The sequence below is a fragment of the Sparus aurata genome, chromosome 16 (assembly GCF_900880675.1).
Source record: "Sparus aurata chromosome 16, fSpaAur1.1, whole genome shotgun sequence".
Lineage (NCBI taxonomy): Eukaryota > Metazoa > Chordata > Actinopteri > Spariformes > Sparidae > Sparus > Sparus aurata.
Window position 1 is genome coordinate 13,642,839 of NC_044202.1, and position 55,027 is coordinate 13,697,865.

Genomic DNA, 55,027 nt, shown 5'->3' on the forward strand with positions numbered 1-55,027 from the left:
TAACAGGGCGCGCCGCTGTTCCTTTGTAACATGTGGCTACCTAAATGATCCTAAATAAGATAGATGACAAGGATAAAGCAAATCATAATCGGCATTTTGCACAATGGAACATAATAGTCTGGAGAGAACAAGGGACAACATACAGAGCTCCTGTTTTCCCGTCGCCTGCAGCAGCACACCTAGTCGAGAGCAATTAAAATGAGAGGATTCAATTTTGTCAAACACCAGGAACCTCAGATAAATCTTGTATCTCATTTTCCAGCGGAGGACACTCCCTCGCGCCGCTGCTATCATGTTTGTTATGGTATTTTTAAGAAACAGCTGGCTACTGACTGAGTTGGTGAAACAGCCCCCTTCCAACGATGACACTAATCCCAATCATTTCAGGGGTGAGGGAGAGGGAGAGCCGGGTGAAACTGGGGAAGAAAAGATGGCCTCAGACTGTGGCGTCGGAGGAAAATATAGCCAGAGCAGGAAGGGGGGGGGGCAAGAAAGCACGTCTCTGCATGGTTTCCATGTGGGAGAAATCCACTTACTTGAACTGATAAAGATTTAATTAACACAAGACTCTGCAATTACTCCATAATTAAAGTAATTTGTCCCCTTGTTTGGATGAGTAGGCAAGACGCCACATGTGCCCCTGTAGGAGCAGACAAGAGAAAGAGGGCATGAGAGGCTCAGAGAGGTAGACTCTTAATGTTTGAATTTAATGCTTGATTCTCCAAACCTATTTTCCCCTCACATGTTCTAATAAAATATTTGTTTCGGCTCCTCCTTAGCCTTGTGTTTATTTGCCTTTTATTTGACAACTCATTTGTTATTCATTGAGAAAGTAATAAGCTGAGTAGGCTGAGTACAAAGTATCATCAAGAGCCACATGAAATAGTAAATAGGCCCGATATAATCGTAATCCTCTTCAAACTGCACTGCGTACGGCTTGAATTGTGTAATGGTACCCCTGCAAAGCTTGCCGAAAGCAAAGGCGGAAGTAATACCCGGAAAAATGTGATTTTTGTTTGTCGAGATCAAATTGCATGGAAGCAAAGTGAGAGTCCTGTGTGAGGTGTTTGACCTTGGGCGCGGATAAAGAAAGGTGACTTAAAGGTGACAGCAAAGTGTCAGCGCCATGTTGGTAAGTGGCAAAAAAAAAACAAAAAAACAGCCGGTGTAAATAGTGACTAACCACACAAGACAGAAATAGCGAGGAATTAAAAAAACATCGTCCAACATGTGCCACCGTGCCACGGCAGCCCAATTTCCCGGGAGATAAAGAAAAAAATGGCTGCCAAGTTTACTATATTAAAAACCGGGCAGGCAAACATGTCTTGTGTTTGCTTCCGAGGGGTTGTATGTGCTGTTACCTAATTTTACGCGAGGGGAAGAGCACTATCTCTTATTTACAGATGATGATCTGCATATAATTTGCCTCAGTTGCATGCTGGGTAATTGAGGTAAATATCACAGCCTTAAACTTGCCAGCTACGGCGTCCCGCTGATAGCTTGGCGCGCAGCCTGCAGCCACCTGTGGCATCTCACATGTTGGGTCTCGGGGGCAGACGGGCGCAAAGAAAACACACGGAGCTGAGGGTGAACTCTTAAAAACAGGTAGTTGCAGGTATTTACTGATCTGAGACACAGTAAACGAAAGTGAATGTTATGTGCTGCACTTTAGTTCAATGTTGAGGTACTTGCACAATTTACTCCACTACATTAACACGACAGCTTTAGTTACTTGTCATGTTTGGATTTAGTTTGATGATTGGAAATATAATCAACAAATACATTATGATGATATATTATATAAGATAGAACTATGAAATCCACAACCTATGAAGTGGTAGGATCACCCACACAAGCTTCAACATTAGTTAAGCGATGAAAACATTAATGCATCAATAAGTATAATCCAATAATATATCTGAAATATCTCATTTTGCACGAGGAGTACTTCTACTTTTAATGCTTTAATGCTTTTTACTTTCACTTGAATAAAGATTTTAATTCATGCATGACTTTTACTAAGTATTTCTACACTTTGATATTGCTTCTTTAACTTAAGCACAAGATCTGAGTACCTCCCCCATTAAACGGGCTCTGTGTAACAATTTGTGCCAGTTTTCATGTATTCCCCACTTCTTTATTGGCCGTATGTGAGCCAATTGTGACGTGACACGAAAACTGAGACCTTCCCTGCCTCTCTCAGTTGTCAGTATGAGCCTGTGGATGAAGTATGTTTTAATGCTGCCGGACTGTGGATTTCTTTGTGTAGGACAGTGGAAAGGATGTGACTGCATGCACATGTCCTGTCTCAGTGTCTCTGTCCACTCCTCTAACAGAGGGCAGCGGTAGCCAGTGTTAGTTTGGAAATGGAGTCCGCCAATGTAAACTAACAGCTGGCTTCAAGCACAACGCAGATGTTCCGCAGAGAGCCTTGAATGTAGCAGCAAACATCTATTTGGTATATAAAGATGTGGTGGAGTGATGCATCCTGGCCAGAGTGTGACATCACATCTACGAGTCGCGAGACGGCCCTGACTTGATTTTTCTTGTCTTCCATGCACAAATAACTTGACTGGGACATAATGTTTGTTACATTCTGTTTTTATGACTGACGGGCTCGAGCAAGCATGATAGCTCACTAGCTGTTACAAATATTATGAATTTGTTGCAGTCACTACATTATGTAAATAGCACCTTGAATGGATCATCACTTTACCGACTTTAGAAAAGCTTTGCTCTTCTGGACGAGCACTACTGAGCTTGTGAAAACCTCTGCAGGGAAAATATCAAATATAGTGCTAACAATGTCACAAGAGAGGGGCTGAGGTATGTTAAAAGACACTATTGAGATGCATTGCGGGAAATGTAGGATGCAGTGTTTTGGGTGATTTATCCATTCTTTAGTCAGGATATGTCTGCCTGTACTGTCCATCTTTGATTTATTTATGTCTTTAGTTCCCCAACTTTGTGAAAGTGCAATACTAAATTGCTGAATCTACTGTATTCACTGACACACCCCGTCTCTCAACGCTTCACTTAGTCCACAAGCAAATTTTCATAGCTGTACATCTCCTGCAACATTTTCCTGACCCAGGATGTGGAGTTTTAGAAGAGCAGACAGTGGTTGTGTTTCCCCTGCAATGCTTCACTCGTGCAGAACAGGCCTCGGCCCGACATTCTGTGTGGCAAAAGAAATGTGTTGTATTTATCCAAAGAGGAACTTTTTAGTCCAACTATAATGATGCAGCTGAATAATATGCAAGTGTGTGTCTGTCACTGGCTAGGAGTTAATTAGGTTTAAAAAGGTGATGATAGGAGTACTGAGGTTTGTGTCACTCTCTTACAAAGACCAGCGTCAGTGTAGCACATGAACCTCGCTTTCTCATCCAGGAAGCTGGTTCGAGAAAAATATATATATTGTATCATTCCACGTTATTTGCATAACCCTGCCCCGCTTAAAGCAGGGGAGCCACCGAGTGATCTCAAAATTAGCATGCTGTCACCTTCAGTGTCTCTTCTGTCATTCAGAAAAACAGGCAAGTGTGCAGACACATGAACCCATCGCACATCTACTGCGGAAATGTTAATTAGGAGGCAAGGCATCCCACGGCTCCATTCCTCTCCACACGCCTAACTGACATGTTATGTATTTAAATCCCTTTCATGTGCCCTTATTATAGAGGAGATGGAGTCACGTGCGAATGATGGAAAATGTCATCATCATCATCACAGCACAATGTTTTTTTGCATGAACATAACATAAAAGCTCACGACTGTGCATATTTGTCAGCCATGCCTTATTTATGATGCCGGGATTTAAATCTGAAATGAATCTAAGAACAGTATAATTAATTTGAAGGGAAATAAAAGCAAAAGCAAAGACATATGGAATGTATAGATTAATCAGGAAATGTCCAATTTTTAAATCTATACCAACATGCATCTCCTGTGGAAACATAATTGCACATAGAGGATTGGCATGCCAATTTAGTTAATTTTCATATGTATTCGTGATGTATTCTTTTTCATAAAAGACTTCAAACTTCCATTTCTTTGCTCTGTGTGTTTGTGGCTACTGACTGCCGCAGGCTCTGTGGCTGGGTGGGCTCAGAGCCAACATCGCCATTGTTGAGGAAATAGTGCCCTCTTGTGGCTTCAGCAACAAACTATGGCCAGCACTGAACACCAGGGAGTGTTGCTCATGCAGTCATTTTCTATGGGAAATATTAAGATGAGGCTGATAAGATATAACATGAAATGTGAATAAAATAGACTTCAAGAAAAATGTGTCCCTTATCTCCAAAAATAAATAAATATATACACTGTTTGATAGAGCTATCAAAACCCAGAGCCATTTTGGCAACAAAGATAGCAGAGAAATACTCACACTGCCGAATGATGAAACACACATGTAACTGTGATTAAACATTATGTTATGCTATGTTGTGCGTACACAGCGGAGACATCTGGGGTTCAAAGGCATCAGCTTGACAAAAGGAACCAATCCTCAGCAGCTGCATATACCTTGTTAAAATTACTGAATCATTATCTTAGCAAGGAGGATGGATTTCTACGTGACTGTCAGGTTTAAAGCAGGTCCTGGAATCAAGAGAGAGACAACCAACTCACACTTTAAAGTTATTTTTAAAAAATATTTTATTCTTTGCAAAGGAGGCATTGGGAGCATCAGTGCGTTCTATGGCTTGTGTACAGAGTTCCTGTAGGAGACAAATAATCATAGAACAAGCCCTTGGGTGAACTGAGGGCCCCACCCATGTTTACCAAGGAGGAATGTTTGAGGCAGCTACTCCGCAGCTGTTACAGAACACGGTCTTAAGCAATGGGCACAGTGTTTGAGCTCGAAGTGTTGGAAGAGGAATGCTACTGTACAGTATGTGGCTTTAGTATGTGACCCTGCTCTGCAGTTACATAAAAACTGAAGCGATCAAGCCATTCAGAAATGCTCTGTGGTATGGGTGAAGCGTAATGCTGCTGATGTTGCTTTTTAAGAATGCTAGTTAGGTTTCACTTGGAAAGGGAACCAAAAAACAAAACAAATTAAAAAAACAGCCGTTGAGATCATGGCTTTTTCAGTGAGGTCCAGGTGGATTTATCCCCCTCAACCTGGAGCAAAATTTGAATGCTACAATAGGAACTTTACCTTCTACATCTCATAACTGAATGCTTTATATCGTATTTTGATAAGCCAGTAGCAGAATTAACGCCTTCAACTACACTCTACATGTGGGCACAGTCTGGCAAGCCAACATCCGGAAGAATGCACAGATTCGTCCCAGATTTTTTAGTTTCAATTCGTCTGCTACTTTTGTTTTGGACAACTCGACTCATCCACACACAATAGAACTCACCAAATTTGGCATGGTGTGCGATAATATCATTATTCCCATGGAGAATGGTTTGCGAGCAACTTAACAGCCCTGACTGTAATCCAGAGCTGTCAACACTCCACCATAGCAGCCGTTTGGGTTTAGTATTGTTTACAGAAACACTTTGGATCGGAGAGAGTGGTCGTTACATCTTGCGTGTGGAGAGAAAAACAGCTCCTCCTTATATTTGGTATAATCTCTGGATGCTGCTGAGACTGTGCCCAGGTTTGACAGCGTACAAAATCATTGGATCAGACCCAGCATGGGATAAAGCTAACAACAGTGCAGATTGAATACAGTACATGTGTGCGGGGCAGCGACACGACTAGCTTGCAAGCTAGCAATCAGGTGCAGTTGATGCATATGGTGGTACAGCTCCAATGATGGCCTTACATATACCTCGAACAGCTGTGTAACTGAGGCGCCACCAGCGAGGTGAGTCGATGTATTTCAGTACATTCATTGTCAAACCCTGCGAGGTCCATTTCAGTCCTGTGTTCTCTCTGGTAGCTTTTTTTGGGTGGTGGGCGAGATCATAGAAAGGGGATTGGGGTGAAATGATGCAGGGCGATTTTAAACAAAGCCCGAGGACACCCACGCAGCCCAACCCACACGCAATCACACATGCATGCACACACTCTCAAACATTCTCACACACATTATTTATGCAGGAGAAAAATATATTAACATTTGCATTACAAAACAGTACAAGGGCCTCAGTGTAGTAAAATACGTCCTCTGTTGGATATAAATGTGGAGAAGAATCCGTGTGGGTTGTCATTACCTTACGTCTGCAAAACTACCTCTCCCTTTGCCTTCAACAAAATATTTTTTCTCGTTTATGAAAAATATTCCCAGTTTATTGGGATTTGAGGCACTGGATTATATCTCTACACACAAAAAGTCCCACCCACCCCCCACCCCCTGTCCTTAATGTTTGTTCAGCAAATGGAGGCCAAATCTGGAGAGCTACGTGATCTCGATGCCATTAGAGGTTCAGGGACGACAGGGCAATGGGGAACACTTAACTCGTTAGACCCCCAGTTTCTCCTGGCCTTTTCCCCAGCCAACAGTCCAGCTGTCTGGCTCTGTAAAAACTTTCTCTCAGACCCATCAGGAATTGAACTAAAAACCCTCCCCCCTTTCCTTATTCCCCAAACTACTCTGCCGTTACCTGCTTCAGTCTTATTCATGAGTCAAAGCAATTCATTCCTTCTACAACCTTAATTCTATGGCTCTCTGATGGGAAACCAGCAGCCATTGTAGTTTAAAACGGCCCGGTGCTGGAGCCTTGGTTGGCAGGACAGCTGAAACAGTATTTCATTCTGGAGGAGCCAGGCACCTGTGGTCCAGTGTGCTCCACATCTCTGTGTCCCACAGTGGCCATCCGAACAGCCACAAGAGGCCCTGAACAATCTGAAATGGCTCTCTGTTGTGCAGAATCCACAGTTTATGACCAGAACTTGAGAAGACTTACTCCTTTCCACAGCTGGCTTACACGAACAAAACAAAGCACAAAATAATGGGAACAGTTTCACAGCGTGTTGGCATTCCTGTCTAATCTTCTCTGCCGGAGCAGGACCCTTCCGCTCAGTCCACCGGGCCCTGGAAGATTAGCTTGGTACAGCCCTGAGTGAGACTGAGCTGGGTGGCACAGAAGGGGCAAGCGGCGTGGAAGGCGTGGGTGCCGTGAGGCAGAGGAATCTCCGCCCAGTACTTCACGGACTTCTCCGAACACACGTGTCCGCACGGCACAAAGGCATGCGTTGGTGCACCTGTGTCCACGTAGAAGGCCGCCTCACAGCCCAGCCACAGTGGCACGTAGGGACCGACCATCCGGCACATGGGACACTCTCGCTGAGTGCTGGCCTCCTGCTCTGAACGGTGACCCCAGTTGTGGTAACCGTGCACGTGGCCACACGCCAAGTAGACCCATGGCTGCTTGTCCTCGAGAGAGGAGAGGGCGCGGCTGCGTTGCATGCTGGGGAAGGCGAGCGTGTTGAGACCCACGGGGCACTGGGGCCGTGCCGCGTTGATCTCCTGCCTGAGAGCCTCCAGATGCTTTTGGGTGGGAGTGTGGAAGAGGCCTTCCGCAGTACGCCACAGCAACGTGGCTCCACACAGATCCACCAGGGAGCCGTCCTGCAGGATATTACTCTCATTCTCCACCTGCAGAGGGAGATGTAACAGGCACACATTTAGTTTCACTTAGCAGAACAAAAAAAAAAAGAATACTCATGCATGTAACAGGCATGCAAGGAACACTTCACCCAAAAAGGAAAATGGAAATGTGTAAATAATCTCTTTGCAAACCAATTTGGGATCTCGTGGCTTCTGGAGACTTGGATTACATCAGACGGCTGGAGATTTATGTTTTCTTTTGTTATGTTTTAAAACAAATCCCCAGCTACTTCCGCTGTTTAAGAGAATCCAAAAATGTTTTCTAGACTACAAAACCTCACCAAAGTTTCTGTCAGAATCAAGATGAGAAGATAATGACTGCATTTAATGTTTGGGTGAACTGTTCCTTAATACTCTATGATGCTTCAGTTAATGTATGTAAACTAACCAGTTTGCCGGGCGTCTGTGCTGAGCGGGTCTCTCTCAGTGTGTAAACGTCGCCACAAACAGAAATCTCCCTCCAGACTCCAGGCTTTGACTCCGTCGTGAACCCGCCCTTAGGGTGCATCACCAGCACGCCATTGGTCGTCAATCCGTCCATGTGACCGTCAGGATTCTTCCATTTTGCGGCTTTTTCCTATGAGTGAGACAGAACATAGATTATGACACAACTGATTTGCTGTGTGGCAGTCCACTGTTTACACAACAGTGTCAGTGACAGAAATTCTATATCTGGTGAGTACTTTTTTAAAGGCCAAAAATGAACGTCCAACTTTCCATTAGGACAGCAGTGTAAACAGGCGGTACACTGAATCATAATTACCCCGAGGAAGATGTTTTTGGAGGAATCAAAACCAGCAGCGTAGATGCGAGCAGTGAAGGGCGGGTTGCGCTCACAGACAACTCGGCAGGCAAAACGGGAGATGGTGCTCTGTGTGATGGGAGTCTCCTCGCCCTCCTGGCCTCCTGCTATTGTGTCAGTCACCACAAAGTCAATGGGACTCTCAGTAGAACGCCCAATCTGCAAAACAACAGTCAATAATCAACATCATGCCATACTATCATATGGTTTCTCGTGATCTCTTGCAGTATATTTGCACGGATGAATAGAGGGTTTCTTTAGAATTCCCTGTAGACATTCAAACGGTTCTGCTTCCCGGCATTTCAGCCATTTGCCTGCTTGTGGCGGTTTGACATTTGAATGACGGTGTACAGGATCATCTTGCTGTGTGTGTGTGTGTGTGTGTGTGCACAAAACACGGTTTTGTGTAGAAGCATGTTATTATATCAGTGCATCTCTGAAGAGAATCCAAGTTTTTTTCTCCAAAATATTATTTTAGTTTTATTTTCTAGGCCACCACTGAGTTCACCACTGAAATTTGTCCAAACAGTTCTCAAGCTGAATAAGCAGAGCTTAAAATAAGCATTTCCCCCTTTCATTTCCTCTTTTTTTTCCTCCTATTTTCTGAATAGTTTTCCTGTCTCTGCTGTGTCTGTTTCTATTAATTCAGTGTTGTTCACAGACACATGGACACAGGGGCTGAATGTGAGGCACATGTCCCTTTGCTCATCATCAGCTTGCTGTACATTCAGATTAAAGCTACAGTCACAACAGTTGCAGGCCACAAGCACTCTCTAGTGGTTCGGGAGGAACAACAAAATATGCAGTCATAGCTGCAGATATTCATAATTAATTTTAGAGTTAACCAGATTAGTCAATCAAACCACAAGAAAATAAATCAGCATATATTTTGATAATCACTGTCAAGTATTTTTTCAAGAAAACATACCAAACATAAATACAGCTTCTAAAACCTATTTTTTTTTTTATGTTTTTCTTTGTTCTGTGTAGTATCAAGGTGTTGGCGCAAAGATGAAAAAAGAAGGTAAAACAAGCAATCCAATTTTTGCCCTGGGAAATTATTCTGGATCGATCACTGTCAGCGTTACTGAGCTTTACCTGAAACATGTCTGTGTCTTTGTCATGGCAGTACTCCACCACCACCGTCTGGTTTCTGGACAGCGTGTAGGAGATGCTGTGTTGGCCTTTACAGTTCACAGCCTGAAATAAAACAAACAACTCATTAAAAAAACCTGTTACACATCACGATGCCAAATCAAACACAACAAATGGACATTTTAACAGTTTAAGTATAAGTGTGCCAACAACAAAGAGTGTTTTGTTTACCAACTTCTGCCTTATGCAGTCATTGCATCATTGCTGATGGTAAATTACAGACCAGGTCAAAACAAGATTCAACAACAACCATGGCGCTAGTTAGAAGAGAATACGCTGTGTATTTGTTCTCATTTTCATCATATTATTTACAACTCAAACAATTGTCTTTCAACAATTTTTTTCGCAATGGCAATAGAGATTCAGGGACCTTCCAAGCATTTTCAATGTACTTTAAGCAAAATCTGTCCAGACTCTCAAAGCTTGTATCCTTTAATGTTCGCTAAATTGAACAACAACAAATATGACAATGGGATTGTCCCTAACCTTTTTTTTTTTAAATATTATGAAGATATAGTAGGAAGATCTTTCATTTACACGAGTGAATGTCCAAATGGAAAACTGGATTTTGTAGTGCATTTAAAAGAGTGTATTTGCATATTTCTAACCTTGACAACAAAACAGTTGAATTCTTCCCAAACTTTCAAGACTCTGTAAAATCCCTGATTAAAGCAAGAACACTTCTTCATTTCAGAGTCATACTGCCTAAAACCGAAGATGCGTGGCAGGAATTTCTGGCAGAGGAACAGAGACGAGCATGTGAAGTCACACTCCCATGACAGTGACCATAAACCGGCCTGAGTTAACACAAGCTCGCCTACCAGCTGAACTGCATCGGTCAGTCACTGTAGTGACGGAGGGTGGTGGGTCAAAGCCACTCAGCTCCCATCAACACTTTACCACATGCCACTATCATCCCGCTCTAATCTGCGAATGCCATTTCCAAAACAACCCCCTCCCCTCCTGCTCCTCTTTGTCACGTGCTAGAGGGAAAGAGGGAGAGAGAAAGTGGGTCATCAGCGCTCTGCTGTAACCTCGGAGACAGACGGGGACAAATGTCATCATCACATGCAGTCTTGTCTCGACTGCGCCACTACAAACAAATGGTGCTCCACCTGTTCAGAGATGTACGCTCCTAACGGAAGCATACTTTTTTTTTTTTTTTATGCACAGCCCCCCCCCCCCCCCCCCCCCCCCCCCCCACAATGTCATACCCCTCTTCCTTTTTTGTAAGGAAAGAAAATAAAAACACAGCCACATGCCATCCGACACCCAAAGGGAGGACAATGCAAACATTCACATATGCACAACTGCTGTAATTGAGATCAAGTGGCGAGATGAGAAAGCAGAGGCAGGATTTGAATATGGGACTGGCAGCAGCGTCACAGGAGCTCCTCATTATCTGTCATGAACACCAGAGTGTGCACAGACACGTGAGCTTTCCCTCTCAGCTTCTGAGCCACAGAGCACAGTTTGCTCATATGACACTGCTACACTGTGAGGGAGCGAGAACAGGCTGGGGGACTGCTGCAAAAAAGAAAATAATAGAAAAAGAAGGCTGAAAGCTTGGTCTGCTTTACTCCGTGTGCAAAAAGAAGGCTCTCCTCAAATTAAGCTCACCACACTGCTCGTCTCTAAGGAATGGCTATTTTTGACCTTGTGTACAGCTGGGAGTTTAGGGTCAGGCAACTGCAACAACTTCCTCTTCAGTTCAACTCTCCTAATCCCAGGCCTGGTAACAAACAGGGTGGCAGAGAGGAAGAGTGGTGAAAGGGGAAGAAGCACACAGCAGTTCCCATCTCTGAAACGGTCCGTGCAAATGGCATTCTTTGCTCAACTAAGCTTTGCAGTAAAAACAGCCGGGGTCCAGTGAAACATGGTTGTCTGAGCAAAATGTCTGAGAGACAAATCAGGATGTCTACAGGAATCAGAAACTTCAATTTAATGCTTTTCAAAATCATTTTTTACCGAATTTAATACTCATTTTTGTGCAGAGGTAAAGTTTATGTAGAAATATCAGGCTCCAGACTTACTTTTGACATGGTTATAACAGCATATAATATATGCACCTGATATTGCATTTTAATAAAATTTTGTAACACACTGTGTGTATGAATTTAAACAGGAATAAAATGTGCAGCTAAATGTTTTAGTGATTTAATTCACAGCACACGTAACAAGAAATTGGGATGACCTCAATTACTCGCATGCTAATCTTGCACTCAAATGAATGTAAAGTATGTATTGGGTATTTTGAAAAATATTCAATGATACAAAAGTTTAAACTCATTGTTAAAAATATGTACTATAGAACATAATCAGACTTGCTAAATATAAGGTGCACTGCTGCAGAAATGTGGACTTATTTTGCCTTAAAGATTAGACAAATGGAAGTAGATTAGATTAATTTACAGAAACTCAAATTGATGACCATTTAAGGATTCTTAAAGCTTATACGTCTTAAATTGAACTCAAGACAATTCGAGACTTTATAAGGACCTGCAGACACCCTGCAACTTGGATTGTGGAGCAGCAGAGACATCTTGAATGGAATGATGCACAATCACTGCAATGAAAAGCCTCTGCCACAGAAAAACCTCTAAGCACATATCAGGATTCAAGTTCCACAAGGTGAGAGTAACCTGAACCAGAGGGTCTAAACTTCCAACAAATGTCTGGAATATTGGCCTCTGAGAGGTGCAGAGGTAAGCACATCCCTCTGGCTTGTTTAGCAGTTTTGCTTGGGAACCAACGGCAGGAATGCAGACATGTTATACTCGACGGGGCAGTTTCTGGCAGGCACTCTGGTGCAAAGAAAAGCTATGAGGCCCAGCTAGGAACTAGAGTTATTGTAGTGGAAATGTCAACTTTAAAATCTGCCAACAATAATGTAAAGGAGTTTACTGCTGCACGATCTATCAGCTACCGAAATCCCTGCTGCTTAGTTCCTGAGTTCAATCACAATACGAATCCTCTGTCTCAGTCATACGAGCACATGCTTGTATACATTTCTGCCTAAAATAACCATCAAAAGACATACAGACGATTGTTCATTCTCACAGAGTCTGTTAAATAAATGACTTATTTATCCTCTGATCTCTTCGGTACCTTGTTTGCCTGGGGTGTGTTGAGGATGTGCACAGTGCTCGGCTTAACACCATTGGCTTTGGTCCTCCTGTACAGCGCAAATCTGCTTTTCCGTCTACCCCGATCTCCATTGGGCAGAGAGCCATTGTACCTGTGACGGAGGGGTGGGAGGAGGGAAGGACAACAAATTCACAGTTAAATATTTTATGAAAACGGCTTTTCAAGCTGCAAAAAAAAAATGTGTCTAATGTGATTTACAGGCAAAATTCTTGTATTCATTTAACAAGTACACATGGGGAATTAGAAACATTCATGTGTTGTTGTTTTTTGCAAAAGGAGATTTGCCACGCATTACATCACTGGCAATCTAATGCACCCTATTAGCAAACTAAGCGTTACCTTGGATAATGTCTCTCATTACATAATGCACTCTGGTACTTGTGATTTCAGTGAGCCAACTCTGTGTAAACTGCAGCTGTTCTCTTGCTCTGTGTCCCAGCCAGGCAGGAGCAGGTTTTAAGATGCACGTCAGGTTTGGGAACGCACAGTCTGGGTGGAGGACTGGCTCACATGACTGAAACTGGTTCTCTCATAGCTGGATTTGAAACACTGATACGGAAAGCTCTAAGATCTGATTTCAAAGCCTCTCAGTGCGACTCGAAGAGCATCTAAGATTACTCTCCGTTTTCACTTCTCAATAGTGGATTCCAGTTTTGCCCTTCAGTCTGCTGTGAGGTACTTAGCCTGGGCAGGCCGTTGTGAATGAAGAAGCTTCCGGAAGCTCTGGTCCTCTCCCCATCCACCAGCTGGTTCCTACAGCTGGGACACCCCATGCTCTACTGCCATCCAACACACAGACCTTCTGTCACATGCTCACATGTAACCACAGTGAGCCGAACAGCTACTTTGCACAACTGATATATCTCTATCAAAAGCCTCAGGTTTGCATAGCAATGAATATCACTGAGGGAATGATGAACTCCGCCAACCACAACACAACATGACGTTTCTCTCATTTTTTTTGCTACACAAATATAGCATCAAGAGACTCTTTCTGCTCCTCCCTACCTCCCTCCAAAGCTAGTCCACCTGTCCCATGTCTCCACATGGCTGGTCAGGCATGGAGACACATGGTCCCAGTCAGCACAGCGCACAAAGCTGGCCTGTAGGACAAGCCTCCCACAGAGAGCTAGAGAGGCAATGTGGACAAGACTACAACCAATATACTGACAGCAGGAGGAAGATGGCGAAATAAACGCGGATAAAGAATTATATGCATTTTAAAATTCAGATTTTACTTAGATTGTTGATGATACTTGTCTAATGGTGGTTTTCTTTTATGTGTTGCTATAAAAAGACATCCATTCTGATAAGACGGTACAGGGTGGTTCTCCAACAGTATGTTTATTAATCAGAGACTACAAACATATAAATCATATGTGATGTTGATCCATATGAGACAGAAATACTGATGATCTCTCATTAATAAACACACTTTTGAAGCTAATTTAACTCTAGTCCAACTCTACACTCCAATTTCATCAGACCTGTCCTAGAAACATCCACCTAAATAAAGAGCAGCTAGGCCTATATATTATTCAGATTTCTTGTAGTTATGGTGGGGGCTATCTGCTGGGAACCTGTGCCTGGAAGTATCACATGCAACACATAATAAGATGATATGCAGCTCATCATTTATCGCCATGATGAATTCTGCAGAAAATACAACCATGGCTCTTTGAGAATCACAGCACGTGCCTTTCATTCATCGTTACATCGAGGAACCGCCACCGTCACATTAGCAAGGACGGGCTCTTTGAAGCTGCGCTCCGACTAATTGTGATCGCTTTCCCTTTTGACCTGTGCCAGACAGACGGTGGATTTACCTTCCAATACTCAGTAGCGGGGATTAGAAGACTCTGGCATATCACCTATCCTCCAGGGTTGCACTAAGGAGCCAACAGCACCTCCTACCTCTTATGCTAACATGAAAGGCTAATATGCGGGGAATGAGGAGGAGATATGCTGAGTTGTTATAACCCTCATTAGCATGACACAGAGGCATGGTGGCCTTAAAGGGTCACAGAGGGTGGCACAGAGGTCAGATGATGCTGCAAAGTAAGACTAAAGGCTATTAATGCGGCAGATACGTCAATCTAAACTGTACAAATTTGGGATCGGTGGATAACAGATATTTGGCACAGGGGCTTCAACTGACGATTGATTTCATTAGAGATGAATCTGGCCATTATATTCACAGTTTGTTTAGTCGATAAAATGTCAAAGAATTGTGAATAACTCTCATCACGATTTCCCAAAACCCATGAGGACGCCTCCAATGAGCTTTTTTGTCCAACCAGCAGTCAATCACCCAAAGACTCTTCATTTAATGGCATGAAAAGCAGCAAACCTTTACATTAAGGATCAATTTTCATAAATAGATGTCATTTATTTCCTTTCGATTGATTAATTGACATAACTTTATAGGCTTACTTTCTCTCCACTACATCTTCAAGGCAAATATTGTACTATTTAACCCATTAGTTGCCTGCAACTAAAGTTTTTTTTGCTTAACCTTTGCCAAGGAAGTCATGCTTTTGCCGTTTGTGTCAAAGGTTGGTAGAAAATGGTGGAAAATGCAAGCGAGCCCAACACGACATCCTCAAATGTTTTGTTTTGTCCACAATCCAAAGATATTCCATTTACTGCCCTAGAGGAGTCAAGAAACCAGAAAATAATTACAATTCACAAAGCTGGTACCATAGAATTTAAAATAAAGGTACATTGGAGAAAAAATCCCAATAATCGGAAAATGCTGAAACAAACACCAGATTATCACTACATTGGAGGCAGCCACTGGTCAACAGACTCCCATCTCATCTCAACAATCAGTGCCAGTTTGTACCAAAGACGTCCCCGAGTTGATTTGTACACTTCCTTTACCGAGCGGTCCTTTAAGGAGAAATGTTCAAAGTTCAATCAATAGGCCCAGTCTACCCGCCACAATGGACAGAGGAAGCTGAGGAGGGGCAAAGGCTGGGCCCTGATCAATCCATCCTTTCATTTCCAGGATACCCACGCAGCCATCCCCAACCCCCCCTTTCCCCTCCTCACTGACCAGCACCAAGCCAATCCACCCAGGCAGGCAGAGATGGGGGGCAGCCATGCAAGTAATAAGAGCCACCACGGTCATGGCAACAAACCGCTGAGGGAACTGCTGCTCAAACAAGCTTTGTTCCATGCTGTCAGCTATCTTGTCTACCATCAGTTTTATCAATGGGATGTGATGTCATGGTAGTGATTATACACCCGTCACATCTGATTCAAATATGTGTCTTTATGTCGGGAGAGAGAACAAAAGTAGCGGCTTCAAGCATGCCACATGCTCAGCCCCGGGTAATAAGCAGTCAGCACTTTTTGTCCCTTATAATAAGCAGTCTGGCTGTGAATGTATGGGTGGAGGGCAGGGGACAAAACCACACTCCACCACGAGATGTGTGTGTAACCTCTCTAAACACCTCATTTCAAGAGCTCCAGACAAACACTATATATGCAATTCCCTCAGCACAAACACCTAGAAATGTTCGTTTTAAGTCCTGATAACTTTGAGCTGAGTTGCAGGCCTGGACAAACTCCAATCACTGATGACACAGCAGGTGTTTTCATGTTGCCCTTGACAGTTTATAAATATAAACATGATAGTTGAAAATGATAACTGGCTGCAGTTTCACCTGAACAAATCCTGAAAAAACACAATAGTGGTTTTGAAATCGCTCTGACAAACAAAGAAAAGGCCACACCAGGTTTTGGCAGTGGCAGGATGAGACACGTATACTAATGCCCCTGCCTCGTGTGTTTTTACAGCAACAGATTAGGGCTGGGTATTGTTTGAAATTTTGCAACACTGTTTGCCAATATGACAGCTTCAGTATCAGTGCCAAATCAAATAAAACCTTATTGGAATAATACATACATGTCTTCTTTTCATTTTACAAAAGAAGCCTAAGTACTCCAATGTGAAGTGCTATCTCAACACAATGCTGGAGCTTTGACATAATAAACTAGTCTAAAAGAGGCTTTCGGCTTAGTTTTGAGCAAGATATATATGATAAAAGTATGAAACTAGATCTGACTTGATCTGAAAACAATAATCTAAAACAAATGATTGATCATCAATCATTCCAGCCTTCAGGAAATTGTAAAAGATTTCTTGTTACATTTACAGTCATTTTATGAAAGACATTAACTTAGGTAATAATCGGCTAATGTCAGTAATTGATCATGAAAATAATCATTGGTTAAGGCCCTACTTAACAGTTTTTGATTCTCTGTGCCACAGACACATTTTATTTGGTATCAAAAGTTTTTAGGCCCTATTCTAATGTCATTTTAGCATGAAATGCTTAAAGTACTGTAGAGTTTACAGATATAAACAAAGACATACTGAGATTAAGAATAACTGCACTGTTATTGTGAAATGTTCACCGTCACCGCCATGCTACAGAAAAGATAGCTTAATTAAAGGGCCTATGAAAGAAAAGTGCGCCCACAGAGTCTGGGACCTTTAATCAAGGCTGTCATGTGGAGATGTGACAATATATACCCTATGAGACTACACAAGTCTATATGGTAGCTTTCCACTTTTTTTTTATCCGTGGTTGCATCAGGCCATTGTGTGGAATCAGTGAGCAGGACTGTTTTATGGAAATACTTTGATATGATTTTAGCATCAATGTTACACCTTATTTGATTAACCAATCACATCACAAAACCACAGTCTGCCTCAAGGGGCTTAAAATGATTGGAGTACCTCAATTTCTCAAGTCTTAGCAAAGGGCATATATATCCTTTGCAGCAATTGTATGCATTAACAATCGTCCGTAGATGAATATAGTTCCCAAATGAATTATATAGCTATACAGAGATACTGTGGTGATATCTGGTGATACTGGTTTTTATCCCCCCACTACAATGATGCTGTTGGTCTTAAATGGTCAAAAAGCATGGTAGCTGTTAAGGTCCCCTACCTGACCATGTGAGCAGCAGACATTAGGGAATGTAAAGAATAAGAAAAACCATTGACTTCAACAGTGATCTGTGGGCATCTTGGAAGTAGTGCCAAACCACGGCCTTGTGGTGCATGTATGCGGGACTGTGACCTGTGTGTCCTGCAGATGTAAAGTTTTGTGGTCTGCGCCACAGATAGCGTTGAGAAAATAGGACGAACCCTGGGGACTGGGGGAGGGGACCATCACCACTTCCGAATTCCTTAAACCCCATGAATCCAACTTTAAGGTAGGAGGGAGCGCCCTGGTCAGAGTTGCTGAGTGCGGGATTCATTTCACCTCGGCCTCTAAAGTTGTCCTCCGCGATACGATCTATGTGGCCGTGGTTAGGTTCGATCGCAGCTCTTGTTACGCTGTTTCTGTCCCAGCGGTGAGCTATTGAGACGTCGCCTTCAACTCGGCCCAAGTAAAAATGTACACATTCGTGATTGCGCACGTGTCTGATTAGTGGAGTAACGTGAGCGCGTGAATCTCTACGGGGCTTGACGTCTTTTCTAGAATATGTAAAGAGCTAGCCAACCGTGTAAAAGTCGTCATTTGGCTGTATCAATGAAAAGAAAGCCATAATAAATACACCTTATTATCCAAACTTACAGTCGCGTCGCTGAGTTGGCTGCGTGAGTGCCCTCTCGTGTGAAAGTTAGCTGACGACGTATACTCGCTTTCACGTCCACGTATATGAGCCTATACGGTGAAAATATCCCTCCCCAAAACTACATCATCACCAAGGATGAACTTACCCCAGCACCACCAGCTCCCCGTACTTCACCGGGTCTTTGGACGGGGCGCAGTTCTCCTCTTGGCTTGACGAAAACATGAGGCTTCTGGCTTCACTGTGTAACCTCAGCTATACAGTAATAACAGCGGCTCAACCAAAAAAAAGAGGAAAGAAAATCACCAGGAATTCCCTTCAAAAGACGCGTCAGGCTCTCATTTCAGATCATATGTCCAGCGGCATATGTCTCCGTGCCCACACCAAATTCAGTTTTTTCTATAAATAGACTGGTCTCAAACTTCTGTAGCGTGACATAGCAAAAATGTAACTTACTTGGCGGCTGAATCCGCTCTGAAGCAGATACAAAAACAGCGAGGAGCAGGGCCGGGACGTACCATTCGCCTGTTCTTTACTTTGTGTAGGGGTGGACTCCGCACCGAATCTAGGTTTAAACCACAGTTTTTACACGAATCCTCTCCGTGTCATTATTAAAGGTCATAAATACACCCGAGGTACGTATTTTTTAGTTTGATTTATCTCTGGGTGAACAATATTATCTTACCGACAGTAAAATCACCTACTCTCGCTACCTATCATGGTCCATGGATCGCACCCTGTGTTATGTAAACAAAGAGTACAATCTGGGAATTCTTAAAGCGATCATACTTTTCTTGAAATCGTAGCAAAGTTTCCAGTTTCCCATAACTGACAAGACTACGTTTAATTTTTTTTTATTTTTTTTTTTTACAGACGTTTCGTCGGAACATCTTGTGAATGTTGGCGTCACGTGGCTCACGTCGCTCTCAGCACAAATGTGTCAACGCTGACATAATTTTATGAGGTATGACTACTTTGTCCTAAGTAACTTGAGGGTGCAGAGAAGGTTGGGCAGTGAAAATAATCATCCTGGTTTGCATTTCCTGACTGAGATAACATGCAGCCAGTGAAAGGATGGTGAAATGAGATTTGCTTATTTTATTGGTGACCCCCTGGGCCCTTTCAAGAACTTTATTTGATTATGATTTTATTGCGGTCCTATAATACCTGTGATTGATGCAACATAATGACATCACTATTTATCTGCATGCCCGGAAGTTTTATTTTCACATCACCATTGTTCAGTTTGATCATTTCATTTTGTTGTCGAGCCTCCGAGTTTCATCTCTTGTTGGCTGCAGTCCTACAGGTATATGCGTAATTCTCTCTGTGGTATCTTGTCAGTCACCTGGCTACATGTGAGAAGATGCAAATCAGTCTAATAATAACAGCAAGACCCAGTCATTTGCTTAATTGCTTCTTCTGGGAATGACTCACAGACTGTAACCAAATGTCCACACCTTGTGCGAGGATGTCAAGAACTTCTCAACCTCCAACGTCTCCCACATGTCCAGTTGTTCTCGCGCCTTTCTGATGAATGTGCCACTTCTCCACTTTTGTCTGGCAGTCCCATCAGCATTTTACTGCCTCTGTCTTGTTTTTGCAAGGATCTCCGTAGCTGGGGGGCACCCTGACTGCTTCAGCCCCCCCTCAGTGGTCCTATTGCTTCTGCAATTATGGCCTCCTGTTTGAACTGGTGTTCAGTTTCAAAGTGCAATAACACTTGACACAAAAACAAAAGGTAGCAGGGGGTCACCGGGGCCTGGGAAGTTACTTTCCTCCCCACCTCTATGTACTAAAGCTCTGCAGTACAACAAGATACACCATTGATGTGTTATTTAATTTGTAAGCAATACACTTCAGATTAATCCATGGCATTTGGCGGTTCAGCTCATAGCTGCACATACTTCTCCATTAATAGTACAGAGGAGTGAAGCTTCAGCTTCTTCAGCACTTGTGCACAAGGATCCGGCTGCATTAGGTTTATAACTACAGGCCCAGGGGGCTGGCCTTATAAACTGTGGGTATAATGAATGTTTACTGCTCTTTTGTGTCACTGTCTCTTTCCGCTTGCTTTCATCCACTGGGCATTGTCCGTGTAAAAGAGCACTACAGTCTTTTCTATGTCTGTCTGAATCACCCTCCCTTAAATGCGCGCACACACACACACACACACACACACACAGTACAGTTGGGGGAGTGGGGATCAAAGGCTCTCTAGCACATACCACACTGATGGAGAGCAGATGCAGGGAGTGGGCTGCCTCGCCAAAGTTGTGCTGGCGGAGTGTGAGTGCAAATCTATGTTTAGGAGGAGGAGTCAAATGTTACCAGGCAAGAAGCGTGCAGAGCAGAGGAGGCCTACTGCCACAACCTAAATTGCGCAATGAAGACTAGCAGTGTGAGCAGTGATGACATAGGAAATACAAAGCCCCCATTAACTTCCTCGGTGCTCTTCTGCAGGCATTACACGCCAGACTGTCTCTGGGAGTCATGAGACTACCAGTAAGTGTCTGACGGAGTGTAACCTAACCCTCCCAGATTTAAATCTTTTGTCATTTACCAACATAGGATGACATGTCAGTGTTTTCTAAGAACTGTGAGATATGACAGAGCTCTGGGAAATTTAACCACAAAATTGTCAGTAAATATTAGACAGTTTCTTTATTCCATTCAGAGGAAACAAGACATTTAAACCCACGACTTTATATTCAGCTACATCATAGGGCACTGTAATGAGGTACAGTCTCGAGCGGCGAGCTGAGAAAGGCGCTCCCTGTATTATCCAGTTACTGATGAGCGTGTTGAGGATACAGCAGCGCCTGTTCCGTCGCGAGGTTTCCATGAAGGTAAAAGCCAGATCTCCAATCAGCTGACTGCAGCATGACAGTGTGGGAGAATGTGGGGAATGTGCTGATCCCATGTTGCTCGCGCCCCTGACCTGACCCCCCCAGCCAGCACAACAGTCCTGTTGTTTTAAAAGGCTGTTTTAACATGCAAAAGATGACAGCAAGAGCTTTCTGTGCACATACACAGAGCGAACTCATTCACACAGACTTTATCCTTTCAATAAAATAGACAGCTGGAAGTGGTGAAAAAAAAAAAAATCCAAAGCATGGCACATCTGGACTTACAGCACACGTTCACACTCGGCCACTCTCAGCATCAACAAGGGACCACAACAGAGTGATTTATTTTCCCAACATTACAGCCAAGTCCGACATTGTTCTGGTAAGGTTTTGATTATTTCAGCTACCAGTTGCAATCCTGTTTTCTTTCACATCTTTTCACTGATGGGAAATATTTTGGAAAACCTCACGCAGGAGCTGAGAAAACAGTCTCCTGTTCGGAGGGATTATACAGCATGTTACCGTCACAGGAAACTGGTCACACCCCAAATGTTCCATAATTGAGGCAGCGCACAGTGTCAGCGTCTCTACGGTCCGACAAAACACTTACCTAAAATAAACCCAGCACGTTACAGACACATTTTATGTTCCAGGAAGTCAGATGAATATTTCACCAAGCAGAATATACATCACCGTCAAAGCTTCATGAGCAGAACTTGGTGATATCCCTGTGCACCTTTAGGCTTGTCAAGGGTGAGCCAAATCAGTTTGAAATTTCAACTGAGGTTGTGTGCTGCCCCCCAGTGGCTGGGGGAAAGAAGTACGGGGGAAGAAAAATAAGCAGAACAGGGACGTTGCACAGATTTATCAAGCATCCCTTTTATTAACATCACCTGTTACAAAAAGAACAAAATCTTCAGTGTTAATGAACTTAGCAACAATATAGCGAGTGTTGATTACAGATGATATGGGACGCTTATTCCTAGAGTAGTTGCAGTAGGATTAAAAACCTCTAACACTGCTAACCTGGCCTTCTCCTTCCACAGCCAGGGTCACAGACTCCCTCCTCTCTGGAGCTGCAGTACAGACTTGACTACAATTTGTCCATACATCTCCATAGTTACAGTCACGTAGTGACCCTTCGGATACACTGAGACCCCTTCTGATCTCCCTTCTCCCACCCAATACTGAGCCAAGGTATGCATGAAGCTATGAATTCATGAATGAATGATGATGAACAGTTTGAAATAGTTCTGGTCAGGAGGCAAACAGATCAACAACATAGTGTGTTTCAGCAGGTCCTAACTGGTACATTTAAACAATACATGATTTTAAGTTAAGAAAAAAAAGGACTGAAAACCCAAAGTTTGTTTCATCAAGTTGGAAATTTGTATCACTGCCCTCTCTTAACAAATAAACAACAAACTACTGTAGTATTCAAAAGGATTTCACTGAAAAACACAGGTGTTTTAAACAGGGAAGAGGAACAGGAACCAGGAATGGTTGCCACACAGTTTAAATTATGCTCGATGTCATTTTTAAGTTGAGAGAAAAAATTAACTGGCTATGCTGTTGAAGAAGAGGAATGTGGTGGGAGCGAAGTAGTGCGTTTTGGTACAGTGTCTGGAGTGTTTGGAATCAACAGAAACCTCTGCCTGCTCCCTCACGGCCGACAGTGAGCCTGGGAGTGGTTTGTCAGCACCTCAGCTGGGGGCTGCCTACAGTACAGGTGAGGTGACAGAGATTTGGGAACAGGGGGGCTGGGTGTGACAGTATGGTGTGACGGTGGTAGTGATGAGACCGAAGGTCAAAGATGGTCTCTGTAGTGCAGTCAGGGTGGCTGCATGGGGGTCTGTCCTCCTCTCACTATACCTTGGGCAGATCTTTGTCAGCCTCCTGAAGGAAATTAAAAAATGTAAAATGGTCAGGCTTCAGGATTAGGATACCATATTGTTTTATTGGGCTGTAAGTACAGTGTTGCAATAGGCCTTACCCCTTCCTGTCCCTTGGCGAGTTGCCGGCTGACGGCTTGTAGCAGCTGCTGCAGTTCTCTGACTGTCTGGTTCAGTCCTGCAGTCATTTTCTCCTTTCTGTCAATCTCTTCCTATAAAAGACATGACAAATGCAGTTTCACCAACCAAATACCATGAACACAAAGACATACATCACCCACAAAATGCCCAAGAATCTTACCCTCTGAGACGTCAGACTGCTATTCTCTATCAGCTCATCAGCATTGTCCGTCACCTTTGACAGCTCTCCCTGGATCAGATCAAGAGACTGCTGGGCCTGGATAAAGAACCAGAAAGTTCCACTTGTTAACAAAGTGGCCTGGGGTTGAACCTATAACAGCAGCGTAATAATACACAATATTACCTTATACAAGTCACCAGCCACCTTTTGCCTCTCATTCTCTTCTGTCTCCAGCTTGGACAGAGTCTGAGTGAGTTGGGTTTTCAGCTGAAATAAAAACAGACAGTCAGCACATGTTCTGCAGCACATGACAGCCTCCCATTGGCACCTGTTAACTCCAGTTATAAATAAAAGAAGAGGCATTCAATGTACAGAAAGAGCATGTATCGAGAGCTCAACATTTGCACAGATTTAACAGATTTTGCTTGTCCTACTTAGGCTGTGTTCGAACCAAAAATAGCACTGTGTAAAAGACTGCAAGGGGCTGTGTTGGTGTGGGCATGCTGCTACAGGTACCGGTGAGAAGATGAATCACGATCTGGGAAGTCCAGTTTGAGTAATATATTCATGTTGTAAAGCTTATCAGATGCCTTTACACAGTTTATGACACCCTGGAAAGTTATGTCTACTGCCCTATAAAAAGTCATAAGGAGGGAGTACAAGGAATATACACTTGTGTGTACCCAACTGGCCAATGCAGCAAAGCGCTGCAAAAAAATACTAAATTTCTTTATAGCGCTGTTGCTGGTCTTAACACAGCCATTATATTGTAGAAAAACTGATGAACACCAGTGCTTCACAAAGACAACAGAAATGTCCAGGGCCATTTTGGGAAGACAAAGACAATGAGACAAAACAGACAGACAAGGTTTGTGAGGAAGCTGAGGGAGTAATAGTGCGCAGTTGAAGGCGTGGAGTAACAAGATGGAGCGCGTTTTTTGCTTCTGCATTGCAGAAGGAAGGAAAGTTTACTAGTAAGCCATTTGTTAGATGCCTGACATGACAGAGTGAGTTGAAGTCAAGTACCAGTGAAGAGAAGGAAGAATTAGTCATTAAAGTATCACCAAGTGTGAAAGCGAGTCATCATTTTCCACCTCTGACTCTTGAAGTTATAGACTTAGTGTGCACGTTCACTGAGGTTATGGATGATGACCCAAAGCCGCAGAAGATGCCAGAAAACACCCCTCTATCCTTTGGCAGAGCAATAAGGGAGAGGTTTTTAAAAAAGGAGCTCTAGCTACAGAGTGAGCAACGCTTACCAAATTCAGCTCCTCATTCTGTCTGATAGCCTCTGTATATGAGCCATCAAGTCTGGTCTGCAATTCAGTCAACAGATCTTTGAGCTGAAATTAAGTTTGAGATGATTTGTTTAATGGGAGTCTGTGGGAGTCGGGTCCAGGAGAGCACTACTAGCACACAGTCTACGCAGTAATATGAGCTGATAGTTAGCAGGGGTGTGTAGTCAGGGTGGGAAAAATAATTTATTCTTCGATGCGGACGTGGACGATTCTGAATTGATTCATGTCAAATGTCAAAAACTGATTTTCTAGATGTTAACTTACAACGTAACGTTGACGGAACGGAAGAGGCAGAACTCGGAAGTGCGGAAGTGAAGCGCCCAGACAGTCGATGGCATGCACGCGACAAAAAACATGAGATGGCAGCATTCTACTGGCACTCTGCTTTAAAAAGGAAGTGTGTGGAAGCATTTAGGCCTCTATAAAAGTTGAAGGAAAAAAGAGCCACACCATATGCAAGTTGTGTCGAACTTAACTAAAATATTTTGGAAACACGACAAACATTAGGAACCACATTACACGTTTCCACCCAGAGGAGGGAAAAAAAAACCAAAAAAAACAGTCGGCTGTAGTTGCTTCCAACCAGAGGACCATCGAGCAAGCGATATCAAATTTTCCATCCAACTCAGAGAGGGCAAAGCATATTACAAACTCTATTGCAACTTTTATTGCCAAGGACTTGTGTCCGTATTCAGTTGTCGAGAGCCAGGGCTTTCACGCTATGTTGTTCACTTAGGAGCCGAGATACAACGTCCCATCTCGAAGATATTTCAATGACACAGCAATCCCAACACTCGAAACGAGACCAAAATCGAAGTCACTGAATCACTGAAGAAAGCGAGTAGGATGGCTTTCATTTGTTTTATTAATTAAATATTTTGGAACTAAATTCAGTATGGATCATTACAAATACTTGGCTTTGAAAGTACCAAGTAGTCACACAGTGAGAAAAAGAAATCCTGTATAGAAAAACAAAATGCATCAACATGCATCGATAATCGTTTAATCATCGCATCGCAGCCCCCTGAATCGTAATCAAATCGACTTGTGAGGTGCCTAGAGATTCCCACCCCTAGTGTGTAGAGATAAATAAAACACGGGATCCTATTTTGCATGACTGAATTACCAAAGGGGGTCAATTAAGTCAGTCTTGTAATTGCTAGAGCTGACTGTGTGTGTTCTTTCAGTTTAGTACATAATGTCTGTTGTGTGTGGACATTACAGGCCCCAAACAAACAGAGTAAAGAATGTCACAAAAACATTAAAACACAAAAAAACACCATGAACATGAAAGTGAAGAACTCATTCTCCAGGAATGACCACATGTACAGATGTACAGCCATGACATTACTGAGGATCACAAGACAATCTGAAGGCTCACCTCTCTGACCTCCGTCACATAGGTGGCACTCTCACGCTCCGCCCTCTCTAACTCGGACTCCAAGTGCTGCTTTTCTCTTCTCAGCTGCAGAAGACAAAAGACAAGTTGAAAAAACAGCAGAAGTATGTTTGAAGTATGAACTACAACACATCTTCTAACAAATGTGAGACTGTCAGCTTTAGATTTGTGTTTCAAGAGGACTGACGTTTTCCAACTCAGCTCCATCACTTAGTCTCTCAATCTCTTGCTCCAGAGATGTGACTTTCTGGCTCATCTAAGGCAAAACACAAGAGAATGATGCAATTAATGGTGCACACAGCAACATGATATAACCACTTTAAATCTGGGAGTTGTTTTTCTTGCTCAACCTGAACACATACCTCTTTGAGCTCTCCCTGGGATAGCTCCAGCTTCACCCTCCAGCGGGACTCCTCCTGCTCCACGCTGTTCTGGAGACGCTGCAGGATGCCCTCCTGTGGAGACAGCAGGGATGACAACTTAAGTTTGGCAAGCATGTCTAACCCATGGAACCACAACTATTACAAAGTAAAACCTTATCTCACCGTCTCTGCCAAAACCTTCTTGTAAGTCTCACAGTCTTTCTGTAGAATCCTTTGGGTTTCCTCAGCTTCTTTCAGCTTCTCAGACAGTGCCTATTGACAGAGAGAAGCATTTTTTGCTCCAGATTCCTTTGGTTTAAGAAGAAAGATGTGCATATTTACATTTCCACTCTATTTACCTCAGAGTCCCCTGATACAGGGGTGGGTTGTGTAGCTGAGCTTTCAGCTGCTGCCCTTTCAAATGTGTGGAGCCACTCCTGATGGTTCTAGTAGAGAGAGGAGATAAAGAGTTAGGAGAAACACAGGAGGAAAGTTGAATTTGTATTACTCAAGTCCAGTATTACCCATACCTGCTCACTGGGCAGAGGCACATTAGGCAGAAGTCTGTGCAGAACGTCTCGACACTCGGCCTGAGTCACTGCGAGTGCTGTCTGGTTCTCCTACAACGTGATGGGAGGGGGTAAGGAGGACAAAGAGAGCGGAGAGAAGAATGAGCACCGACTGTTCAAACATTCCAGTCACTTCGAAGACAAGGCCCATTGGTCATCGGAGCATGTGACCACCACCTTTCTTATTTTATTATAAATCAGTCATCATCAAGTCATCCATCGAGACGCTCCAATCAGTGTCACTGGAATGATTAATTAAACATGATCTTAAATTTTGATTTTAGAGAATCAGGATACACGCTATATCGGTCCTACCTCCCCCATTTCCCCAGGGAAACATCTTTCAACAGGCCAAACCTACATCAAGTGTCAACAACCTCAGCTTCGGAGCGTAACACATGCTTTAGTCTTCCTGTAACCACAAACAAATCAATTTGCTTTCATGGAATTGTACAAAGTACCTCAAAACTCTTCAATAAATTAAAAAGGTAGCTTTCAGTACTCCCACAATAGGGCAGCATCATGCACTGTCACTCTGAGGCCTGAAGGGAGAACGTATGCCAAGCACTAGCCAGCTGGCAGTCTAAGCTCTATTCACATTAACACACTGTGTCACACAAGGCAGCTCTGAGACGAGTGTAGAGTCGAACACAACCAGCATGCACTGACAGTACACAACAGCTGCCAAGGAACTCCCTGGCTCATCGAAGAGAAGGTGCTTTCTACTGTACTCAGATAGCAGGAGAGCAGCTGCTGTGCTGATGGTTCAGCATGTACCCTTCCCTAATGTAGGGGGAGGAGGGCACATATATACACACACTTCACTGCAACTGTGAATAGACCAGCTATCTGGTTGCCCACCCTGCGTCTTCAAGAAGAGACCTGCAGCTACGAGAAACACATTGTAGATTTTGTTTTACATTTAATTACATGTTCATCCTGATGGAGGACAAAGATGCTTCAGTTGTGAGAAACACAAGGGCACAGTTGCATATTCATTAAAGGTTTTCAATCACATATTCCAAAAAGGAATAAGCGGCATTAAAAAGGACAGCTTACCAAAAAATCTAAAATACAATATACTCTTTCCTGTAGTGTTATTTATCGATTTAGATTGTTTCGGTGGCAGTTGCTGAGTCTTAAAAACATATCTACGGCCGATATCTCAAAAACTCAGCAACTCACAAAACAATTTAGATGGTTGAAAGCACTACAAGAAAGAGGAAATATTATCTTAGATTTTGGGGCGAACTGTCCCTTTAAAAATTTGAGCAAATTAAACACATTTGAAGATTAAGTGGTGATAATGACAGCACGGATGTCACAAAGCAGGATGGCAGGAAAACATGCTAGAAATGACTCACATGACAGAAAGACAGGAAGCTGTAAAATGATTACCATGAATCTCAATCTAATGACACTAGTGAGATCATTTCTAGTACACTGCACACTCATTTCCAGGCATCAGTCCGAGCTTTGGGCAGGGAGAAATCGTTCATGTTTCAGAGCTAAAAGCAGAAATTTATAAAGAAACCATTATTTATTAAAACAGTCTGAGATTCTGAGGGGGAGTAGCAGATGTCAAAAGCTCAACGCGCAGCCAATTGAAAACTTGAGGCCAAACAACAGAGGGGAGGGGCGAGAGGGAAGTAAATGAGTATGCAGCTTCATTATGGATGATGGTGGAAAAATAAATTTCACTGGGTCAATTATGGCAAAAAAACAAAAAAACAAGAGCATTTGGGCGGGCGGATGCATCAGATTGGAACTAGAGTGAAGTAGACTGAGGTGGGGGTGCCGAACCTTGACAGCTTTGCTGAGTTTCCCTTGAAGCATGGACTCGGTGGCTGACAGAGCTTCCATTGCACTCCAGTTTTTCTCCCGAAGCTCCTGTTTTGGTCAGTTCCAGAGAGATAACTACTTTCAGTTCAGCCTCAGGGAAAATTGCATTCAGTGACCCTCATATGAAGACTGGTAGAGTAACAGAACAAACCCAACGCATTTCTCATCCTAAAATGACTACGCTCTGCCTTTCACCCATGCTCCATCCGCTAAAAATAAGTATGAGCAAATAGCCTCAAGAGACGCAGTCTCACACCTTGTGTTGGTAAATTCAACATGCACAGTTTGCAAGACAGCTATAGTGCTTTCTACTAAAATTAAAAGCAGTAAGGTTTTGATATATTTATGGTAGATACAAAAATGAAAACACATAATATATCAAATATAATTTGCAGCTCTCGAAAATAAAAGGTAGGCAAATTTCTGATGCTCTGAATCACCCACAAGCACAGACAAGCTAACTGAAACAGTCGTGGCCAACGGCAAGCATAACAAGAGTAGGCTGGAAGCCCTGTTATGCAACACTCAGCTTAAGCAATGCAAATCAAAATAGACATCTGTACTGATGTGTATCATCATGTTGAGGAACACAACCATAGCAGAGGAAAGCTATAAAGAACCTGAACAAAAAGCAGAACAGGTGAGACAAAGTGGCAGTGGACAACAGGAAGTATGGATGTATGCAGTGTACAACTCCAGTGTGAGAAGGGGGGGGGTGTTTTTTGGGGTACAACACAAGAGGAAGAGGGATGTGATGTCTCGTAGGGCTTTAGACCAGAGCAGTTACTGTTGTTCGATACGTTTAGGTCATCACTGCAGGAAACCTACGTTGTTCTTCTTCCTATGAAGCTCCAGGGAGTCCTTCAGTTCGTCCAGCTCACCCTGCAGATCTGAGACCTGCTTCTCCTTCTCTGACAACCTGATGAACAACAACATAAACACTCATTACCAACATTATTATAAGTCTCCTAAAAAAAACGTCATCATATGGCATGCAACATTACTCACGCTGTTAGAAGCTCTGGGCTTGGCACCGCTGTGTGGGACTGCTGTTCAAAAAAAAAAAAAAAAGGAAAAAAGACTCAAATTAAAACTGGGACATAATGAAAATATTGTCTATGATGACCCTCATGACGAGCAGTTCAATTCAAATGAGTAGTTTTCTCCATCCTGAATCACATATCCTATTCTTCCAGCTTAACTAACCCCACAAAATAGAAATTATAGCAGGATTGTCACATTTACGGAGGTCCTTGAATGGATCATGTGCGAGAAACACTCATTTTAAGAAAAATAATAAAATCCAAGCTTGAAATAGTGATATTTCATGAAAATCACTTTATCCTGCATATATTACTTTGCACAAAAATTAACCATTTGTTTGTTTTTCAGGATCTGATTATTGCAAACATTCAATTCTGCGCTACGGCACAGGGAAGTTGTCAATGACTCAGCAGAGACTGACAGTGTAAAAATTCAGTGAAACTGGAGACTGAACTGCAAGGAGGAGGAGAGGCAAATACAAAAGACAAGAAACACCCACAAACTGCTTGGGGTTCAGAGGGTTGAAGTGAGCAATATTGTTATGATAATTTCTCACCTGCTGATGCATCTGCTCCACCTTCTCACTCAGCTCTTTTGTTCTCGCCCCCAGCTCAGCCTGCAGCATCTGGATCTCCTGGTCCTTTGACACTAACCTGCAGGTCAGATGTGCTCATCATAAGTCTGATTTGATTCTTAGTCTGGAAGACTGCATGGCCAAGTTTGCGTGTCACTTACTGAGCCTGGAGTTCTTGGAGCTGGCTACTAGCACTGGTCAGCTCTTCTGGAGTCTCCTTCTGTCTCAGCTGCTCAATCTCTGCCTGCAGGGCAACCAACTGCTGCTCCAGAGCCTGCGAGACAAATACTGCTTCAGACGAGAGCTCAAACTAGGACAATGCAACATGAACAGTACAAGGAACCGCATCAAGTGTATTACAGAAAAGCCCATACCTCAGCTGTCTTCTCTTTGGCTGTGATGCTGTGTTGTGCTGCCTGTAGACTCTCCTCCATTGATTTTAGCTTCACGTCCTGATCTTGGATCCTATAAAACAAATTGTATCAAAAGGTTCATTATCAACCTGTTTGAAGTCACACAGAATCTGAATCTATTTCAACATACAACTATAAGTGGATATTTTACAATTACCAGCCTAATTTAAATGTAACAATTTAATGACTTTTAAGGCCTGATATTTATAAAATCTAATTAAAGACACTATTTGACTTTTAATAAAAAGGACCTGTAGAGACTTGAGGAACTAAATGTAGATGTTGTTATCCATCAGTGTCTTTGTTTGTTGTCGACACGGGTGGGGAACATAAGACCTTTATTAATACATTGTCATTATACGTGAATACCAGTCAAATTGATCGATCTTACATGCTCTGGAGGTCTTCCACTGTCGACTCTGATGATGCCTGTGATTTAAAGAAGAGACAATTTAAGACAAATTAATTCAGAAACAGGTGGAGAAAACATAGTAATTCCTTTTTAATAAAGATCTTAAGAAAACCTGCCTGATCTGCTGAGTTACTCTTGATGACTTCCATTTCTTGTTTTAGTGCCTCGTTCTCTTCTCTGAGAGCCTGAATCAGGGAAAGACATTTAGTAAGACTTTCTGCCCATTAGGTATTGTGATTACAAGGCAAGCAGTGAAATGCAGAGTCACTTGAACTAAGCTACTGTGAGCCAAATGTGGGTTTGTCACACACAGACACACACACACCTTGAGCTCCTCCTCTTTGTTGGCCACCTCAATCAGCCCCTTCTCCAGCAGGTCCTCAACAGTTTTCATGTTCTCCTCCTTCTCCATGACACTGAGTAGGAAGCAATACTTATACAGGTCATCATCAGTAAATTACCATTACTCATTAGTTTTGTGGAGGAAAGGGATAGCGTGCAAAGCCAGTTAATGTATTCAAAATATGTTCCCGTTTAAACACGCACCTCTTTTGGAACTGGTCGAAAGCCATTTGGGAGGCAGCCTGCAGGGAGGTAAATAGATAGAGAGGGTGTGTCCAACAGGCAAACAAACAAAGACATAGGGTGCTTTAAATTTGGAAAAACAGAAAGTACGTAGCTGACCTGATCAGAAATCTGTGCCTGCAGATTCTGAATCTCTGCCTTCAGTGACATGTTGTCATTGTGCAAGGCCTAAAGAAGAAGACAGGAAAGACAAACAACCGTACTTATTATTTCAAGACAACACAGATTCTGACAGACAACAGCTAGAACACTGAACATTGACTGAAATTCAAAACTACTAAATCAGTTACATCCATTTCGCATCTGAACGAAAAATATCCGAAAATGTGATCCAACATGCCCGCTTTTTTGGCAGGGCTTCAATCCATATTCCCTGCCAACACAACGAGGCCTGAAACATGTTAAACAAATTCCTACGGACTAATGAACCAATGACATGTTAGTAAAAGAATCTGTAGATGGAAGCGTTCCTGTGACTGTACCTGCATTTTAGTTTCTCTACTGGCCCCGCTGCTCCTCTCAGCATTTAGAGAATCCTCCAGACTCTTCCTCTGCAACTCCTTGTCAGCCAATCTGAACAGAACAAATGGAAGCGTTAGGAGAGAACATGAAAAATTGCTCAACGATAATCAAATCAGTCCAAGTCTGAAAAAAATTCAAAGACTAAATTCTTTCTTACAGCTTCTGTATCTCCTCAATGTGGGAGACATGAGTGGCCTAAATGAGACGAGAAGAAATCTTATTAGCCTACATAAGTCTTATTCTGACTGAACATTTGTAAATGAGGTTGAGAAATATACCTGTGAAGAGATCTGGGCCTGCATGCTCTCATTCTGGGCCTGGAGGTTTTTGTTTTCATTCATGAGTTCCTGTTAAAAACAGAGCATAATTGTGAAGAGCAACTCACACTTTCTGTACTCACTGAATAAATTGACTATGCGTCTCAATAGCTTTGTTTATAACAACATATCTTAAGCGCACAATATTTTCAAGTTTGGGCATTTTCCACTTAAGGACAGTTGGTTGTGTGTGATGTTGGCTCACCTGAACTCTTGCCTGCAGCGCGTCGTCAGGCATGCTGTGCTGAGACATTTCCATCAGCTCTACAACTCTCTGCTCAAGCCGCTCCTTGGAGACCATGGCTTCAGTCAGGCTGCTGTGAATGGTCTGGATCTCCTTGTTCTTGTTGTTCATCTCGGTCTCTGCTGCCAGCATCTGGCTGTGGAGCTCTGAGCCCACATATAAACAGAAATTCAGTTGCTGAATGTAACCTGAAGATTCATTTTTGATGTAGCAGAAGTTAAAAAGGATTAAATGTTTAGTGTGGTGTTCTATTTGCTCACCTTGCTTTGAGGCCTGAAGTTTTTCTCTCTCAGCGTTGACATTATGGAGGAAATTCTGCAGTTCTTCCCAACGACGCTTAGCGTCCTGCAGTTGGGCCTGGGGATGGAGAGATGCATCCAATTTAGTGAGCACTTGTCCTCCCACACATTATACTAGAAAACAAGTGCTTATGAAATTTTATCAGGGGTGGCTTGAGAGGGAATCAAGATCCTACGCTTTGAAGTGTACAGCTACACTCCAACGGACAAGTTAACCAATGACATTCATCCATTTTCTTTCCTTTCATGGTCAAAAGATGAAAGATGCAGATTCCTTTACACCCATAGAAACCAATGTACTGTATATTGTTCCTTTGTGTATTTTACCATCTGTTCATATCGACTTTGATTGTAAATTTTAACTGTGATTATTCAAAGCTGGGTTCAGGTTAGTTTGTTGTGCTATGCCAGGGGACAACAATCACATATGAAAAAGTGATCATTTCAGATATTAAATGATTTTTGATTTCAGTTTTTATTGGAAGTCAAACATATTATTATGGTCAAATTCAAGCACATTCCTAACCTTGAAGGACTTAAAATTAAAGATTTTCAAAACCTTCAACCAGACTTTGTACAAGTTCTGTATTGTGGTAACCTGGATTTCAACAAGCCTATGATCCTCGAGTCTCTTCCATTTTCTCTTGATCTGTCAAACTAAGTAAATAGATAGTCCAAATGACAAAACATCTTGTTGGCCTTCTTTCATTTATCCTTCTAGTCTGTGCAATAAAGAAAAGCAGGTTTTCTGTCGAGAAAGACAGGAAAGGCTGATCAGTGTGCCTAGCAGGAAAAGTGTTGTTTAGACATAGTACAAAGCCCCAAAACATTCCAGCTTCCAAAGCCAACACAATCCTCCCTCTCAGGTTTTATTTCCCACACCCCTCCCCAGGACTTCCACTAGAACCTCCTCCCATTTCCCAGATAACGCCACCACACCCACGTAGCTCAGGTTTTGTACAGCTCAGTTAATTTTTGTCTCGGCTGGGGGAAACTGAAGCACAGGCTAAACAAACACATTGTGCATCTGGATTAGTGTACCTCCAGCTGGGACACGTTCTGCTTGTAGCTGACCTCCAGTGACTTCCTCTGGTGCTCCTCCTGCTGCAGCTTGCTGTTGTTGTCTGCCAGCTCTTTCATCAGGCCGGAATACTCTGAACGCAGCTTGTTCAGCTCGGCGGAATTCCTATCGAGCACAAGCACATATGAGTGATGAGGAAAATGGTGGATGAGGCATTTTTGTGGGATGCTGAATTAAACTACAAATAGCTTGTTTGTTGCATTTCGCACTGTGTATATGTACCTTAACGTAAGCGACATGGGCAGAAAGAAATATTGTGGAGAATGTAGGGACGCAAAAATTCCTAAATATAACTGCAATGTAAAGACAATTAACTCAAATTCCAATATGAATTAGATCAATTGGAGTGTCTGACCAAGCTGAGCTGACAAGACATGTATGAAGCTCTAGACAGTGTGACCAGAAGGGTTCTTATCCATTATACTGCAACACTGACTTGCTCTCCATCTGGTTGGTGGCAGAGCTGACTGCGTCCCTCAGGATACCATTCTCCTGCTGCAGTCGGGTGATCTGGCTTTCCAGCTGCTCCCTCATCTGCTGGAACTATACAACAACAACAACAACAACAGGATTCAGTCTCTGTGCAGCCTTGAGAAGAATGCCAAATGGTCTGGGTTCCTTCATGTTTATCAACATGGAGTGTTGTACTAAAAAAAACAAAATTGGAAACAGAAAATTCATTTCTATAATTCAATGCCCTCACCTTTATCTGCATGGTCTGGAGCTCCTGGTAGCTGCCCTGTGCTTTGGCCTGCATGCCCCCCAGTTCTTTCTCCATGGCCGAACGTTGCTCTCTCATCACAGCCTCCACACGTCCTGTTTTTTGCTTTTCAACCTGCAGCTCCTGAAGCAGAGAAGCAAGAGGGCATATGAAGAAGAACAAAAAAAAAATAATACAACATCAATTATATAGTGTAATTCATAAACTCTGGAGTCTCAACCTGGCTGAGCTGTTTAACTTTGTCCTTGGCAATGGAGGCCTCCTCCTGCAGGGTTGTGAGAAGTCTCTCTCGCTCCTGTGCAGCTGGGTCAGGTCTGGCTGCAGACTGGAGGTGAGACACATGATGTTAAAAAAACGAATATCAGGTCTGGTGCCAAAGGCAAATAGTGTGACATGTCACTCGTCAAGAACACCTCATTCGAACACATCATTTATTAATCCCTTACTTTCTGCCAGGCATCCAGAGCATTAGGGCTCTTCTCTCGGAGAAGAGCCATCACACTAACGGCCTCAGCTTCCGACAGAGCCAAGCTGGACAGACCGGACAGCAGCTCCTTCAGCTTCACCTCAGTGTTCTCTGTTAATATCACATCGGACAGGTGGTGTGAATGTGAGGCTTAACAGCTGATTATGCAAAAAGAAACCAAAGACTGGATCCCCCTTACCTTTGTCAGTCTCATTCTTCTGTTTCTTGCCTTTTTCTTTGGATGGTGCGTCATCATTATGGGCTGCCTGGTGGTTCGCGGCGGCTGTTGAGTCTACCAGAACATGGGCTTCATCTACTGGGTTTGAGAAAAAGGCAGTACAAGTTCAGGCTTCAGTTTGAGAGTGTAAAAAAGCAGAGATATGATCCTGGACCACTGTATCATCATTACCAGGCTCTGTCTTCTGCTTCTTGGCCGAATTCTTCTTCTTGCCACTGGTAGCAGGTGGGGCTGCACCGTCCAAAACTTTCGTTTCAGCCACAATGGGAGCCTCCTTCTTGATTGGAGCAGGAGCCTGCTCGGCTTTAACCTCCGGCTGCTGGTCATCCACTGCAAACAGAAGAATAGCTCAGCAAGTCTGCCTTGAGACTGATGATAGAGGATATTCAATTATCATCACAGCTATTGGGCTGAACCACTTGGCTAGCTTTTCTCTCACATTTCCTTGCCAATACTACTCACTACAGTTTAGGATGAATTCAATGAAAGGGTTAGCACATTCCATTTTTTTCCAAGAGAAACTATTTGACAACCCATTGTAATTGGCTACTCACCAGGCTCTACTTTCTGTTTCTTCTTCTCTTTCTTCTTCCCAGAGACCGGGGGAGGTGTCTGAGCCTGAACAGGAGCCTGAGAGGCCTGGACTTGGACCTGAACCTCAAGCTGGGGAGAGGGAGGGCTAGATTGTTTGCTCGTGGCCAGAGGCGCTTCTGTCTTGCGGCTGACTGGCTTTGAGCCATTCACTTCTGGTTCCTCTGAAGGTGCTGCAGCAGCGGCAGCAGCGGCAGCAGCAGCGGCGGCAGCCTTGGCAGCTTTTTTCTCCTTCTTCTTTCTCTCCCTCAGACCAACAGGAGCCTCTGGTGACACCGAAAGAGGCACATAGGTGATAGGTACTGGTGGAGAAGGATCTGGTGTAGCCACAGGTTCCTCCTCTACCTCCAGAGCTGAGCTGTTTGCACCATCAGCGACATCAAAATCCCGAAGATCCTCTTCAGACTCTCCTCCGCCACCTCCACCGCCTCCTCCACTTGCACTCTCCTTCTTCTTGCTCTTCTTCTTTTCGTTCTTCTTACGGGTGTCCGGCTTGGACGGCGGTAGCTTGAGGTCACGCTTCTGCCTGGCCAGCACCTCGTCATAGGAGGTTTCCTTCATGAAGAGCCAGAAGAAGAGGAACATGAGGGCGATGACCAGGGAAGGGGCCAGGATGAGCAGGTACTGAGAGTCGTAGATGTCCACCGCCATTCTGAAAAGACGAGGAAAGAAAAAAGATGTTTGTTTAGGCCACTTGGTCGCACAAACAGTTAAAAAAGGAGGTCTGCTCCTTTGCACTACATGAATCTGCCAATATCTTGTTGACAGAATTTTCCCAACAAAGGCAACTGGCAAAGAAGGTGTTAGTACATCAATAGTGTTGAGAGGGTGCTAGTGAGAGGGCTCTTACTGACACCCTGCCCTCTCAATGATATGATCCAATTAGATAACACTACTCCAGCTACACAGCTTAACATCGTCCATACCTTAGATAGGTTTACACACACAGAATAAAGCGTATCCAGTCTGCTGGCCCAATCCACTTGAAAACAGCAAAGGGAACCAAAGCCTTCAACTCCACTCACAGCGGCTTAAAAGGGGATGAAATAGGTTGAGAACATCTAATGACAACTGCGCTAAAAAGGAAGATGGCTCACTGTCTCATTTAGTCACTTCCCTCCTTCAGCCCCCACAAGGACGACATGGCGGTATTCACAACTCATATCAGGATGGATTTGCAAGAGGCAAAAATACACCCACGTGCAAGTGTCACCCGCCGAGGTCTGCTGCAGCTGCAGTTTGGCCCCTGCCTGCTGCAAGCCAGGGGAGAAAAGGGTTCCTCCTCAATCGCAGACAAAGTTTACAAAGTCAAGAGGTCCCGAGACTTCATCAGTTTAGCATCTGCCAAAGATATTCCTAGGAACAATGTGTTGTCTCCTCAAGGCTGCGCAGTGAGAATGAACTGGGGTGGAATCAACGCAAATAAAGCAGTAATAATTTGAGACATATGGCATTTTATGGTTCAGCAGAGGGAAGCCACTAAAACCAATCCAATAAAGCACTATTGTTATTTCTTGATATAAATGAAACAAAAGTCACACTGCTAAGACGGGGTGTCATCAACAGTTGCTCATATACATTTCTATGAATCAAGTTTCTCAACCAAGTACTTTAAGTAAAAGAAATGTTTCAACACCCAATTTCAACAAAACATTCTCAAAAATCAGTCAAATTTTGGTGCCAGCTGTTGGTATAGGCAGGGAGCTTGCAGTTTTTCAAAAAAACCTCCTCAATCAATCCTTAAATCAACCTAACTAGATCATATATGACATACTTGATGTGACAATCGCTGAGGTGGTGCTGCAACTCTTTTCAAACATTGCCGGGTATGGCTTGCAAACCAACACACACAATTGTCGTCTGTTGCAAACTCAACGCACTTAAGAAAAATAAAATCTGTTTTGTTAGGCCCTGGGTGATGACAGCAGCATTGTGTTGTCAACAGACAGTGAGTGACCTGACGTGCAGCACAATCCCAAGATCTGTGGCGGTAATACAGCGTAGGAGTCAGCATCGTAGAGCAGACCTCTTTAGTAATTTGGATTAAGCAGATTACCCATGATAATACATTTAAGAATAACTTTCCACAGCATGGCTTCCTGAGAACTGACAGGCTTAGTCCTATAGTGTAATGTTGACCCTGTTTCTCTCGCATCTCGAAGACCTCTCATTAAATCTTCCAAAAACAGACAAATATATGAAAAGTCTGTTATAATTCGTAATACTTGACTTATCTCATTGTGAACAAATGATTTACCAATTCAAGATCCAAGTTTTTCCTCTGAGAGAAAACTCAACACTTATGTAACATTTCTGAACATTTTTTTCATTACATAATGTTTTTTTTTTCAATAGTTTAAACCCTGTCGAATGTACCTGATCTTACAAGTTGATGAGAGATGTTTTCCTTACACATTCCTCAGATGCGCTTGCATGGCATCTGTTTCAAAGAGCATGCATTCCTCCACACTTGATAGGCTGCAGGCCGAGGACAAACTCAGAACAAATACATTTTAGAAACGGCTGTTGGGTTAGAGAGCACTGTGCAAACTCAGGGTAGAGTCAAAACCAATACCATACTTTAAACAAATTAGCTTCTTCTTGAGAGTCCGTTATTCTCTATTTGCCTGCTCTATACAGTTTTCTTACCCGACCTCATTAGAAGATGTGTCATTCTTAACAGCAACACACCAGTACAGAATCCCAAAAAGGCTAATAAGAAGCATGCAAAAGCCAAAAAAGGCCAAAAAAGGCCTCTCAGTGGACTAGAGAGTTTGACTGGACAAGAACTAGGTTGGCCAAATAAGACCACCAACACAAAGAAGCCATAGTACAGTATGTACTAGATAAACACCATGGATGTAATGGATTTTCAACTCCTACCTTTCAGTGGCTACTAAATCAGGAAACTCTTTACATCACATTCGATTCATGTTACAGGAAACTCCCATGTCTGAAAATAAGAAAGTGTGAAATAACCCTCAAAGCAACATTGCTTCTATGGGTGGAGTAAGTTGTGTGAAAGTTTAAAGCCTGCTTGCTTGAGTTCTTTCCTTCAGTCCCAGGCCTCAGAGAGGAAGGTGCATGCGTTTCCTTGTGCAGCCTGAGCCTTGTCCCAGCATCAAAATGAGCCCGGAGGACAAAGCCCTCTCGGGCAGTTGGCTCCCCGGAATCTAGCCACTTGGCTGGCCAGGCCTCCTGATTTGGCAGGCCTGGACAGAGAGGGAACTCCTGATAACTATCAGGCCCCACAAGCAACTAGACAGTACTTGAAAACCAGGCCATGATGCACTCTACATTTAACACCTTCAAGATGGCAAAATAAAGCATAGAAACTTCAGGCTATTCAAGCAAACAATTTCTCTAGTGTATATACTACACATCAACCACAAGTGTAATTAGCAACATAAAAAACAAATGTTTTCTTGGCTCCAAATGAGTCTAAGATGGTGCTAAGTGTTTGGCAAAATGGCTGAAAATGTTATCATGATACCAATATCTATATCAGATGAAAATATCGCTAATAACTGACTTTATGAGTTCCCAGAAGCGCAAAGTTCAGGGAAACTTCAGCCAAGAAACAAAGTGATTTAGGGGAGAATTTCACACACAAACTCAGACAAACACAAGCTGTGAAGGCCAAACTGGCAGTCGCTCCAACACCTTGTATTAACACTGGGACAACTTTCAGTTTATTAAAAGGACTGTTACTCTCTAACGACTTTTACCTTTTAGCCAGACCGTTTAAGATTGAAGGCAATTACCATTAACTGGTAATCCAAAAAGAATACTCTAGTTATATTTATGACACCTGGAAGGTTGCTCTGTCTAAAAAGTTAAGCTGCAAGGACAACAAAATGATAATTCACAATCATCCGACAGCATAGTAGTAATAAACCAGACAGAAAGTAGGGCAACAAGTAATAAACATTGGCAAATAGATAACAAGTAAATTAGTCCACTGAAATGCTCTGATCTTCCTGGTCAGGGTGTAACAAGGAAACTTACGAGCACGGTACACATTGAATTAAGTTAAACCAAGACACCCCTAGATAAGAGATCATCTACATATAGACCTCAAGGGAAACTGGCACTAAAGATGCCACCAAGACAGAAGTGACACCATGTCACAAGTGACAGGAGAGGCTGAGGAATATATGGATTGATTCATAGCCAATATGTCTCAAGTGTGCCCAACGACAGGTATACACTGGTATATCTTTAGTCACCACCTCACTGGATGGTTGCCTTGTGTCGTTTATTTTACACAGGCAACCAGAAATAAGTTGCCACCCCTCGCCTTGTCTTGTCTTGAATTGAGTTGAGGTTTGGTACATGGTGAAGTCCACCTCGCCGTTTAACAAGGGCACGTCACTATAGGGTTGAGTACCAAATGTCCCAGCATGCTAGTTCATGTCTGATCGTCGGCCTTGTGCATGATACTGAACCAAGATACGTAAAGACAGCTGTTTCTTACAACAACAAAAAAGCCTGCAATCAAAGAAAAAGCAGAAGTGATTTGACACAGGCGTCAATGGCCTTTTGCTAACTTAGCCCAGCTAGCTAGCTCAGAAGTAACACGTTATAGTCAGATGAACCATAAAAGAGAAAGAGGAGGCACATATATGTCGACGTCAGGCTCACTCCACCAACATGACAAGCAAAAATGGGCTGATTGTAACAGGGAGAGGCTCGATAGTGACCTGACGATCGCTACAAGTAGTTGGTAGTTAAATGCCTACAGGAAAAAGGCTTGTCGCCACTTAAGTTGGAGTAGCCAGAGCTCAGCACTATGAATGAGCTAGCTAACATAAACGCTAGCCAACTAACGTGAGTCAGGTACCCACGTTAGCCGGCCAATACGATATTTAGTAGAGGGGAAGAAAATCTACCACGAATGTAGAAACACTTAAGTTTCTCTTTCTCAAACACTGAGCCAGTCTGGAGGCGTGGACATCTGCCTCCACGGGCCTCGTCTCTCCGCTGACCCAGCCTCCCTCTCTCCTGAAATCTCTGACCCGGTCTGCTGCTTCATTCTGCCGTTCAAGTCCTGAGGGCCGGCGCTAGGCCTGGGTACAGAGCTTAGCTGCGCTGAGACCGGAATGAGCGGCTTTTTAAACGCGAAATAAACACAATATCACCGAGAACAGCGGCTCAAGGCGTACCTGTAGCTTTAGTTTGCTGCTCCCTTAACAAATGATGAAATGGCGTTGTTCTGCGTTGACTCTGGCAGACTCCTGACTTCCCGGGGCAGCTCCTTCAGCCTGGCTTTCTTCTGCGCTATCCGTCAGACTATCTCCTGTTTCTGGTTCGCGGGGGCGGGTCATAGGCAGGCAGCTTGTGGACGCTTGTTTTGTGACTCTGGGCATACCGTCTGGAGATGCTTTTATGTAGGGCAAGACAAGAAATAGCCCCGCCTTTTCAAGACAGCCCTGCAATTTAAATCTAATGACCTAGAAAAGCAAAGAGGGGAGTGGTCATCGCACTTCCCCCAAGTCCATACGACACATGAGTACAAAAAGTACTTTCATACAGTTTATCTAGTGCTAAACATTTCTATAAGGGCTCCCAGTATATCTGTCATGTCTCCTTTGCTAACCATCTTCTTTATTTTAATTTCCTATGACTTCAGGACATTCTCCAACAATTATTGCCACTTCAAAAACAAGCATGCAATATTTTATATAAGTGAGTTAAATATTTTGTTTAATTGCATGGTCAAAAAGAAAACCGTAACCACTGGAATTAAAATAGAGCCTTTTAACATCAAATAAGCTAAACTATAAACACAGTCTGTCTAGATGCTGATCAGTGTATCACTGCCCCTCCCCACTGTAAGGCTGAGTCAGTCATTCTTCCTCTTTGTCGACGGACACCGGCTGCCCTGCTGCCAGCATCTCTGCCTCAAACTGCTTCTTCAGGCCCTTCAGATACATGCGTAAGCTGTCGGGGTCCAGTCTGGAGTTCCTGGCTGTCTGCAGGAGGCGGTTGGCCAGGTGGTACACAGCTCTCTGCCTCTGTGTTTCCGGATCACTGTGTTGTTTGGCCTAGAGCGATAATAAACCACGCCATGGGTCTCGTCTCTTTATCCAGCACTACTCTGATATAAACCAGGATCATTTATGGGATAAAACAATATTTGTGCTCTGTCATGACAGGCCACATTACAGCATTTGAGTTTCTAGGGGTTTAATATGGATTTCTTGTAAAACAAAAGCTTGTTTTTCTTCAAATTGCTGTAAGGTACACTGGTTATAGCATCGAAGACAGCCAGACAAAAGGAAAAATCAGATCTTTATGAACCATACCAATAGCTGCTGGCTAACTTTGGAGGCAATCGTCTTTGCCTCTTGGATTATAGTTGAAGGCAGTGCAGTCATTTCCGCTGCTCTCAGACCTGGAAGAGCAAAAACAAGCTCTGCAACTTTTTCATTTTAACAGGATTGTACTTGGATGTCACTGACTCTGTACCATAGTGTCTTTCCTCAGAGCAGCCTCGATTCAGCAAGTACGTATACACCACGCTCTCAACACCGGTGTCACCACTGCGCGTGTGCTGAACCTCCATGTGCTGGTTCTCCACGTTGGGATAAAGAGACTCAAGCTGGCACAGCTCAAGAAAGTGTGTGGCAAACAGGGTGAACGCCTGCGAACAGCATGGAAACAGCACACGCCTTAAAGATTAAAACACTGGAAATCATTCGCTGTTGCTGTATTTATTTTATTATTTTACTGTTGACAAAAGAGGTGTACCATGGCAGATAATAGGAAATTAAATGATTAGCATTAAGAACAAGAATGTGATTAATCTGGTTTTTATTTACTTAGGAGCAGCAGTGCAGGACTGTACCGAGACATACTTTACCTTGAGGCTAAGGAGGAACTCACAAACAGAGTGACAGATGCCGATCCCCTCCTCAGCACTGGTACCACGCCCCAATTCATCTATGATGATCAGGGACCTGTCACTCACATTGTGGATTATGTAAGAGATCTGTAGGAGACAAAATATGCAGTCAGTGATGACGAAATTATTGTTTACGATCGTAAATGTAATTAAAAGATGGGAGCAACCCAGAAGTATACACCTCCTTCATTTCCAACATAAAGGTGGAAGAGCTGGTTTCAAAATCATCATCTACACCGATTCTGGTGAAAATCTGATCGGCGACACGGAACGACGCATACTCAGCAGGGACAAAAGAGCCTGGAATTATAATGCAAAGGTTTCACTCAAAAATTATGTCAAGTAAAAGCATAGCACTGAACAGCTTTGCACTACAAATTACAGGTTTCCCAATCCTTTTTAAACATCAAATTCAGGGACTCTCTTCTTGCACAAAACATCTATATAAATTCAAACACTTCAGTGACTACTTATGTCTATTTTCAAAAACTTTGATTTCAGGGAGCCATGCGTTGCCTGAAATTCACGTGAGCCTGAAAGGTTTTGCCACTGACCTATCTGAGCCATGATCTGACACAGCGCCACCTGTTTGAGGTAGGTGGATTTGCCGCTCATGTTGGGTCCAGTGATGATGACAAAGTTGCTGCCCTCAGAGATGTAGCTATTGTTCGACACAGGCAGCTGTCCAGCCATTCGCTCTAGAATGGGGTGGCGACCCTGCTTGATGGCCAGAGTGTCTGTGAACTCTGGGCGCACTGGCAGACACAGCAGAAAAAAAGCAACAATCGTAAATAACTCAGTTTGATGGTATTTTGTTTATATAGTAACTCTCATGTATTTCCATGAGGTAATGCATTCAAGTACAGCCATATTGAATGAGTATTTGCCATTTTCCCTACAAACCAGTATAGCGAGTTGTTGTGATTCTGTGATGACTTGTGCAAGCATGTATATTTCATATAGAAACACAGGGTTATGATGTGACCTGAATACATTCTATCATAATTAATTGCTGGCTGGTTAAATAAGTAGTGTTTCAAAATACAATACAAAATGGATTTCTGAGAGAGGTGTGTGCAGTGGTTACAGTCAGCTAGCTCCTCTGCTGGGGAGATTTGTCTCAGTAAATACAGCACACCAGTGCACACTTATGTAACAGGGGTAATTTGAGTACATGCTGGCTGGGATAAAAGGGGGCAGGCACTCAGCACATGTCTATGGAGATACGCTTTCAGACAGCTGAGGGCCAGCGCTCACCACCCACGTGGCTGACCGGACTGGTGCTGCCCACGACCCTCTCAAAAAAAAAGAAGTGAGGCCAACAGAGCCGCCGGCTCAGTAGAGACCTTTCGGGCTGTCATGTGTGACTTTGTCTGGGTGCTGCCTCATGTGCATACAGCACTCCCTCAGACAACATCAGACCTCTTCCAGGTTGATTTGACAGTTTGATTGACGCGAGACTAGACTTTGACGGTGATTCATACTCACCATAGTCTGAGATGGTGCAGGCTTTGGCCAGTGAGAGCAGCATGTCCAGCATGGATACAGCATCAGAGAGCTTGTAAAGGCAGTGAATGTGCTCGTAGACAGTGCTCAGCAGCTGACATGTCACCCTGTATGGAGACAGGGTAAAATGCTGCAGGGGAAAAGCACTGAGGGAAAATAATATCTTATATACAGCACCCTCTAGTGGACAAAAAATAGAACAAAATAATCTGATCTAATTCATCTGTTAATTAGATGAAAACTATCTTAGATAGACAAATGTACAATCTTGCAGTGCCCACTCTTAACGAATAAATTGACTAATTGGCTGTCAAGGTCTTTGTCAGCTAATAAAATCTTTTTTAGCTTTTTATCTTGGGATTAAGTCAGTCATTACAGTAAAATAATAGCCACATCTCAGACATCAAAACATTTTTCGAAGATAAGCGTTGAATTTAGCCATTCATATGTAATAATATTCATCTGTGGAATGAAAGGAAATCCAGAGAAACAATCTGACAGATTAAATCGACTAATCATTCAAAGAAAGCCCAGTAAAAAGACTCTTTAGATGAGCCCTTGTACAAAGCAATCTTTCTTCATGTTAGCGTTCATTACAAGCATACAGTACATTACTGTAAATGTTTATACATCATAGGATCGTGCTGCTCACAAATAAGACATGTGAAAGATCTCCCTCAGGGCCTCGTCACAGCGGTCATTCATCTTCATCAGGTCTGCAGTAGTGAAGCTATAGTTGTTCTTTTGCTTGGTTGCCTGAGGTGGGAGATGTTAAAAACCCAGCTTTAATTTTCATTCAATTAATCAAACATTATGCACATTGTCCACAGATGTAAAGTTATCCTTTTTTTCTGCTCTTAATCTGTCTGTCAGCTTTGTGTTGTCATTATATCTGCCTTTAGTGGACTATACCTTAATAAACTCTGCAGGTAGTTTCCCTTCAGGCAAAACAACTCCCTCAAGCTTCATCTGGATGAAGAAACCTCGAGCTGTGCTGAAGCTGGTACGCATTGGCAAACCATATTTCTCTGCCGTCTGGTTCACCAGCCCTGTGCAACACAGTGTCATTCAACAAGCGTCCTTGTATAAATACTTCACACGGGCATTTAAAAAACAAAGATATCAGCAGAACAGCCAGAATAAACACCTGCAATGTCATCCACTATCTCTGTGTATGCTCTGCGGGCAATGTCAAGGAACTCATTGATGTTGGGGCGAACAGCGTAGCACTTCTGGGTGCGCATGTTCAGGCTCCCCTTCAGGTAGGTGGTGTCATCATTAATCACTGTCTTGATCTGCTCTAGGAGGATGTCAAACCTGAGATGGACACAACGACATAAAGTGGGAGAGGCCAGTTGACAGCACACCAAAGTAAATTTAAAACCAACATAGACACAGATCCGATTACCTGTTGTCTTCAAGTGAGGTGCTGTATGCCTTCAGCAGGGCTGTGTTACAGTTCTTCAACACCATCTGTGTTGAAAGAAAGTTTAATGCTTGAAAGAGTTTCTATTTGCATTCTAACTATGTTTTTTGGGGAGTAAAATGCTTTCATCCCATCCCATCCATTGCTGTAGGATGATCATGAAATAGTTTCATGTATGTGTATAGACATATATACAGACCCTTAACCGTGGCACCAGATCCAACGTGTGTTTGAGCTGAATCACATGTGTTATTTTTGCTTCAGCCACCTGAACCTGTAGGATTATAGTCACAGTACAGAAAAGAGTAGGAAAGGAGAAAGACAGACCAACGTTTCGCATGTATACATTTTGGGGCATTTAGTAAGATAAAATGACAGTTCTCCCCACAATCAAAAACACACTGGTTTTCATGTTACCTGTCATGCCATTTATCCATTATGACTGTTTTCATGTACTGCCATTAATGTTTACTTTCCCGCACTTTCACAAGCACAAGCCTCTCCTCCATAAGTAGATGCATGCTTCCTTCTGCCCAATGACATAATTGGTGGTTATAGTTTGGTAGAGAGAAAACTGTTCCAACACTACGCTGTTCATCGCAAGATTTAGGAGAAGGCTGGGATCGCCAAAATGTGACATCTCACACCAAAACAATCTAGATCCAAGCAGAAATATATGTAGTGTTGATTTAGGAGTGAACTGTCCCTTTATGAATTTAAACACACTCACACATATTCACTTAATGACAAGACATTCCATTGCAAGTATGAGTAATGAAAGTGCTGTACGTACTGTTTCCTGTTTCGGGATTTGGATGAGAACCGAGAGCAGCTGGTCAGTGTCAAGGAAGTGACCTATGCCTGAAGAGTACAAAAAAAGAACAGATAATGACATTTTGTGCTACACTCTCATCTTCAGAATACACAATGTTTGATGTGTGATAAAAAACACTTTGTGCTTGTTTCTGACCATTTGTCAGGCCAAAGAAGAGCTCCTCATCCTGCAGCAGCTCTTGAATGGCGTCCAAGCGTATGTTGATGGTGTCCACATCCACCAGGGGCTCCAGAATATTGGAGCGCAGTCTTCTAGCACCACCAGGTGTTTTAGTGTGGTTAAGCACTCCTAAAAGACTATGTTCGCTCCTATACACAGGTAAGCAGAGATAGACTGAATACTCGTGTCATTCTACAAGAATTACACATACAAAGATTATGCTGTCATAGTCTGGCTGCCTCACCTGTGATCTCTGTTGTTAACCACCAACTCCAAGTTAGAGGCAGATGCTGAGTCAATCATTGCCGTCTGTTCACTCCCTTTAAAGCTCACTTTGAGTGACTTGGCAGCGTAGACTGAGTTCTGGATGAACTCTAAATATTTCAGCAAAGCAGCTGCTGCTGCTAGGCAATAATACCTGAGCAAATCAAGACACTGGGTTATAAAAAAAGTATACATCGTAACATTATATCTATTTCTATACATTATCGTACTCAGTGGCGTACTTTGCTTGCACTTCCATGAGGACGGTGCCAAATTCTGGGGCACACAGCTGCTGAATGTACTCCAGTCCCTTCCTCTCGTTAAAATACTTCCTTCGGATCGCAGTGAAAGCAACTCCCTGACCAAGAAACACAATAAAAATGCACCTATTACATCGACTCACAACAAGAACACAATGTACAATAGGTGGGACACACCAAACAAAAAGAAACACAGCAGTGCTAAATAAGCATGAGTAAGTGAAATGAGGCAGCTACGTTCTGCCTTAATAGTGGGTATTTGTTTAAATGGATTTTGTGGTTTACTCATGTTCTGTACAGGTACCGGGAAGTTCTCTGTGATGAGGTTGAACAGTTTTGTCCCTTTCCCCTTCTCACTGGCTGTGTCGGGCATCAGTATTTCCAGTGGCATCAAGATGTGAATCTTGGTTATGACCTTCAGCAAAACAATACATGGCTGAGACAAGAGTTCCCTCTATTATTTGAGAGAGTAGCTGTGATTAACCGTCAATCACGCCTGTAGTTTATAGCCAGACAGTGAATGGCTGGGCTACCTTGGCATATGTCCCAGTGTCCGCAAACTGAGAGAGGACAAGCTCTGGATATTTCAAGTTGAGGCTGGCCATGCCAATCTCTCCCCTTGCCAAACCGCGCCCTTCAACAAGTGCCACAATCACAGAGGCACCAGAGGTTGAGGTCGCTGAGGAGCAACTTGTCGCTGCAAAAAAGAAAGAAAGAAAGAGAGAACAAAAGAAATAAAGAAATCAGAATTAAAAACACAGCCTTTGACATGTTGACACCCACTGAAAGAGCGAAGGTACTTGTATGATCAGTCAGCGGTGTCCGTGCAGGGTGTGAGCATGAGGAGCCCAGAGTCCTTCTGAGTCCTGGTGTTCCTCCATCGCAGCGGAGTGGGGTGCTGTTGGAGGTTATCCCACCCAACTGGAAGCTGTGATGGAGCTGACCTCCTGTATGACAAGGCAAAGTATAAAGAGAGGGTCTGCAGTGTCATGCTCAAAGACAGTGTCCTTATCCACTGTGAAACATCAGAGTTTTGAGAATTCAATATCCAGTATGTCATTGTTATGTTTTAGCTAACTTCAAAGATGCTAATGTTAGCTTAGTGGCTTCATTTGCTCTTGCTGTCCATGAATTACCTGAGGCCATCCGGGGGAGTGACGGGCAGTGGCTGGAGCTCGTACTGCCTTCATCTACAGTTTGGTGTGATGAGCCGGAGGATGCTGACGTGGGACCATAGGAGGTAGTTTCATTTGGTCCGCTTCTGTCCATTGAGGACACCCCCGAGGTTTGTCCACATTCAGGGGTGTCACCGCTGGTCCTTACCTCCTCTGTGCTGCTGCCAAACATTTTAAAATCTGCGATGGCAGCTCGAAAGGCCTGTATTACCAAACGTACGTGTGCGGCTGTAAAACTCAATGTGCTACTGCTAACTAGTTAGCTCAGCCCCGCCGCATCGAACGTACGTGACTTTACGCGCCAACAGGTAATACCATGGTAATATGGTGCATCAGCAGCGACAATCTGCGCATGTCAGAAACACTTAAACCCTACAATGTCTGTTTGATTTAAATTATGAAACATTTGTTCATATGTCTGTTGTCGCAGTTACACTTAATGGCTCAATAAATGAATAAATACGCATGTATAATATAAATTATAATATATAACACTGACACTGACATAAATAGATATATCGGCATTATCTTTCATCTATATTTTTTTCCCTTTGTATTAGTACAACTATTATTCATTTATTTATTTGTTTGTTTGTTTGTTTGTTTGTTTATGTATCATTTTCCCTTTGCTGAATAAACTGATCTTAAGCACAGATGCTGATTGAAATTCTAAAGGCTTTGTAAACCAATTAACATCCGAAAATTTGTTTTTAACTGCCTTCATGTCACATCAATGAAAAAAGAGAACATGAATGAAATTAAAGCATCCTTTGCCTAACCGTAGACAAATGCCCTAGGAAGTACGAAGACAGAATAGAGGCAAGAACAATGAATACAGGGACATTTATTATATTTGGATGAAGGGTTTGTTTGGGCTATAGAAGCAATCGTCTATGCACCAACGCAATGTTTACACAAAATTCAGTCAAATAACCACAGGCCAAACGGAAAGAATCTTTAGTAAGACAACTGCCATGTTAATTTGTGTTTGCTCAGACTTGTCCATTAGTTAAAGTTGCCTAGCCTGTATTTTCAGAATAACAGCAAAAGATTTAAACTACAAAAAGCATGGCTCTACTCTTTACTTGATTTGCTCCTTTTTCTTGCATCTGTCGGGGAAAGAGCAGCGATTTAATCCAGAGGTTGTTTAGTCAAAAAGATTAAGTAAGAGGAACAAAGCTGGAATAAAATCATTTTAGCCACAAACATGAAAGTATGCACGTAGGAGTCTTTTGACAAATGGGCTTTCCTGATACAAATGTTTATTCTCATTATATCACAATTCTAACCTGTGGATGACTTTAAGCATGGCCATGACTTTATTCTGAAAACACTTGTGAGTATAATCCCTGTTGACTTGACATATCAATAAAAAATCATCACCTTGACTTTTATTAGAGCATAATAACCGCACACAGTATTTATAGAATTAATAGTTGCTTGCTGAATAATTTTAACAATTTGTTCTTGCGCAAAAAGAAAGTTTCTTGTAAATGTTTAGTGCACTTTATTCTGGAAAGGTCAAACCGGAAGTAGTCTTCTTGTTCCGGTTGCAACAAGCATGGCGGCCGACGCAGACGACAGTCATTATTTTGTGAGAGAAATTGAGAAGAACGACGGCTGTGTCTTAAAGGTGAAGCAGTGCTACTTGGGAGATGTCGGCTGTGTCGTCTGGGATGCCGCCATTGTTCTGGCGAAATATTTAGAGACGAAGCAGTTTCATGACCCGTCCTCAGGAGTGAACGTGTGGGCTGGCAGGAGGGTGGTGGAGTTAGGAGCTGGGACAGGAGCTGTTGGTCTGATGGCAGCAACACTCGGGTGAGACAGCCTTTTAGTCTGTGTGTCCACCTGTTACTCTGTCGTTTAGATATCATATTAGATATCAGAACATCATTCTCCTTTGCTTTACAGTGTGTGAGCAGCACTGACATCCTTTAATTATTAAACTAATAGCATATTTTTTTTTAAAAAGGGGAAAAAAAGACAGTTCTCCTCATTGTATGTTACACCCCTTAGAGCTCAAGTGACTGTGACAGACCTGGAGGATTTGCAGACCCTCCTGAGGGTAAACATCCAGGAAAACCAGACACTTCTCAGTAGCGGATCAATTACTGCCAAGGTACTGCAATGGTTTGTACTTGTGTTTCTATTTTATATATTCTTGGATTTGATTGGAGTCATACATCCAAGCTGCATGTTCAAAATATTGTAAGACACCAATGCTAACTGCTTGATTTCTACTCTCTTTCAAGGGGTGAGGATGTGTCTGAGTTCATGCCACCCCCACCTTATATCCTAATGGCAGATTGCATCTATTACGAGCAGGTAATGTACTACAGTTCTTGAACACAACCCTGTATCACGGTTTTTCTCTTTGTGACCTATAATTTCCTATAATTTCTTTCCACACAGTCTATTATTCCGCTGGTGGAGAGCTTGAAGCTGCTCTCCGGACCAGACACCTGCATTATTTGCTGCTATGAGCAGCGCACTGAGGGCGTCAACCCAAAGGTGGAAAGGCAGTTCTTCGAGGTGAGAACTGTGTGTTCGATTGTAATAAACAATATTTTGTGTCACTTCTCAGTGAGACATTGCTGCCTTTTTTGTTGTCTTCCAGTTGCTGCAACAAGACTTCAGCTGTGAGGAGATCCCCTCAGACAAGCAAGACCCTGAGTTTAGCTGTCCAGACATCCACATCCTGCACATCCGAAGAAAAGTTTGAGTTTGTGTGGTGAAATTTGTGCGTACAGTTATCAATGTTCCACCGTAATGCCGTATGAAAATCAGATTGTACAATAGAATATTTAAAGTATGTGTGGATTATTCAGTGTGTCTTCATTTCTGCACCTTTTTTAAAACATTTTTTTAAGAAAAAGTCATTTTCGATACACCAATAAACACTGTCCTGATGTATGATTGGAATAAAAATAAATAAAATAAAAAGTGAACCCATAAGGAAAATTATTTCTCATACACTATCAATCAAGCTTGATTGATAGTGTATGCTTAGCTCAGATAACGCCAGCTTTTTCATCATTTCTGTGTAATTGTAGGGCTGTGAAGGTAGATGGCAGACGTGCAAGCGTAGACATGACGAACTGTGGTCAAGAGAGGTCAGAAACAGGCAAGGAAGGGACTGAACCAAGGTGTTCACATAGATGAGGATGAGCCTTGCAAATTTTTTTTGATCCACTCACTGAGCTTCTGATCTTGAGCACTGGCCTTTTTTCTGCTGTGCATTATTAAAACATACAATATGGTTGTTCATTGAATTAGGATAATTAGGCATAATCACAGCGAGCGGCTGTGACTCAGGGATAGAGATAACGTTAGAGATAATGGAAGGTCGCTGGTTCTATTCCCCTTTTGTGCATGTTGAAGAGTCCGTGGGCAAGATGCTGAACCCCAAACTGCTCCTTGCATGGCAGCCACCATCAGTGTATGAATGTATGTATGAGAAACTAAGTCGCTTTGAACAAAAAACGTCTGCTAAATGTAAATGGTAGATTGAAATAGTTACACATTAATCTTTCGAGACCTTCCCGCAGAAATAAACAAGCACCTACTGATAGCCCTAAATTGCTGTCAGAGTGGTTGTCACTGTAATTTACAACCCTTCCTGTAATTGTGAATGGGTAATGTCAAGTCAGTCATTGCCCACGTGGAGCACTAGGGGGCAATAGTTGTTTGAAATAAAAAAGTATTAAACTATGTGTAAATATTTTGTATCTTGTCAGATTACTTATCTGAATGTGTTTATCTCTGAGATAAATATTCACATAAGCTGTGAAGACAGCGTTTGCTACTACATAATCTGAATTTACTGCAAGTGGGAAAAATAAATCTGGACTTTTAAATTCTTAATCCATATGTTTAGCTTTATGTAGATTACCCAGTCATTAAAACTGTAGCCAACACAGTGTAGTCCATCTCCGCTGAAAGCTTTTGCCCTCCATGCGAGGGGAATTCCGCTCCAAGCCCCAGATTAGCTGGAAGATTACGGATCTTTTTCGAGCATAAACCATGAAGTACGCCCCACACTCCCACAGGCATGCAGGGGCCCCTCGCAGCCCTTTCATGCAGCTCTCTGTTTACACAGTGGAGCTGTAGTGTAATGAGCAGGGTGGCCTCCGACGCTCCGACCAAATAAAAATGTTAATGCTGAAGTGGACGGGGTGGGGTTCACGTCGAAGGTCCCATTAAATAAATCACTTTATAGCAGTATACGGTGAACCACTTCTGATCATGCATTAATAAGATGCTCCTTGTGCTCATCCTTTCTTTTCTCCCTGTATTCCTCCACTGGGATCCAGGAGTGCAAAGCTAACCTGCTTGCCTGAAATCCGCTGATACTGTAAAGCAGGAACATCTGTGATGGCACGGTGCCCCGGACCCATGAATATTCCTGAATTTAATGATTGGATTTTAAACAGAAACAAGCATCTCTTCACGGTCCCATTTTCAGCAGCTGCATTAGCTTTGTGTGTAGAGTCAATGCACTCTGACGCGCCATTTGAATACAACAGTATCACCTGTTTGCTCATCTGAAAACATGCTGGCACAACACACTGTCTCAGCTAATTGCTTCAATATTAACAATATCCCTATTGTGACTGTGAAAGGTTTAAAACGTGTACATGATGGAGAGAGATGGAGGTGTAGTTGGGCTGAATCATAGCTTGGCAATCTGACCCCTGAGTCCCTGTAGGCCTTGGTCGATGATTCAACTTATCACAAGAGGAATAGAGTGAGATTAATTGCCTTTTTTTCTCCAGCTACTATAAATTACTACACTGGCTCATATTAGATAATCACTCCCTGTGGCCGTCCTCTGCCCTCTCGCTTCTGCCTGGGGCAGCTGGACTGCTACAATCCCAATCAGCCCTCTATTGAGGTCTCCTTTGGCTTTGACCAGGATATGTTCAGCTAATTAATTTGACTCACAGCTGGTATTAAGTCCACGTCCCCCCAGTGTGGCGGGGACAGCACCCAGAGGGGATATTGGGAAGATTAGAGGGGCAGAGGGGTGCTCCACAATTCTGTGTCAACATCCCAGCCCCCCCAACCCCCCCCTGCACCCTGCCCACCCATCGCTCTCTCGGTCAAATCATTCAGAATCTATTTTGCAGTCTCTGGTGCTCGCTCCTCCCTTAATGTTAACCAAAAATATTTTTTTTAAATGCAGTTATAGTCTTCTAATTAGGCTAGCACTATAGGGGAATACAGGGAGGCTCACGGTGAATGAGGACAGCCCACACTGAAGTGGTGGTGTCTCTAATCTGTTATCATATAAACACAACAGTTGACTCTGGCGACCGTAAACAGTCATTACTGAACATGTGGCGGTGTATGCTGCATGCACCAAGACAGAATGGGGGCGTCTTCTGCCAACAGATGGTGCTATTAGTAGAAATACGGCTTACCTGAGAGGAAAACCTGCAGCAGGAACAACACAGCCCTGACAAGTTGATGAATAGGCCACAAGGTGCACTGCCTCAGCACTGTCAGGTTGTTATGGTGCGATAAAGAAATTTGCCATGGCTGTTTTTACCCTTTTTTTTGTATATGATTGGTTTCGGTTGATTCTCCCTGGTTGTTTGAAAACAAGAAAACATGAGGGTGCAGCACAGTACCCCTCCAAACCAGATGGGTGGTGGGGGAGCCTGACTCCATGCGGCCTGTGCGGCGCGCTCCACTCGGCTGCATCACAGCCAAGTGACACAGAAGATCCTTTGTGTCACCATCATCGTGCTGCCTGGAGCCAAGAGACACTGCTCCAGAAAAAGGAAGACTCATTTTCTCACTAACTATTAGGGAGTGGCTCAAGAATAGACATCAAACTGGGGCTGATTAAAAATAGAAGAAGACGGGCTGCAGAAATGTGTGACTCCTCTGATCCTGCAAATGTGAGCGCCACCACACATAGAGCACCCCTCTCGCTTTTTACATGACAAACTGATGCCTGCTGAACATTGTGCCGCACAAAAGCACAACAGGCCGGAGCTCCAATCCAAAGCGGAGCATGTGATTAGTGTTGTTCTGCAGCTCCAGTAATGAGGTGCAACAACTCTGATCATTTGTGGCACATTCTCTCCTTGTATTTTAAAGCAAGAGGTGGTACGGTGCCAGCACCAGGACAATCGTCTTGTAGAAACACAATGCTGTGCACACACACACACCCTGCAGGGGAATAGGGAGAGGGTGGG

At 43.1% G+C, this 55,027-nt stretch overlaps 4 protein-coding genes across 9 annotated transcripts; 1 reads left to right on the plus strand and 3 right to left on the minus strand.

Moving 5' to 3' along the window:
• Window positions 1-4,638: 4,638 nt before the first annotated feature.
• peli2 (pellino E3 ubiquitin protein ligase family member 2) lies at window positions 4,639-18,764 on the minus strand. 2 transcript variants are annotated; one of them, XM_030391866.1, is made up of 6 exons: window positions 18,419-18,764; window positions 12,634-12,763; window positions 9,469-9,570; window positions 8,332-8,529; window positions 7,957-8,145; window positions 4,639-7,556 (listed from the first exon to the last, which is right to left on the minus strand). In XM_030391866.1, exons 1-6 carry the CDS (start codon window positions 18,493-18,495, stop codon window positions 6,978-6,980), a joined length of 1,275 nt encoding a protein of 424 aa, XP_030247726.1. In that variant the 5' UTR covers window positions 18,496-18,764; the 3' UTR covers window positions 4,639-6,977. The 2 variants fall into 2 exon arrangements, with proteins under 2 accessions (XP_030247726.1, XP_030247725.1); XM_030391865.1 differs by lacking the exon at window positions 18,419-18,764 and adding an exon at window positions 17,840-18,100.
• A 3,214-nt stretch (window positions 18,765-21,978) lies between these two features.
• ktn1 (kinectin 1) lies at window positions 21,979-41,619 on the minus strand. 5 transcript variants are annotated; one of them, XM_030443563.1, is made up of 36 exons: window positions 41,455-41,619; window positions 36,253-36,941; window positions 35,870-36,028; window positions 35,660-35,773; window positions 35,441-35,571; window positions 35,215-35,319; window positions 34,977-35,117; window positions 34,710-34,816; window positions 34,234-34,378; window positions 33,154-33,250; window positions 32,855-33,039; window positions 32,611-32,679; window positions 32,490-32,527; window positions 32,293-32,383; window positions 31,910-31,978; window positions 31,772-31,809; window positions 31,551-31,641; window positions 31,342-31,410; window positions 31,205-31,242; window positions 30,775-30,865; window positions 30,562-30,674; window positions 30,383-30,479; window positions 29,791-29,831; window positions 29,611-29,701; window positions 28,744-28,830; window positions 26,902-26,991; window positions 26,731-26,817; window positions 26,555-26,644; window positions 26,372-26,464; window positions 26,197-26,265; window positions 25,992-26,075; window positions 24,572-24,655; window positions 23,496-23,579; window positions 23,313-23,408; window positions 23,113-23,223; window positions 21,979-23,015 (listed from the first exon to the last, which is right to left on the minus strand). In XM_030443563.1, exons 2-36 carry the CDS (start codon window positions 36,938-36,940, stop codon window positions 22,986-22,988), a joined length of 3,813 nt encoding a protein of 1,270 aa, XP_030299423.1. In that variant the 5' UTR covers window position 36,941; window positions 41,455-41,619; the 3' UTR covers window positions 21,979-22,985. The 5 variants fall into 5 exon arrangements, with proteins under 5 accessions (XP_030299423.1, XP_030299424.1, XP_030299422.1 ...); XM_030443564.1 differs by having other exon boundaries at window positions 29,791-29,828; window positions 35,660-35,776; XM_030443562.1 differs by having other exon boundaries at window positions 35,660-35,776; window positions 41,455-41,618.
• Window positions 41,620-41,876: 257 nt separating this feature from the next.
• On the minus strand, window positions 41,877-49,146 carry msh4 (mutS homolog 4). Its single transcript, XM_030443568.1, has 20 exons — window positions 48,783-49,146; window positions 48,447-48,593; window positions 48,180-48,343; window positions 47,951-48,061; window positions 47,629-47,744; window positions 47,367-47,540; window positions 47,099-47,271; window positions 46,922-46,989; window positions 46,328-46,402; window positions 46,111-46,175; window positions 45,850-46,019; window positions 45,615-45,751; window positions 45,355-45,458; window positions 44,685-44,809; window positions 43,751-43,951; window positions 43,378-43,496; window positions 43,155-43,283; window positions 42,761-42,935; window positions 42,598-42,686; window positions 41,877-42,336 (listed from the first exon to the last, which is right to left on the minus strand). Exons 1-20 carry the CDS (start codon window positions 48,991-48,993, stop codon window positions 42,139-42,141), a joined length of 2,751 nt encoding a protein of 916 aa, XP_030299428.1. The 5' UTR covers window positions 48,994-49,146; the 3' UTR covers window positions 41,877-42,138.
• Window positions 49,147-50,349: 1,203 nt separating this feature from the next.
• Window positions 50,350-51,776, plus strand: vcpkmt (valosin containing protein lysine (K) methyltransferase). The gene is made up of 5 exons (XM_030443219.1): window positions 50,350-50,639; window positions 50,838-50,951; window positions 51,074-51,146; window positions 51,234-51,353; window positions 51,439-51,776. The coding sequence occupies exons 1-5, from the start codon at window positions 50,383-50,385 to the stop codon at window positions 51,541-51,543; spliced, it is 669 nt and encodes a 222-aa protein (XP_030299079.1). The 5' UTR covers window positions 50,350-50,382; the 3' UTR covers window positions 51,544-51,776.
• The last annotated feature ends 3,251 nt before the right edge of the window (window positions 51,777-55,027 follow it).

Bases quoted from the DNA above. Each gene is read 5' to 3' on its own strand.
- ktn1 (XM_030443562.1), bottom strand. From the start codon at position 36,940: ATGGCGGTGGACATCTACGACTCTCAGTACCTGCTCATCCTGGCCCCT. The intron at 35,118-35,214 runs GTTGAGACTCCA...TCTCTGCTTCAG, and splicing joins AAGTTAAACAGCTCAGCCAG to GAGCTGCAGGTTGAAAAGCA. The intron at 30,675-30,774 runs GTATGGGCTTTT...TTTGTCTCGCAG, and splicing joins CCAAAGAGAAGACAGCTGAG to GCTCTGGAGCAGCAGTTGGT.
- vcpkmt (XM_030443219.1), top strand. From the start codon at position 50,383: ATGGCGGCCGACGCAGACGACAGTCATTATTTTGTGAGAGAAATTGAG. The intron at 50,952-51,073 runs GTTTGTACTTGT...CTCTCTTTCAAG, and splicing joins ACTGCCAAGGTACTGCAATG to GGGTGAGGATGTGTCTGAGT. The intron at 51,354-51,438 runs GTGAGAACTGTG...GTTGTCTTCCAG, and splicing joins TGGAAAGGCAGTTCTTCGAG to TTGCTGCAACAAGACTTCAG.
- peli2 (XM_030391865.1), bottom strand. From the start codon at position 17,952: ATGAATCCCGCACTCAGCAACTCTGACCAGGGCGCTCCCTCCTACCTT. The intron at 8,146-8,331 runs GTAATTATGATT...TCTCACTCATAG, and splicing joins CCAAAAACATCTTCCTCGGG to GAAAAAGCCGCAAAATGGAA. The intron at 7,557-7,956 runs GTTAGTTTACAT...CTCCCTCTGCAG, and splicing joins CACAGACGCCCGGCAAACTG to GTGGAGAATGAGAGTAATAT.
- msh4 (XM_030443568.1), bottom strand. From the start codon at position 48,993: ATGTTTGGCAGCAGCACAGAGGAGGTAAGGACCAGCGGTGACACCCCT. The intron at 48,594-48,782 runs GTAATTCATGGA...CTTGTCATACAG, and splicing joins ACTCCCCCGGATGGCCTCAG to GAGGTCAGCTCCATCACAGC. The intron at 42,337-42,597 runs GTATGGTTCATA...TTATCGCTCTAG, and splicing joins AAGTTAGCCAGCAGCTATTG to GCCAAACAACACAGTGATCC.